At 55.6% G+C, this 69,760-nt stretch overlaps 2 protein-coding genes across 2 annotated transcripts in view; both read right to left on the bottom strand.

Annotated features, from left to right (window-relative positions):
• Window positions 1-29,390: 29,390 nt before the first annotated feature.
• Window positions 29,391-55,480, bottom strand: LOC127019709 (Krueppel-like factor 5). Its single transcript, XM_050901885.1, has 5 exons — window positions 55,316-55,480; window positions 39,901-39,948; window positions 35,904-36,807; window positions 33,015-33,074; window positions 29,391-29,600 (listed from the first exon to the last, which is right to left on the bottom strand). Exons 1-5 carry the CDS (start codon window positions 55,478-55,480, stop codon window positions 29,422-29,424), a joined length of 1,356 nt encoding a protein of 451 aa, XP_050757842.1. The 3' UTR covers window positions 29,391-29,421.
• Window positions 55,481-69,628: 14,148 nt separating this feature from the next.
• Window positions 69,629-69,760, bottom strand: part of KLF8 (KLF transcription factor 8) — a 4,392-nt gene continuing 4,260 nt past the window's right edge. The window contains exon 6 of the mRNA XM_050901886.1: window positions 69,629-69,760. This exon is cut by the window's right edge and continues 699 nt beyond it. The gene's annotated coding sequence lies outside the window, so the exon portion shown is untranslated.

Genomic DNA, 69,760 nt, shown 5'->3' with positions numbered 1-69,760 from the left:
GTGCAGAGGCATTGCACGAAACAATAAAACCTTCCTGCTCTGGGGGAGCAAAAAGCCCCCAAAACCAATTTCTGGTATGTAAATGTTGACAGACTTTTTTTTTTCCCCTCTCTCTGGCTGGGATGATCTCTTTTTGGAGGACGTAAACTTTGAATCTGAGTAGATCTGCATATGTTGAAGGGCTGAGTTTCTATAGGAAATGGCTTGGTCCTGACTGGACCCCAGCCTTCCCCTGTCCCCATGGATGTGCCCAATGCCCTTGGCTGGGGGCTGCCTACCCTGGAGAGAGTTAACAGGGGGTAATAATACTTGAGAAGCAGGCAAGGGACTGGTTATAAATCTGTTATGACAACATTGCGGCAGGGCAAGCTGGTTTTAGCCTCGCCTTAAGCATTGTGCGTCAGGGAGCAGGCAGGAGTTTTGGTAAATGATGGGTTTTTGAGTCTCTTCTCCCTGTGGGTGCTGCTGTGATGGGAGACGTTAAGGGCTGAGTCTGCTTCTTTGGACAAAGACCCTACAGGAGCCAGTGGGGCTCATGTGCTGGGTGTAGTGGGGTGCAAGGTGCTCCACACCTCCCTGGGTGCAGCCATGGGGACGCTGGGCTCAGTCCTATAAGATCTCTTCAGGTGCTCTTCCTTCCCCGTGAACCTCTCTGGAGAGGATACATCAGCAATGGAAAGGAGGAAGGGGAGACCAGGACAACTTCCACCCAAACCCATGTGCCCAAGCCTTGCCAACAGGCTGCACAACCCTTCCTCTTGTTCTGAGGAGGTCTCTGTGCCTATAGAAAGAGACACAGACCCATGCCCAAAGCCTGGCACCCCTTCCTCTGGATGCACCCCTCTCCTGGAGATGATAGATCATGGCCTGTAGCGCAGGTATGAGCAAACAGCTGAGGCAACCCCTGGTCAAGGCTCAAAGCTCTGAGTTTCTTGAGGGCAGCAGGCAGCAAGATGACAGACCATCCAGCCCTCTATTGCCCTCGTTCTTTTCCCTTCTCAGCACCCAGAGACATTTGCAGCTCCAGTCCCCCAGCAGCTGACGGTCCTGCCGTCTGGAGCTGTACAACCTTGTGCCTTGCTTCCTTCACCCCTAATTTGGTAGCCCCGGCCATGAGGTGACACTGGGTATGCTGAGCCTGCAGGAAGGAATGGGCTCTTGGGGGATGTCTGAGCACACAAAAAATGAAAGAAAACAGAATACTGTCCCCCTGAGCTAGCAATCCTTTGCATTGCGGCACATTGGGCTATTTGGTGTCTGCCCAAGGTCACACGTTGAACCAGTCTGAGAGCTGAGTGCGGATCTCGGAGGCTTTGGCTTGGTCTCCAAGCCCACAGCTGCTCAGGATGAGCTACAGTCTGTCTGTGCAAACCCCACCAAGCACCTCTGACAATATTCCAGAGCTAGAGCAGAGGCGGGCAATAAATAAGATGTTTCACGCAAGCCTGGCCCCGCTCTGAGGTCCAGGAAGCCTCCGTTCAGTTGTCACTTTCTGCGCTCCTCCTCCCATTTTCGCTGCCAAGTCTGGAGAAGCATTAAACCCTCACAAGGAAAGCTGCGAGCATGTTACTGCCGGTCTGGAAGCTGCCCGGGCAGGGCTGTGGCTTCGTTTAGACGAGCATCACCCGCCACACGGAGCACGGAAGGGTTGAAGTTGGCTGATGGATTTGCTGATGGCAGAAGAGCTCCTGGTCTTTGTCTGCTAGAGGGAGCACTGGGAAGAGGGGCACAGAGGGCTGTGACATCCTTGCTTCACGTCCTCCCTCAGCCAGAGACACTGGAAGTGCTGGGGTCTGGCTGGGGCGGACATCCCCTTTACTGCGGAAAAACCCTTGGAATCTAGCGCATTTCCTCTGAGTATTTCTGGAATTGCCTTTTATTATTTCCAGTAAGCACAAATTATATTTTTAATATAACACAAGCCATGCACTGTCATCAGCACAGCACCGCGCTCCCGTCAATACAAGCTAACTGGGGAAGCGACTTCCCCTGATGAAACAGCGCAGAGCGGAGACACGCTGCAGCTCTTACGCAATGGGCCAAACTTTTTGCATTGCCATTTAAAGTGATCAATGAGCCTGACACATCCTTGTAATTAGATTTTGTTGCTGATATCTAAGCTCATACTAAATTAGACTAATCTCTTGCTTTCAGAAGCAGAAGCAAGTTATCTGCTATTGACACGCTCCAAGCACAGAAGTGACCAACGGTTCCCAAAATGTTGATCTTGGCGGTGCTAGTTTCGATGGAGGGATTCCCTGCAGGGAGCCGCCTCTCTGGGGTCTTGCAGTGTTTCTCCTTCCCCTGAAAACTCACAGGTTTACAATTCGCTGTGGTTCAGGGTGAAGTGCCAAGTACTCTGGGGAAGTTGCCAGTGGAGCTGGCCAGAGGCAGCACGACATGATGTTCTTCCCTGCCAGCTCTCTCAGCTGGGATCAAGTCCCTGGGGTGTCCAGGGCTCAGGAAATTGTATTTTTGCTGTGGCTGCAGGTTAGTGGCAGGTCAGGGATAAGGAGGGTTAACGGATTGCTGAGTGATCTTGGCATTGAGTTATTCTGAGAGTATCAAGTTTTCTCTCTCCCTGCTTCGGGGCTTAGCCCTGCACCAGTGCATGGGTGTTATCACCCACCAGCTCTCACCCATGTGCTTTCTGCTCTGTAGGAGATGTGATGCTCTCTTCTGTGAGGTTACTGCTGTCTGATTGCTCTTTTTGCTCTCTCTCTCTGTTCTAGCCACGTCTTTACAGTAGGCTCCAAGAAACTGGGAACTCCAGGGAACAGGGAACTCCAGGGAACAAGAAACTCCGCCAGAGGCAGGAGGACCTGCGGCCAGAGATGGGAACGGCAAAACAGAAATAGTCTTCTAGGACGGAGCTCAGGGTGGCGGGTGGGAAGGACCCACCGTGGAGGGTGGGCTCATAGTCTGCACGTCTGCTTGTAAGTAAGATCAGCCAAGGTTCATCCCCGAGCCCTGGGGTCCTTGGTTGTGACAGCACTCATGTCCCCTCTGCCGGCTTCCCCCCCAGACAGGGCACCCTCAGCCACGCTGACTTTTGGGAACATACCCTGTTGGGATATGGGCTATCCTTTGGGAATGTATCCTGTTGGGATATCCTTTTGGGAACCAGTCCTCAGAAAGGCAGCGCAGCTCTGCGCTGCCCTAGAGCGAACAAAACCAGCTCAGCCTCAAGAGGCAGTCAGGAAGGGGTGGCCACCAGCAGCAAGGTTCATTGCTATGTGTTTCAAGGTGTGTTAAGTGATTTCCACAGACAAAAGCAGAACCGAGAAAGGTTTAGAGAACAAAATAACATCTTCCTAGAGCAATCTGAATTTCCCCTGCTGCACTGTGAAGCAAACAATGTTTGGATCGCAGCGCTCATTCTCCACTTGCTTCATCTGTCAAAGGAAGCATCTTTTCCGAGCCGGAGGCAATAACAAAAGGAAAAAGCCTTGGGGAGAGTTTACAAAATGTTTTGGAGTAGTAAGAGAAAGGGCTGAGCTGGAGGTCCTCCCCAAGCCCTGCCAGCTCCATCTGGAGATGGGAGGCTGGTGAAGGGGGCCAGAAGCTGGGCTGTGTACCTACCCCAGGACCCGAGCCAGGGACACACAGTTGGCTCCCCAGCTGGCTTTGCTGGTCCTCAGGGGTGGGTGACATCTCTGGCTGCTGGGAATTCTGCCCAAAAAAGGAAGGGAGGGGAGAGAGACCTCAGTAACTGCAAATAGAGGTCAAACCTGACAAATAGCTTTAGTCCAAAACACGAGGGGAACCTTTTTGAAAGTGTCAGGACATCTTTTGTTGATGTTTCTTTGAGTGTTTCCATTTGATCTTCTCTTACGATACTTCAGGATTTCCTGGCTTCAGGGCAACATTTTCTTCCTTTAAAATGACGTCTGCTCTTTTTTTTTCATTTGAAAGGGCCTCGTAAAGTGCAGAACTCCAGTAAAGTCAACATGATGTTTCGCTTCAGGCCACGTGAAGGGCTCTGGGACGACGCAGTGGTTTCCTTCTGCTGTTTCTAAACAGCCCAGCCCCTAAATTCTGCTTGATCGGCCCAAACCTTCTCTCTTTTCTTGTGCCTTGGCTGAGGGGTCATGCTACTGCAACCTGAGGCTTCCCAGGGGCTGGGCAGCGGTGAGAGAAGCTGGACCACCTTCCCTCTGAAGTGATGCACTGCTTCCCATCACGGCGCAGCCGGGGGCTTTCCCGGCAGCTTTCCCTTGCCCTGGTTTGCCAAGCCTGGGAATTTAATTATGAACCCGGTGCTGCCTCCAAGCACAGCTGGAGGCTTGTTTGGTCCCAGCAGCTTGTCACCGTTTGCATGGCCCATGGGGCTGAACAAGCCCAGGAGTCCCTAACCTGGCAGCTCCTCTCCTTTGGGGTGCGTGCAGCAGGTCTCCTCTGGCAGAGCATTGCCTGCTCAAAGTGTGTAGCCGGCGGAAAAAAGGGAGAGGGAAGGAAAGGGGGGATGTGAACTGTGGGACCCCGGAGACGTAGGATCATCCCAGCCTCCCTGCTGAAAGCAGGGTCAGGAGAAGGCACAGCCCATCTCAGTGTTTGCAATAAGGAGAATGGGAGAAGGGGAAATACCCCAGATAATGTTGCTTCCCTGGATACAGCATCCTCCCGGGACAGAGGTGGGTAGGTACAAGGAGGAAAGGTGAAACCCCACCAAAGGGATACATCCCCCTCCCACGGTCCCACCCGTGGGCGCTGGGTTGCTCCCCACGGGCAGCTCTCCCTTTCTGCTTGTTACCTGTTTAATTGAAAACAGACCACCAAGTTTTCCTTCTCAGAAGCACAGGAATTTGTGCCTGGAAGCACTTTGCCCTCCTTGTTCCCTTCCACAGCCCCGTCCTGCCTTTCAATCTGCGGTGACCGCTCATTGCCAGGGTCCCCGCCGTCCTCATTCGCACACCGGTGCGTGCTGACCCACCGCCCCTGTGCACAGAGGCCTCGAGAAACGCCGTCGTTAACGATGCTGCTCCCGCTCTCCCCAGCAGATTCAGCCTCCGTGCTCGGGGCTCTCTGGGGACCTCCTGCCTGCGGGTGCCCTCGGCGGGGTTAATTGCAGCAGGAGCCCCGGCAGCTTTCCAAGGAGGCTTTCCCAGCAGGGTGCCAGCACAGTGGAAATCAAAACCTTTCCCTGTCTTGGTTGCTCTCCATAGAGCTCAATTATGCACAGGACGGCTGCCCTGCTGTTCCTGCAGCACAGAGGGATGAGGTATCATGCAGCAGACGCTGCCGCGAGAAACACAGTTTATTGTTTAACTGCATTTACCGTTTCCAGCCCGGATGGGTCTGTGCGAACAGCTCCATTTCACAGCATGTCTGTGCAAATAGGAGGGCAGGACGGGACAGGCGACCCAGGCGGAGAGCACCCGCATGCTGCCGCGCTCGATGCACGCACGGCTTGGCGGTCAGACAGCCGTGCAGAGCACGCCGCCGCATCTCACAGGTGAGACCGCATCGGGCATACACGTCCTCGGCGATGCCGGCATCTACGCAGCACGCGTGCTTTCACGCAGCGGGCTGGGTGTTTGTGGCAGGCAGGCGGTCAGCAAAAAGGACAGGCGTACATCCCACAGCCGCACACACCCGCATGGAAAAAGCACATACGAGCTACTGCAGTTGTTTCAAGCACTGATGCTATGGAAGGTGCTAGCAGGGAGAAGTATTTTATATACTTGGATGATGCCAAGGGACCAGGACAGGGGAGAGCCTTTTCTTTCTGCCTCAATTAGACGATTCAAGTCACAGAAAACTGGCTCAATTCAGGACATGCATCCATGTAGATGCTCTTGGTCCTCAGAGAACATGCCCACCTTCCCAGCTCAGCAAAACTGCCTCAAACTTGGAGAGGAGGGTCTCCTAAATCTGATGATCCTGACCTCTCTGCTTGAACATTTCAGTCTCCAGGACATCTGCAGAGATGCACGGAGTTTGCCCAGCTCTCTTGTCCTGAATTTCTCTTTTGTGGCCAGACATTCCCAGAGGAGCTGCTCCCTCCCTCACCCAGCTCTGTCTGCATGATGGGAAAAACGCTGTTATTTTAGCAGAACATAGGTGATATCACAATAAGTTAGAGCAATATTGGCTGAGGGAAAAGCCTGCAATGTGCACAGTACTGTCAAAGATCTAGGAAAGATACGGCCACCGCAGGTGTGGCCTGGGGTTAACTGCTATTCCTTGAAGTTATTAAAGCTGAAAAAATACCTGTCGGGTGGTGTGTTGTGATTAGAGCTCTGCCCTTCTTGGGGAGATAGGGATCTGTCAAGTGCTTATAGACTTATAAAATCAAGAGCTGCTTCTGCTTCGGTTTAAAGCAACCATGTACAGATTTGCCGGCAGGAGCCGTCTCCGTCAGCTCCGCCAGAAGTGGAGGTGCAGGTGAGCAGGGAAAGGGTGCTGGGCACGACTCCCTGTGCCAGGCAGAAGGTGAGGGCACAGCACAAGGTGGCATTTCCCAATTGAGAAATTGAGGTTTTGGATGAGTAGCGGCAGCAGGTAGGGGATGGGAGGTGCCGAAATGCTCCGGGAGCAGAGCCGAGCTGGGCGAGGGCTCTGCATCATTCCCCGGCAGCGCACCGGTGCTGGGGGAGCCGTAAATGCCACTCGTGCGATCCGCAGTCCCTGATTTATGGACCTCGCCTCCCTTCTTCCAAGTGATTTTCCTTTCTGCTCACGAAAGCAGCCACCCGGCCACCCGCCAAGGCAAGATCTGGGTGCCACCGATCCCACCGGCTCGACTCAGGGGAGCCTCACCCAAAGCATCCCCCTGGCTGGGTCCCTCCTGCCCCTTGCTGCTGCCAGGGTCCCCGAGCAGCAGGTCTGGCTCTATGCTACGTCCCAAACAAATTGTCCGGCCACAGGGATTAAGCAGAGTCACTCCAGCAGGTATCCAGACCGACCCCTCTCGCCTCCCAGCCTCAGGCACGGTGCTGGTGCCGCTGATCACCCTCCTGCCTCATCCCCAGTGAGGATGAGCCCTAATTACTGCTCGTATCGAATCATTTATTATTTATTACACTAGTAGCATCCTAAAATGCATGAGCAACACCTTGCGGCTCTGTTCTGGACCGAAAGCCAATTGAGATTGCACCGCAAAGCTCTGATTTATATAGAAATCTTCTCAGGCGTGTTTATTCAATGAGGCTGAATGGCATCTGTTCCTGGGGCATTTAATTTGTCCCTGTTTAATAGCGATCATCCTGGGCTCTTTCTTGCTTTCGGGGCTGTTCTTGCTGAGTAACCCTGCCGGATAGGCTGGCTGAGCTCTGCAAATGCTGTCCTGCCTCGGCATTTTCTGAGCGAGTGCGGAGAGTAATGCAACGGCGAGCTGCAGTGCAGATAAGAGAGAGCTAGCTGCGAGCTGGTGCAGAGGACTCTGCCCTTTATTTCCTACAGGCCAGCAAGTAGAAACAGACTTTTTTTCCCTTTTTTTTTTTTTTAATATGCACTCTGCAAGTTAGGTCTTGATAAATACCGGGCAAGTGACGGTGGCTGCAATTCAACTTAAAGAGAGCAAAGGTTTCTAACTACTGCGGGGACACAACTGCTCTGCAGGGAGCTGCCCGAGTCCCGGTGTGATGCCAGCAGCCTCTCACGGCAGATGCGATACACCCTGGTGTCAGCAGTTCAAGGGGAGGAGGGAGCTGGAGCTGGTGCAGGTGAAACATTGGGATGAAGCAGCAAAGTGTATTCCCAAGACTGCAGTCCCGTTCGACCCAGAGAAGCGGCGCTCCCTTCCCAGGCACGTGGCAAGAGAAACGCGTGGTCCTGCCCACCGGCGTGATAGGTCTTAGATGCATCACGTGGGGAGAATTCACAAGAAAACCTGTGAATCAGCCCAAGGTAAGGCTCCTTTAAAAACAGCACCTGCACCTTTGTCCTGCTCCAGTTAGCCGAGGAAGGCGACCACCTCTTCAGGTTTCCCATACAATTAAAACCCCCCCGGACTCTTGTAGCAGGTCTGCACGGGAAGATGCCAGGCTGCGTCAGGGCAGCACATTGACTGGGGTGGGCGTGAATGGGAGCAGAAGCTGGATCACAGGCACACGCGCCCGAGAAGTAACGTCACCCCTCAGCTGCCTCGGGAGAGCTCGAGCACGTCCCTGCAGCCAGCATCATCGCAAGGCAGGCTACGGTAGTAACCCTAGCTTCATTTCTTTGTGGTGGCTTCTGCCAGGTCCCACCAACAGCTTAGACCAGCTGCAGGGAGATCAGCCCATCTCCTCCCGCTTTGCACGGCTGCAGCCGGGCAGGCGGGGGTACCAGCAGATGTGGAGAAGAGGCAGAGTGACCTGGAAAACCCAGCTTTTCATTTGCAATATCAGCACCACAAAGAGGAACCGTGCAGTCCCAGTGCCTCAGCTCCACCTACGCTCCCCGCTTTAGCTGTCGGAGGGGCCGGGACACCGGTAACACGCTGCAGGCAGAGGCAGGACTGCTGGCCAGCATCGGAGGAGATATCCGCATGGTGCCAGTCATGATGCAGCATGTCTTTCACAGGCTTACAGTAAAAATATCGCTTGCCAGCGAGGCTCAGTTGCATCGCTCCGGTCATCCCGGGCAAATGCTTCTCCTTGCAGTGCAATCACACGAAGCACAGGTCTTCCTGGGGCCACCACGAGCAGCTGCCCGTCCCTCCACCCTGCTGCAGTGCTGCCAGGTAGCTCTCAGGGCTGTAGGAAAGGGGAGGGCAGGGCAGGACGGGGGCAACCAGGGGGAAACACGTGGCTACCTTGCCCACCTCGCCCTCTCCATCTCAACCAGCAGGTCCTCCACGCTAGCTGCTTGCCGAAGCACCGTCCATAGAGCAGCACAGCTCCATGAAACAGGGCTCCCCACCCAGCGCGGCTGCCAAACCCAAGGGTGTCTGAGTTTAGCAGGACAAGACGAAGCAGGGGGATGGCCGCTGACCCCACAGACCTTCTGTTCTCAAGGCTGAGCGCAGCGAGTGACGGATGGCTTGACGGGCGCTGCTGGGGAGAGGCGGGGGGGTGGAGGAAGGGTGGAGATGATTTCCATCACCCTGCAGAGTTGGCAGCCTGCAAGGAGCTCGCCGGGATCTGAGATGTTGGGGGTGGGGACGGGAGGTTATTTGTTTATTTATTGCTTTCTTCCTGCCCACAAATCTAAAAATAAATCAACTGAAACAAATAGCAGGAGCAGATCAAGGCCAGCGCAGGCTCCCAGCACCTCTGAAGAGCAGCAGGAGCGAGCGGCAGATTTGGATGCAAAGCAGCCTGATGGGGCTGGCATTTTACTTCCAACTTCCTTTCGCCCAGGATGCAAAGGTCACTGTATCTACTGCTGCTTTGTCTGCCCACCCCTCTTCCTCCTGCCTGCTGGGATGAAGGCTGGCAGGCAGGCTTTGATCTTTAAACGTTGCAAGCTGAAGCCTCAAGTGTCTCCTCTTGGATGTGAACCCCTCCGGGGGAAAGAGCTGCCGCGGGCACCCTTGTGCGGGAGATCGCAGCATCCCAAAGCTGCCACCGGCTCCTCTGCAGGCCTCCCGGTACTGCCCCACTCACGGGGAGGTGCCCACATCGTTCCCAGGCCTTTCCCAAATCCGTTCACCCGTTCCTGGTGCTGTGGCTACCCCAGGAGCTGGAGCACTTGCTGCTTCAGTGCATGCCAAGGGTCCCCAGCCCCCTTCTTCCCACCCAGCTCCTCAAGGAAAGCCCCCGAGACAAACTCACCCCTGAGTCGTGGCCCATTACAGCAAGGCTTGTGATGGATCTGGAGCCCAGGGAAAGGAGCAAGTGAGAATATTGTCTTTTCTCCTTGCATTTTGCACCATTCACTGAAAACTGAACTTTTCTGGGACTTTGGAGATGAATTTGCATTTCAGGGTTTGATGGGACAAGGCCTCCTGGCTGGTACGTCTACCCTTGGCTCCTAAAAGGCTTTGCAAAGTGCATTGGCTCTACTGTTGTTCCCCTTCCCCGGTCAAACAGGGATCCAGGGATGTGATCCTTTGAGCACAGATCCCTGGCATATAGCTGAATCCAGGCAGTGGCGTGACAAACCCTGGGTGATGCTTCCTCCAGCGAGGTCAAGGAGAAGAGTGTTAGGAGCAGCATGAGCCCTTGGAGACCAAAAATCGTAGGGTTTAGTCCAAGATCTGAGGCTGAACTGCTGGCAAGCGCGACTAAGAGTCCTTCTGCCACTTTCCCACTGATAAAGGAAGGGTCTTGCTCCCTTTGGAGAAGGCCATTGCCACCTCTATAAATAGCAAAGGATCTTCTGATGGGCTTGTGCTAAGTGTCGTCCTTATGCCAAAGCTCTGTGATGTTTAAACGCTGATTCACTACGTGCCTTAAATACATCGTTAGGTTTTTGTAGGGGAATTGCAGTCAGTTACGAGGCTCCTGTAAAATCCTTCTTCCCACAAGGTGACCTCCTGGCTGAGATGGTGGCGTAGATGCCCCAGGAGGATACAGCCCTGTACCACTGCCTCCCTGCAGGAACTCCTTGGGACGCTGAAGATACAACTGAAGAGGCCCAGGAGCCTATTTCCCGAATCAGAACAAACACCTAGAAGCAGACACAAGAGATTTAGACCCCTCATTCCCTTGGCAGATGTGGATGGCAGGAGCTTCAGACTCAGAAGCAAGTCAGCAGATTCAGATATTGTGTCCCTCCTCTACCCACGACAGCCCCAAATGATGCTCATTGCTCATCCCCGTTTTCAGAAATGATTTTGGCTTCTACCCATCCATGGCCAGCAGTCCCACCAAGCCCAGGGACTTGGGCCACAGCCAGGAGCCCCTCTGGGAAGAGGAACCAGTGTCTCTTTGGAGGGAGGCTCCCCTCTTTCTTCAGGAGTCTCAAAGCCGCTGCCTTGCCTGAACCCCAAGACTTCAGCCACATTTCTGGCAGCCTCCAGCTTTTTTTGCTGCAGATGAGATTTCCCAGCACAGCGGTTCATACTGTGGAGAAAACTAAACTGGGACAAAGTGGGAAACTCTGCCTTTCGATTTCCATTGCCAAGAGTCCCGGGTTGAGCCGATGGTCGAGCACGGAGGCTGCTCTACCTCACTGTGGCATGGGGAGCAGGAGGCTCTCGCAGGGCAAACGCACTGTGCTCACCGCCCCTGCTCACTGGTGGTCACTGGGCGCCTGCTCTCCTGAATAACTCTCCAGTAACTCTCCCTGCCCTTCCCCGGCACTGTGATTTGTTCTGGGTGTCAGCGCAGCACTCCCTGGGAGCCATTAAGATGAATCTAATAAATATAAATACGACCTTGACGGCGGAGGATGGAAAGAAGAAAAAAAAAAATAAAAATTTATTTTACATTTCTGTAGCACAGAGGACATGCAGCAAACGGCACTGCTGCCGCAAAGCCGTATTTGCAGTCACGGGTTTCAAGAGGAAAGGTCCCTGCTGTCGCTTGGCCAGCCACCGCTGCCTGCGGTGAGGGTCACTTGCTCTGCTGCAGGCTGGGGGGGTCCCATGCACCCCTCGTTATGATGGACCCCATTAAGCCCCCGCAGAAGCAGCAGCGACAGGGTGCAAGGGAGCTGGTCGTGGCCATGGGATGCAGGGACAATGGGAGCACCATGGGGACCATTCATCCCCATTCCCTGGGGACCCGCAGCTAAAAAGGGGGCTTATAAAAAGTCCCAGGCTTCTGCCAGCTCCCAGGAGCAGGACAGGTCTGTTGCTACACTGGGGGAAGAGCTGCCTGGGCTGGGGATGTTACTAACTACAGTTCTACACAAAAAAAAAACGCAAACCAAAGTCTAAATCCATTCAGGACACATAAAATACTTGGCTTTTTTGTACGTTTTGACATCTACCACACTTAAAGCCAGCCTCTAAGCATCTCAGATAGAAACACTGACATGTTTACATGAGTGCACTGAAGACTTTGAAGAGTTTTAGGGAGTTATTTCTAGGGGAGAAGCGTTGTTTCAGCCTCCTCTTGCCGACCTGAGATTGTCCCCGCTCCAGCCTCTATGCACGGATCCGCAGCCTGCCAGGCTGGTTTCAGTGGGACCACACAGCAGGGACGTCCTCTGAAAAATGTGCTGTTCTGGTCCGCGTTGTAAAAATGGATGGATCAAGGATGGATGGATGGATGGAGAGAGAAAGCCCCCAAAATGGCCCCTCTACAGAAAAAGCGTACCTGGGCGGTATGAACGTTGAGGAAAGAGATTATCCCCCTTTTTTTTTGACCACATCTGGAATATTTTGTCCAGTTTTGGGTGCCCAGTACCAAGGAAGACATTGATAAACAGAAGCAACTTCAGCAGAGGACCACAGAGACGGTCAGGGGCTGGAGCCCTTGCCCTCTGAAGGGGCTGCAGGATTGGGTCTCGCCCAGGCTGGAGAGGAGATGGCTTTGGGGGACCTGACAGCAGCTTTCCAGCCCCTGGGAGAAGAGCTCGAGAAGATGGAGCCAGGCTATCACAGCAGCGCATGGCAGGAGGGTGAAAGACAATGGACACAAAAGAAACAAGGGATAGAAAAGGCTCTTTCACAGCGAGGACAGTCGGGCAGTGGAGCACGTCCTCAAAGGGGCTGTGCCACCTCCTCCCTGGGAGGTCTCCAGGACTCAACTGGATCAAGCCTTAAGCAACCTGGTCAGACCCCGCAGCTGACTGTCAGGGCCCTGAAGGCACTAATGGCCCTGAGCATCCTCACCTGCGGCCTCCACCCACACCCATGGGCCCAGGAGCCCATTTAAGCTCAGCCTGGGGCCATGACTCCCTCCTGGGGCAGTGCTGTAGGGGTGCTGGCCTCCAGCTCACCCGTAGCCATGCCTGTCCTCGGCCATTGATACTCCTGATCTAGACCTTGACCCATGGAGTGACTTCCCAGCTCAACCTTGGACCTGCCTCATCACCATGAGCTTGTCTGGTGATCTGTTTGGCTGTCTCCGGCTGATATTCCCATGTCTGCCCTGCTTGGAGATGGTGGGACCAGGTTCCTGCCCTGCTGGCTGTGTCCTTGGGTGGATCTCCTGGGGGGCTCCAGAGGGTTCAGTGCCTGAGGCTTCTCCTTGCAGGAGACCCTGTCCCTGATGCAGGAGGAAGGGTAGGTCCCTGGGGCTACGCGGCGTCTGCTCCAGCTCCTGGAGCTGCCTCCAGAGACACGAACACAGGTAAGGAGAGGCACCGGGGTGGGCATTGCGTCTGCTGCACTGGTCTTGGTGGTGCTATCTGAAGTGGAGGGTGTTTTAGACTGGTGTTGCAAGGTCTGTTTTTGCCTTGCTGCAGCCATTGTGTGCTCCTGCAGGCAAGGCAGAGGCAAAGCTGCTGTAGAGGAGCGATGGGCAAAGGGAGTTTCAGGCTGGGGAGGGAAATGCAGAGCCCACTCAAGCAAGTGTGGGTTCAGAGAGATGATGGGAGCAGCCGTGCCTGGTGGCTGAAGCTTTTTTGGCAGTCGAGGAGAGCTTAAAGTAGTCCCAGCACCTACTGGGGGAGGGCTGAGTGCTGTGCATGCTGTGCTCGGACCACCCGGGGGTCAGGGCTGGATTGCTTTCTCCCCCGATGGCTGTGATAATTAATATCACTAGGGAGGCAGTACACAGATATTAGTACTTGATGGTGATTAATGGTCTAATAGGATTCTACCAGCCAGTCATTTTTAGTTTTCACTGTGTCTTTCTGAGCCTGGCAAATGTAATAAAAACTCCAAAATAAAGACCATATTACTTTAATATTTCAGCGCTCTGTTATTGAAAACCATTAGCTGAGGCTTCTTGTCACTGTGAACTCATGCACCAATGCAGCTTGCCTCCCTGCACTTGAGGGATCAGTGTTTTCCCATCCTACAGAGCCAGGCGCTGCTCCCACGCATGCACGGCCAAATCACAGTGATCCCTTTGATGCGAGCAGAGTTTGTCTCCCTAAGGTCAGAGGACCAAAGGGCACCTGTGAATCCAGGTCTACAAACCTGTCCTTCTCCAAAAATTCCTCCTTCTTTAGAAACTCAAGATCCTCGCTTCCTCCCCACAGCATATGTTAATCTAATTTAATCGTACCTAGTAATACTGAACATTAAGTCCTCGGTGAATTCCCACAGTGATTCTCTTCAGCAGGGTAGCAGCAGGGCTGCTCTGCTGAACAACTCTAATTCCTCTGCTGGAGGCAGTCGCCTGCTGCAAGTAAAACAGTTCATTTAATGCGTAGCTCCAGGCTGTGTATAGCTCTTGGCAAGAGTTGGTCTCTGGTAAACACCGCAGAAGCTGGAACGAGAGCTGTGTGGAAGTCTGTGCCTGTACATCAGTGTTGCATGCTAAATACCTCCTGCTGAAGCGCCTGGTGGTTCTGGAGATCCTGTTGGTAAGTGGGAACCTGATGCTCTGTGCAGAAAGACCACCCTGGGTCAGCATTTCTGCAGTGAAAGGCCGCCCAGAGCTGTACGGGCCCTTTGGGCTGTCTCGCTGCAGACTGATGCCCACCTATTCCCTAGCGACTCCTTATTCCTGCTGCTTCCACCTTCCATTCCTGTTGCAGTCTGGTTTTTGCGTTGCTTGTCCCTAAATGCATTAGCTGGCTCCTCTTTTGAGCTGTTCAAGAGGAATGTGGACAAATCAGCTCCAAAACTGACCTTCCCAAACTCGGACTGGGGGCTCCTGCAGGCAATGCCCACCCCCTCCTCCACCATTGCTGCTTGCTGCAGAAGGGGTTAACAGAAACCAGCTGCTGCCAGCAGCTCCTTGCCCATATTTCAAAGCTGTCCATGTCCTCCCTTAAATGCCACCCAGCTAAGATGCAGCCTAATTGACTCTTTCCCCAGCCCCTGTTTTGTTCCTTGCTGATGAGCGTTATTAATTGTAGCCTGCCCTCCCTGTGGGTATAATCCAGTGAGGAGAGCTGTGCCCTTCACTCCATGGCAGAGCCCATGAATCTTCTTAGAGGAGGAATGGGAAAGCCCTGGAGGACCATGAGACCAAATGAGCTTCAAAGAAAAGTTCAGGATGTTTTGCAAAACCTCCTATAGCCTTGGCGTAACCTTAAAGCAGCAGGATTAGACTGGGATGGGAACGCAAGCTTTGCGTGCGCAAGGAGGCTTAAAAGCATCTGAGAGATGGGATGTGTGTGGAGTCCTTTTCCCCATCATGCTGTGGAGAGTGAGCTTATCTTCAAAGCCTCCCCTATTAGCACATCTCAAGCAAGCTGCTGTTGCTTTCTCCTAGCACTGGTCTTGGCAGGACTGTTAGTGCTACCTGTTTTAAAAGAGAAGTAAAATGCATCTCTTAACCCAAGAGACATGATCTGCCAAGAACTCCCTGATGTTTGCTGACCCCATGCCCATGCAGAGCTCCCCTGCTCAACCCCACAGCCATCCAAAGTTTGCTGGGTTTCCCATGCTGAGTCTGCACCGAGCGATGGCTTGGGAATGGCTGAGGATCAGGCACTGGAGTCACCCAGGCGGCTCTCACAAGCGTGTCAATCTACCTGCTTCATCTCTTTTCTGTTCAGCTTTGAGTGCTGCACACTCAGCTGGCTTGGAGCAGAGCTTTGCTGGACCCTCTGTGTGTCCAGGCTGACACATTTCTGAGACACCCCCCCCCATCATATCAAAGTGGGCTCTGAATCTGCTTGTGGGATGATGGTGCTGGTGCAGGTGGTCTGGGGAGGTCTCTGGGAGCCCTCCTCCAGGCAAAATACATCTCCATTTCTCTTCCAGCAAACGTGTGAAAGCTCTGGAGAGAAGATCAATCAGCTCTGAAAGGATTATCCATGGGGCTTAGTGTTCAATTAATGCCCCAGATCTAATGACAGGGCTATTTTTCAAAAAGGACACCACTCCCCCCCCACCACCCCCTCTTAGGAGTAATGCAATAGCTGGTCCAACCTAATCATGCTTCCCAACAAGCCCTGTCACTGCTCATGATGGATAGTGTTAATTACAACATGCCCTGCGGGAGCCGTGGCCCAGCCCAGGGGAAGGGTCCTCTGAGCGCTCAGCAAGCCACCGAGCGAGGATATAAACGCTTCTTGCCAAAAAAGCTGAAGCCATCAGCATCAGGAAGAGTTGCCCTCGCAGCGGCCATGCGTGGTCTTTTTGGCAAGCTCTTGTTTGATGGGCAGCTTCGGGATGTTTCGTACTGCAGCTCTGAGGCTTCCAGTGTGAGGCAGGTCTTGTTCCTGCACGTGAAACGGGGACGTTTGCTGTGTCTCTGCAGTAACTGTCTGATAATATGGTGGAAGAGGCTGGAGATTCATCTTCTGCCTAGAAGCCTGCTACTTGACACAGCTGCTAACGTCTAAGAAAGTTTATCCATCCTCGTGGCATCTCGCTGAAATGAAGCATTTTGAGTGGCAGCATCTCACTTTGATGAGATCTCACAACAGACTTTTTCTTCTTGCTTTTAAAGCGACTCTTCAAAGCCAAACTCTATCTGCTGTAGATAAGAAAACCAATAAATCAGCTTTTCCTTCCACAGGAATGCTGCTGGCTCTAGGAAAGCAAGACCTCCCTCCAGCTGAAATCCTAACTGGGTTGCAAGGAGTCGCAGCTCCCCACCTGAGCCACAGTCCTCCTGCGCTACTTTTTTTCCTCCAAATGCTGCTGTGTTTTGCCCCAGGTTTGCTTGTCTGGATAGACCCAAACATCTTTGCCCCGGGGAAAGGGGATGAGAAGCACGCTGTGCCCTGGCACTCGCTGCTGGCGTCTGGCTGGAGGTGGGAGCTCTGCTTTGGTCCTCGGTGGTGGAGGGATGCACGCGGGCTGTTTTCTGGCGGTGCGTGCAGCAAACGCAGACCTTTGGAGTGGACTCTGAAAGCAGATTTAATTAGTGAGAGCGCAATGATGTTCCCTTATTAAGTGTTGCTCTCCAGGCAGCTTCTGGAAGCAGCCGGGCAATGGTATTAGAGGCTTTTAATTTGTTTTCCTGGCCCTCCTGGGTGGATACGCATACCCAGTGCTAGCGCAGGACGGGGAGGGCTGGACTCGCAGTGTCCTGTCTGGTCCTGCCAGAGGGGACCTGACCTGGTGTCCCCTTCCCCCGGCTGGAAAGGGCTGTGGGGGTAGAAATTGCCAAAAGGTAAGTGGGGTTATTCTGCCGCTGTGCTGGGATATGTAAAATCAGGGTATTGCAGGGGGCTGTGTTGGTGCCCCCAGCTCCAGAGGGATTTTCCCACTCGGGGAGCAGGGCCAGCATCCCGCTAGACGGCCCAGCAGGACAGCCGGGGCCACCGCCTCGTCCCCAGCTGCCAGCCCCAGGCAGCGCTGGGGGTGCAAGGCCAGGGCAGCCTCCAGCCCCCCCCAACTGCTCCGGCCTCCGGTTTCCCTAGCTGGGAAACAGCGAAGGAAAAGGTCCCAACACCTTCGCATAAAGCTCTTAACTTTGCCAGGAGCCTGAGCAAACCTGCTGGTGCGGACATGCACTGCTGGTACCATCCATCTCCTAGGTGATGCTTTAAATGACAGCTTCAACCATGATTTGAGCCCCTGGCAAGCAGGACCTCTCTCCACTTCATATTCTTCCCCTTCCCATATTGTGTATTTATGCAGTTTATACTTCTGACTGCTCTCCCACCCGGAGCAGCCGTGGGAGCCCGGGCAATGGGCTTTGAACATGGGGTTCAGTCCCTGATCTTCCTGGGGGCATTCCTTCCTGCTCAGGCTGCAACTTTTCACGCTGCTTTCTGCGACGCTGCTGCCCCGGCGCTTGTCCGAGCATCCTCCCGCAGAGCTCCGCTGCGAATGGACCCAAGCGGAAAACACTGCTCGCCTTCCGCAGCTTTCCGCACCCTCGCTCAGAGCCGGGCGGAGGATGAAGAGGAGCTCCTCTGGCAAGTATCGCCTCTGCTGTCCCCACTGCCAAAATTCACCCTGGGCTGGCCCAGCTCCTAGGACGTATGGCTGAAGCTCCAACCAAGAGCAGGGCTCTGCTGCCCCAAGTGCTGCGCAGACGAATGGCATCGGCAGCCTGAGCCAGGAGAGCCGACAGATGAAGCGGATGAGATTTGGGGTAAGCGAAGGAGCCAGGGGTGAAGATCTGGCTTCTGGCTCATCCTTGCCCTGGGCCGGCTGGAGATGTGGGAGGGAGGCAGGTTGCTTCTGCTCTTCGTCACACCAGGGCTACGGGCAGATGCATTGGCTCCTCCTGAGCACAGAGACGTGACCTGGGCGAAGGGGTGGCATCGCCCCCCACGAACGAGACCCCCCTCCCACAACGCACAGCCACCGAGCGAGGATGTCACCCCTTCCTCTGGCATCGTGAAACCGCAACCCCCGGGCTCCGTCGCGCCGGGACGGGCTGGAGGACGTGCAGCCCCGTGGCTGGTTGGTTTGATCGGGGCAGATTTGGCTCCGCGTCCCCTCCGGCAAGGCGATGCGCGCTGGCTGTGCGGCCGTGCCTGCTTGCGTAGGCCTCCCCCTCCGTGGCAGCTCCCCGGCACTGCTGCGCCCCGGCGTTCTGCGTTTCGGTTCACGGCCGGGGCAGCCCCGGGAGCCGCGCCAGCGTCCCTGCCCTCACGCCCGGCCGTTGTCTCTTTTGCAGGTTCCTTCCCCAAACATCAGCCCGGGTGATCCGGGGCCTCAGTACAGAAGGAGGGACCGGCAGAGACAGTGTAAGCACTGGGAAAATTCAGTTCACCAGTGCAATGAGTTGCAAGGTCTCTGCGCTGGCTCAGCTGAACTGGTGTCTGGTGGGAGGTGGTGGGAGCTTCAGTGGACATCCCTGCGGGTGCCCAGGATGGGCTGCAGGGGCTGAAGTGCCCTATGGCCCTGGCGAGTCAGAGGAGATGGTGGGAGCAGAAAGGAGGTTCCCGTGCAGGGTGGGATTAATCCTTTCTCATATAAACTATCTACGAGTTTGCTCTCTTCCCCCCACGCCCTTCGCAGTCACGGGAGAAAGCCTGGCGTGTTCAGAAGGCGAACGGTGTGGTAAGGGGGTTGAATCCTCCTCTCCTGGCACATGTCCCCTCCTGGCCATGCAGGGACCCTCGGTGACGAGCCTGGGCTCAATATGCCCCTCCGAGTGACTGCAGGGAAGCAAACGACCCCTTGTGTGTTTTGCACCCTCTGATGCTCTCCTGCTCGGGGTTTGTCCCCCCTTTACCGTCTTTCTGGTGCTTGAGGTAGATCTGAGCTTCAACGGGGCAGTTGTCCATCTGACTTAGAGACCTCACGTTCTTCCTGTGGCCAGCGAGGATTTTTTCACCAAAATCTTACCCAATTTGATCACACCCAGCCACATCTCTCCAACCCACCCACGATGGGGTTAGGGTAGAGCAGACACACACACACACACCCCCCTCCAGCAGTTCAAGGTCCCCATGTTCTTCAAACCAAAGCCAGTCCCAGGGGATACCTTCCACCCTCGCAGTGCCACGAAGATGCCCTGGAGAAAGGCGCTTTGGGAAGCGGGGATGGTTAAACGCTGCTGATTCCCGGGCCAGGGGAATCGGTACGGGAATGGGTTGCAAAGCAGGAGGATGGGATGGGTTACAAGGAGGGTGCTGGAGCTGTTTGCTGAAGTGGCTCCTCCTTGGAGGAGCAGAGCAGAGCAGCCGTCTCTCTGGTCCTTCCCCCGGCCCTGCTCTGTCCGGCAGGAGCATTGAGGTGAGCCAAAAAGCAACAGGACTTGGCAGGGGTGTCGGGAACCAATTATCCCGCTCCGGGGCCCCTCTGCTTCCCACAGTGCCGGGTAATGCTCGGGTCTCCTTGGTGACGGATTACGGGATTAGAGGGTTCGTGTGAGCCCTCCTGCACGTGATTCGGTTACCCCTGGGAACGGCATCGTTTCGGCACGCTGTGGGAAGCCTCCCCGCTGCTGCCACATGCCCAGGAGGGACCATGCACCGGCCGAGGGAAGGACCAGGAGGGCGAAGGATCCGTCCCACTGCCCGATGCTGTGGTCACGGGTGCTGGCGGTGCTCGGGTCGTGTTGAGTCCTGGCACTGAGAAGTATGGGGATGTCCCTGCCCTTCCTTCCCACCGCCCTAGTGTGGCTCTCCCAGTCAGCCTCTGTCCCCCAATGCCTCCGTGCTGGTCCTGCAGCCCGGGTGTTGCTGCTTTCCCACTGCCTGAGCCTTGCGTCCCATCAAAAGCCGCCTGCTTCACCGGGTCCACATCCTTACAAGGCTTTCACGGACTGCTTTCATCCTTCTGCATCCCATCACCACTCTTTGCCATCCTTCCTGAAGGCCCTGGACACTTTCCTTGCTTTTCTAGCTCTGCACGGTTTTCCTGAGGTTGTCCAGAGCTTCCTGTGGATTCCCTATCGGGATCCTCCTTCAAGCCACCCCCAGGGCTCAGGCTGTGCAGACTGCCTTGTCTCCTTGCAAAATCCCCACCAGTCCGCAAAGCCACCGCCACAGCAGTGACACCGAGACCACGGCATCTCTGTGCACTATTAGAATTTCAGCAAGGGGACCCGGGATCGTTTTTATCCCAAACCAACTGGCCGTGGCAACTGTGGGAAGGGTCACTTTCTCATCTTGGCTAGCAGGTCCCCTGCCCTACAGCAGCGACTTGTAGGGGGTCCCCTCCAGTGAGAGGGGAGAGAAAGAAATAGGAGTGGAGAAAAAGGACTTATATTCTAGGGTAGCGACTCGTCTGGGGCAGGGTTGGGGCTGGGGATCCCTCTACTTTGGGGATGTTCAGCTTCAGAATTGAAGATGGGTGATGCCCCTCTACGACCCAAGGAAAGGTCTGGATGTGGATGTTCGCTAGCCCGGCTCCTTCTTCTGCCTGATATCTGCATGGCTGTTGCGGGTAGGGAGCGGGACGAGCAGCCGTCCGGGTGGAGATACAACGTGGTCGGAGATACGGCGTGGGTGTGCGGGTGGGAGGAGAAAACATCTGGAAAGGGAGGATTTCTCCCCAAGGTTGCCCGATGACAAAAAGCCAGGGGAAAGCTTGTAGGGACGTTTCCTCCCACGGTACAAGACAAACCCCACTGTACAGGGCTCCCCGGGGCCGGGGGGCCACCGAGGCATCCCAGTCGCTTGGCTGCGGCTCAGCGGCTGGCGGTGGCCGGGGCTCTCCCATCCCACCTCCCGGCAGCGCTGTTTGCCGTCTGTTATTTAAGCATTCATCTTGTTTAAGCACCACTTTAGCGCTGCGGGGCTGGCCATATCTTGTTGAAAAGAAACGAGAGCCTTCCTCCTCCCCTCCCTCACTTTCCCCCGGGGCCTGTATTACCCCAAATAAACACTCACTTTGGGTAATATTTAACTTTAATGGCTCAGTCCTGGCTTCGGCTGCATGATAGGGCACCACGGGGAGACTCGAGGGGTTGATAGTCCTCAGGATAAAGGAGATAAGGTCTGGGTTTGAAGGGCAGCACTCGAAGCTGCTGTCACGGCAAGCATAGCCGGTCCCACAGGGGTGGGAGCCACTGCTGGCACACGCACCTCTCTGTCACCCTCCCCAAAATTTAGCCTGCCTTTGGCACTCCCTTCCCAGCCCTTGTGTTTTCCAGGCGAGCGGATGGCGGGGGCTGACAGTAGCACCACAGGAGCTGGTCCCCCTGTCCCCCAGCTGCCAGGCATCGTCCTAGCCCTGGGGTGCCGGCGGAGGCTTTGCCGTACCCACCGGTAGCCGGGTCTCTGGCCCACGCCACAATTCTTTGCTGAGCTGCAGAGATACCTGAACAACCCGCCCAGCAGCTCTTTCTCTCTTAATTGTGTTTTCCCGAGTCAATGGATAACTTTACAGCCAGGGCCATGAAAACATCAAACAGAATAACCTTGGGGAGACAGCTATCTGCTGCGGGGGAGATGCGCCGGGTTAGTCACTTGGGGGGGGGGGAAGGGACAATAAAGTTCAAAAATAAAACCATCCTGAAAGTCACTGCCGCGTCCAGCAGGCGCCCACGGGCAGAGGTCGGCGCTGGGCTCGCTGCAATGCCGGCGCTGGGCTTGCTGCAATGCCAGCGCTGCTCAGCCAGGCTGGGGATGCAAGGTGGGCATCCACGGCGTCTTCTCCGGATCCCAGGGGAAGCTGGGTTAGGTTTTCTCCCATCCTGTCCCACCAGACCTTGGGCATAGGGTGCTGCTGTGCAGGCACTTTGCTGTCCCGTAGCGGTGGGACCTTCCAGCCTTCCCCTCCAAAATCACCCTTGGGGGGGGTGCAGAGGGAGACCAGAGCCTCACTGAGCCTCCCCCACCGAGCTGCCCATCTCCACCAAGCCCACCAGACCCTCCTGCCATGGTGACTCCCATTGCCTTCCGGGTGCTAGACACGGCATGGTGGCATCAGCGTTGCTTCCTTCTGGATGCCAAGCAAAAAAACCAGAGAGGACCCTTGGGTCCTCTCCAGTTGGTGCCTTCGCCTCCTGGCCATGCCATGCGAGACCATGTGGCAGGACCCCCTCTACCAGGCTTTCACCTCTCGTTTTTATCCCCCCCTCCGCCTCCTCCTTCCCTCCCTGTCCTTGACCAGCCACAATCTTGGCATTCCTGCAGCTTTAACAGCCCCATAACTGCGCAGGAACAGTCAATGCGATCGAACCAAGGTTTTACAGCAGTGTTGCTTCATCACCGGAGCACAAACAAGGGCGAAGACGGTACCAGCGGCTGGGGGGACGCTGCAGGCAGTGAAAGTCATGGGGTGGGTAAGGGGGGTCCTCTCGCTGCCTGGGTCTGCAGGGTGAAGGGCTTTCGGCAGGATGAGGTCCTGCTCTGCTGAGGAGCCTTTGGGGGATGAGCCTGAACTTCCAGCTCCACTTTGAGCTGCGTCCCAGATTTGCCACTGTTCGGAGAAAGAGGAGGTTTTTTTAATTGCCGCCTTCTCCTCCATGTTTCAGGGAGAGAGCCAACCCAAAGGGACCTGAGCAGGGTTTTGCATCTCTCCCTCAGGGATGCCCAACTCAAAACAGCTCCCCAGCACCCAAAGGGACTGTGTCCTCCCAGGACATCCCAGCCTGACTTCAAGATGGACTCACCACCCCTGAGTCAGCAGCTGAACCTCAGACCGGAGCAGGGCCTTCTCAGGTCCATGATGCCATATGGGTGAGGCAGAGCATCACCATCCCGCCAGGACAAAGGACCAGGGTTGGGAACCTGGGCAGGAAAAGGGCCAGGATGGGGAAGCGGGGGTTACGCAGCCCTGTGCTCCAACAGGGACGGTCCGTGGGCGCCTTGGTGCCTGCCTGCCATCCTCAGCACCACCGACACGCTCCAGCCAGCCCTGTCCCTCAAAACTGCGGATGGTACAAATCACTTTTGGCGATGGAGGTGGAGATGAGCGAGCAGAGCGAGCTGCGGGTGGGCTTGACAGGCTGTTTTCCAAAAAGGACCGTTTGGAAACCTGACTGGGGCTTTCCTGCCGGGGCGTTTGAGCTTGAGTGACCCAAAAGGGGAGCCCCTCTCACCACCTCCTGAGTTGTCCCCCGCCCCGAGCTGTGGCCCATGGCTACGGGAAGCCTTTCTGGGACAGAATGGTCACCATCCCACGAGGAGAAGAAGCCGTGGCAGCCCATCCACGCTCTCTTCTGATGCCCTCTCCAGGGTTTTCCCTGCTGCAGCTCCGTCAAGGAAGGACACTTCGGTTTCGCATGCAATAAAATAGCCACGTTCTGGACTTTCCTGACGTCACGGCAGATCTTCCCCGTTATTCACTATCTCGGTGATCTCGCCAGGAACAGCTTGGCTGCACAACCAGAGCAAAGTCCGGAGCGCAGCGGCGTGCCGAAGGACATGCTGGGTGCAAGGCGGGGGGGGGCAGTTTGAGGAGGTGTTCAGGTGTTCGGGCATGTGATGCCTCTGTCCATGGGAATGTATTTAGCAAAGATGAACAGCATTCCGGCTCCGTCCATACCGGCCAGCATGAGACCATACATCAAAAATCAAGTTTCCACAAATACTTTCAGAGCAGGAGATGGCTTCAAAGGAGGCGTGTTGTACCCAGGAGTCAGTCCGTGACAGTCCGTGGCAATCTCCACAAGGCTTTCCTCAGCCCCCAGACCTCCCCAGAGGCTCCAGCCGTCAGCCCACGTCTTCCTAATGCCTCGCTCCGCAGAAACTCCCACCTCCTTTCCAGCCCCAAACCTCCCTCCCTGCGCCGCAGGTGGCTCTGACCTCCCCATGCGCGAGGATGGGGGGTCTCCGACAGCATCCCCTTCCTCCCCCCGACTTCTGACATTATTTGCAGGCAGAAGAAATTGGAAAGGTAAAACTGAGGCTGTTCAGGGGTTTAAGTCAGCAAATGTAACTCCAGGTTTCTTCTCCCCTTTGCCAGCCGTGCAGTGAAGGAGCGGTTCACGGTGCTGGTTTCTCCCCCAGCCACCCCTGCCTATGGGCTGCACAGGTTTGCTGCGGCACCCAGCATCAAACACGCCGTGGAGAGCTGCGGCCGGATCCTTCCCAGGCACGCAGCACTGCCCGGCGCTCCTTCCAGCTCTGCGCAGGCAATCTGCAGCAAAACTTTGCAACTGCAGGGAAGTTGACAACGTGAGAAGGTGCGTGGCTCTGTGTCCTGCTCTCCCTGCCCCCCTAATCTTAATTAGATCTCGGTCCTCAAGTTATTTTTCAAGTGATGGAGAAATCTGGAAACAACCAAGGGAGCAGAAGGACTTGGAAAGTAAAACAGTGCAACACCTGGGGACCGTCAACAGGGTCTAAAAGCCACAGGAGAAGGATGTAAAACAACTCATCTCAGCATCGTAATGAAGTTCGAGCTGAGGGAACCAAATCGGTAGGGAAAGAGGATTTTCTTCATGAAAAGTGTAGCTGCAACAGAAGACCTTTGGAAAGCAATAGGGAGTTGTTGATTTTAACATGGAATAAGACTCGTGATCCTGCAAGCGCAGCCGGGGCAGGAGGCGACTGCGGGAAGCAGTCACAAAGAAGATGCTGGAGAAAGCAGACGGGATCCTGCCAGGAACGGCTTATAAAGAGCTGTTTAGTTCAGCCTATATGTATAAATATGTGTGTGTGTGTGTGTGTGTGTGTGTAGGTGTTTGTGTATGTGCGTGCAGGTGCGTGCATGCAAACGGCATGAGCTCAACAGCCCTCGCTGAACCCCTGCCGGCTGTTTGCATATGTACAAATGTGTGTATATATATACACAAAAGGACACAGACGGGGATTTTCAACGCCGCGTCCCCAGCCCAGCACTTCCTCGTGTGTGTGTGTGTGTGTGTGTGTGTGTGTGTGTCCGTCCGTCCGTCCGTCCGTCCGTCCGTCTGTGTCCCTGCCGTCTCTTCTCTCTTCCCCTCTGCCTGGCCCTCCTGCTCCCTCTGGCCCGCTTGCCCTGCGGATGCCCCCTTCTCCTCACAGGGCAAAAAATGGGAGCACGTAGTAAAGGTGGAGGGGGTTAAAAAAAAAAAGGTGTCCTGCCCCTCCTGTTTTCTTTGCACAGCGTTGCAACATTGGTTTGAGAAAGGGCTCGCCATCCCTCCAAAGCGTCAGCTTAGGCCATGTAATAACACTAACAGCGTTGCCTGGTGCTCTAGGCTTACGCCGTGCATGGATCCTTCCCCTGCTCGGATACCCATTTTCCTAATCCAACCTAATAAAAAAGCTTTTTTTTCCTTTTCTTAAGCCTGTAAAATCAACACAGGCACAGGCAGCAGCGGGTAAAGGCAAAAAGAGCATTTGCAATGGGAGGGAACAGAAGAAAGACCACGTCTCCACGTGATAAAATTTTATTACAAAATACGAGATAGATTAATAGTTGTAGAGGAGTTTTGGGGGGAGAGGGATTATGTAACAAACAAAAGCATCACCGGAAAAATAAACCTTCCACCCAAGTTTTCCAGGTCCCAATTTTTTTTTTCACATTGCGTTCATCTCGGACAGTAAACGATCACTTTCAATCCACGCAGACCCGCGAAGCGATACAGTGCTCTTTTCCTATTTACAGCGATTTTTTTTTCCCCCCGCTATGATACAGGCGCGGCAGAGACGACGCACCCGCCTCCCGGCCGGACTGGCATTTCTTCTGCACCAAGCACAGGCTTGCAAAGCCTCCCGGGCTTGCAAACCTTTTCCAACGTCTCCGTCACCTAAGTGTTCCAGGGGACCAGGGATGGAGGGGACCTTCATTCAGCCGGGGTTCGCACACCCCCAGCTATGTCGCTCAGCTCCGAGCCGTCCCTCCCGTAGCAAAGAGGGGCTTTGCTCCGTCAGCATCACTCCCCGTCTCCCCTGGCTTTCTCCCAGGGAACAGCTGCCCTCGGCCACCGAGAGCTGCAATGAAATGCAAGGCTAGAGCCTGTCCAGTTCTGTACACACAAAAATAGAGAAATAAAAGCCGAGGCTTGCTGTGGTTTCTCTTTGGACTTTTTTTTTTTTTAAAGTGTTGCCTTTGAACTAGTAAAACATTTGCATGTCAGCATTTTGCATGCAGACCAGTGGTGCTGCTTGGGAAGCAGTACTGGATTGGGGTCTTTTTTTGTTAAGACACTTCTTCCTCTGCCCCCCCATCAAATTAAAAAAAAAAAAAAAAAGAATATATATATATACACACACACATCGTCTATGTGAGGATGAGCAGATGCATTTTTTCTGCCGTGAAAAAAAACAAGATCATCAGGAAAATTATTCAAAATTCCCCTAAGATTTAAAGCTGCCTGTTGGTTGTTTTGGCTTTGTACTGTTTTTCAGCGAACAGGTTTTGGGTCCCATCAGCACAGCAGGGGAGGGAGAAATGGAAATGGGGGGAGAGATGGAAAGGGGGGGGGGGCACAGCGGAGGTTTCCTTCTCCAAAAAAAAGGGGGGGGGGCAATGAGACCCCTCTGAGAGGGCGACGGGTGAGGGCTAACCACACGACCAGCCTGATGGCACACGTGATGGCTGGGTTGACCCTGTGTCCCATAGTTTGGCTCACGCATTTAAGAGGTTTAACCATAACAGATGCACCGAAAATAAAGTCTTCCTGCATGGAGGTTGCAGGTACGGCCGTGGGGGCTGCCAGCTCCCGGGGGGGACGCGGGGACTGCGGTGCCGCAGGCTCGCCGTGCCAGGGCTCACCCACCGAGGAGCTGAATGGGTGCCAGCGGAGCCGGGAGGAGCCCAGCAGGTCCCAGCACGGCCGCGTTGGGTCCCCACCAGCCCCACCGAGCCAGCCTGAGCTTCCTGGAGACACCGGTGGGGACTGGCTGAGGCATCTCCACTCTGAAATTCCTTTGGCGTGAGCTCAACCCGCCCGCGCCGGCAGACACGCACACTCCTACACCCTGCACCACCGCTGTTCTCCGAGGGGTTTTTCCATAATCAGAGACCGTCCCTGAGGCTCTCCAGACCCATCTCTAAGCAGAAGCAAGAGGTAAAACTGCCCCCTGCATGGAGGCTTCAGGCCATGCACCACTCCTACCCCCCGTTTTTTGGGGGGAGATGGCACTGCACGCCCTACTCGCTCATATAGCTCAACCCAACCTCCAAGGTGAGGTGGGAAAAAGAAGGAGCCCAGGTCACAGCGGTGGCATTGGCAAGGTCCTGCTCTGTGCCCTGAAGAGGAGCCAGACCCCACAGCCAACAAGGTAGATGGCAAACAAGCCCATTTGCTCCAGCACCCGCCGATCTCCTGTGACGACAAGCAATGAAAGAGTTGGAAAAAGGACGCGGAGGACATACACGTGGTCAGCAAAAGCTGATTTATGAGCCAGGCTCTCCAATCCTCACTTGAACACGGTGTCAAGAGGGTGCCGTCATCAAACCCTTCAGCCAGGCAAAGGCCCTAGTACTGAGGTCTGGAAAGCCCTTCCCACGCACCGTCGGGGAAAGTCACCCAAGCCAGCTCCCAATAATTCCGTGGCCTGACTTCACCCCTCCATTCCCACTCTCCCTGGTGGCATGCAGAAAGGAGGCGGCTTCTTGCCAAAGAGCCACACGAAGGGCTCACCGCAGCGCTGCGCCACCAGCCCCAGGCACATCATCCATCCCAAAGCCTACACCACACCATGCGCCGCATCCCGCCAAATCCTTCCTGCCCTCCTCTCCTGTCACGCCAGACCAGCCACGTGCGCCGCAGGTGTGATCAGTTTTATTTATCCAAGGCAAAGGACAACCAGGAACCCAGCTGCGGTTTTCGGCTAACGTGCGGTTTGGCAATAGCAGAGAGGGGGGGGCCTTCAAATTTCCACTGCCTGAAGATGCCACGGTTCAGCGTGGCCTTTCAGTTCACGCTGCAGACGCGCATCGGTCTTAAATTTGTTCAAGGAAGAATAAAAGAGGAGGACGGCATGGGGGAAATCAATATTCTGTTGAATGCACCGGGCCCATTATTTGTTCCTGATTTATTTATTACCTGCACGGCTGCTGTTTAAACTGGCATGGCCTGGTTCTTGTTCTGCCTAAGTTTAACCCTCGGCAGACTTTGAAGAATGGCTGATGTGCCCGACACGTCACGGCACCCCATGGAAGAAGAGGGAAGGTGCCTTACGGAGCCTGAGGCGGTGAACCTGTGAGGTAGGTAACATGATTACAATCTGAACAGCAGGATTTATTGGAATTTGTTTCAAAGATGCTTTTTTCTTTTTTTCTTTTCTGTCTGAACATGATGAAATAGCAACAGCAAAAGACCAGTGTGATTGGCGATGACTGATTCCTTGTGTACGTGTTCAAGGCATGAACGGAGCCTGCCCAGTGCATTTTGGAGAAAGGCACAGTGTATTCTGGGAAACCAGAGCTTTATCGGTGGCTTTTTTGCAGTCCCCTGGGTGGCTTCAAGACCCATGCTGGTCCTCCCAGAGACACCTGAAGTCAAAATTCATCTTGGAAGCAGAAATGCTAAGGACACAACCAAAAAACCTGGCCAAGCAGGGCAGATATTCACAGCCCCGAGTGAGCTGGCTGCCAGGAAACCGCAGGTGAGCTCAGCAGGACACAGATGGTGGCTTTTGGCATCTGCTTTTGTGCTGTCCCTTGCTCGAAGGCACGTCAGGTGAGTATGTCATAGGCCCTTTCTTCAATGCCCCCACAGAGACTGGGATTGTCAACCCAAACAGCCCTGGGCACGCGCTCCTGTTCTTGCCCGTCAGGGTGCCACATCCACGGCCACGCCATGCGGCAAGGTGCCACATCCACGGCCACGCCATGGGGCAGTCCAAGAAGATTGCACCGACAGTTTGAAGCGAGACCCCTCATGCACAGCCAGGCTACCAACCCATCACAACCCTCCTCGGGCTCACCAAAGGCACCGCCCCGAAAGGGATAAAAAAAAATCCCAAAGAGCTTGAGACACAAAGGACAGTTGCTCCTGAGTGACAAATAAATAGCAGGTTTGCTGGAAGAAAGCTCTTTGGAATCCAAGGTCCATCGCCCCAGTGCTGCCAGGAGCCTCGTCATGAGATCAGTCTGTAATTATAACTCTTTTTTAATGAGATTTCTTTTAAAACCAGAAACAGTTGGGGACAGGGCTTGCAGAGGGGGCTTGCCTGCCACCCCTGCCCTGCCGGTTGATCACAGCATGGGTTTGTTCCTACGTACGAGAAGAGGAGAGGCCCCTCGGAAAAGAAAAGAGTTTCAGCTGCTCTTGGAGAAGTGGTGAACGTAGGCGGCTCCTAGTTCTGGTGCCGCTTCATGTGGAGAGCCAGATGGTCGGAGCGGGAGAAGCACCGGCCACAGGCTAGGCACTTGAAGGGCTTGGCGCCCGTGTGCTTCCGGTAGTGCCGGGTCAGCTCGTCGGAGCGGGCAAAGCGCCAGTCGCAGCCTTCCCATGTGCATTTATAGGGCTTCTCGCCTGCGGGGAAGAGCCACAGGTCACAGACACAGCACAGGCCCGCCACGCAAGAGCCTACGAGGACACGCATCTGCCCGGCCTCCCAAACGCCCACCTCGTCGTCTCAGAGATGCCCGTCCTCCTTGGGAGGCCCTGGAGGGCACCCAGGGCTGCCCCGCTGCAGAACAGAGCTCGTGGCCATGCTGATGCTTTACACTACCAGGGTTCGCTTGCTGTACACAGTCCATAGCCCCAAGGGACCATAAATTGTTGAGCTGCAGTAACCAGGTCTTGTCCATGTGCCCCCCCCCACCCCGCTTTGCTTTCTAGGCTTGGTTTCTAGTGCTGTTCAAGTTCCTGTTGGATTTTGGAGCATTTCTGGCTAAAAAAATTTCTAAGTTCTTTTTTTTTTTTTTTTAACTACAAAGCCAAAAATTCCTATGGAAGGTGTTGCTGCTCATACAGGTGTGGGGGACGTCAGGAAGAAGAAGGGGGTTATGCCATTTAAATTTTCCTCAAAGCCTCGCATCTTTGAAACCACCATCTAACGCTCTCTGCCTCAAAGTTCAGCCCTGCAGCACCTCTCCGTACACAAAACATTGTGTTTTCTTCAGAGCATTCGGGTGACGTAATGCCTCTGCCCTCTCCCCCCGCTCCCGCCCATACACACCTATTCCTGAACTGAAATCAATTAAATTGTGCAACTTCTCAGCCAGCTGGGAACTGGGCTGGAAAAGCCCATGCCCGCTTCCAGCTGCCTGCGTGCCCAGGTTATAGAGCTGAACCCTGGCTGCAGCCCTCTCCGCGCATGGGTGTGGTGCTCTCAAATATTAGCCCTCGCTCTTAACAGCCTGAACAAGCAGGCAGCGTTCAGGGAATGTGCTGACTTTCCCGACCTCAAATATTTACCGTTTCATCGGCCAATTGCTGAGCGCACCATCGCGGCATGAATGCACGTACACACGCAGCATGCATGTACAGGCATGTGTGTTCGTGCTCTGACACGTTTCCCAGTGAACGGCCGTTCCTCCCCGCAGCCTGTGTGCTAGGCAGGCGGTGGATTTGGCCAGGAAACAGAAAACATTCAGCCACAGCAAGATCTACAGTGTCTTGCACGGACCAGAAAGCACAGACACGTGAACCTGGAGGAGACAAGGCACCCAGACCACATCCAGCTCCTCAAAAAGCCCCTGGGTTCTGCACCACGGGGAGGAGAGAGGTGTATTTTTTATGGCTCAGGTAAATAGAGAACTTAAAGTCAATTTACAAGCAGCACGCTGGATGTTTTACGGCACGCTGGGGATCTCGGGGTTTGCGTTAGCGTGCTAAGACAAATGCGGGATTTGCACTGTGCAGCCGCAGACATTGTCCCAGCCGGGTCACCTGGCTGGGTCAACCCTACCAAGGCCCTTTAGTTTCAAACAATAACAGGTTGATCTCCAGGATAGAAACAAAATGCTTTCCATTGTCCCACGAGCTGGCTCCATCTCCCAGGACAGCACGGCAGGGCAAGCTCAAACAAAGACCCAAACTGGCATTCCCAGCCCCCGGGAGGTGGGTGAGCAGCCACCGGGTTATATATTTAATCTCACAATGGCACCCAGGAAATGAATGGTGTCTCCAGGAGATGAATACAGCCCAGCCCATAGCAACGGGCAAACCACAAGAAAAGATCTTAAGAGATCATGTACTTCTCAGCCCAGCTGCCATCAGGCGAGGAATCAAGAGAAAGGGCATTATTAACCCTTCAAGTGATGGAGCTGAAGCGGCATCGAGCGTACTTAGCTGGCAGGAGTTGGGACGGGCCCTGTCGTTGCAGCTCCCGTGCTGCCCTCAGCAAGGCTGAGGCCTCAAAAGCAACACACCAGGCTTCACAAATTGGATGCAGACACCCTGAGCCTGCCTGCATGTGGCTCTCTGCTTTGGATTCCCTTCTTTTTACCCGCCCCACAACGCTACCAGTTTTCTTGACTACTCAGGTCACATCCTCCTTCGCCTCTCTGCCCTTCCCTCTTACAGCAAGTGAAGTGGAAGGAGGCAAACACACTTGGATTTCCAGCCCAATTACTGGGAAACCTGGAAAAATGACTGCATTTTATTGGGTTCAAAAACTGCCCAAGTTTCCCTGGATACATCTGTATATTGTGACTTGTAAGGACAGTGTCTGTCTCAGATGGGTTCTGTCTCTGGGCACAGAGCTAAGACCCGTGCTCAGAACGGAAGAGGAAAAGAGATATTTAATTTTAAAGCGAGAGCCCTACCGTAGCCCTGAATACAGACTGCTGTTGTGACAAATGCTTATCACCACCCAGCTCTCGGAGCCGGGACAATGTCTTTCCTGTTCCTTTCTTCCACCCCTTCCGTGTTGTTCTCCAGCCCGCTCCTACCCAGGCCCTGCCAAAAAAATATTGTACCTCATGCACAAAGAAAAATTCTTTGCTGGCTTGTTCGAAGGACTGATAAGACGAAAACGGAACAGAGCCAAGTGCAAGAACTGATTCCCAGCCTCAGGATGGGTTTTGTTCGTTGTTAATAAAAAAGAAAAGTGAACTCTGGGCCAGCTTAATTGCTTTCAGTAAAGATCAGCCCTTCTATAAAAGAGATTTATGAGGGCACTGATGGTTCCTGGACTACCTGGGGATCTGATAAAGTTTCAGGTATAATAAATGCCTTAATGAGAAGACCTGTGCTTGAATGCACAAGTGCAACTGAGCTAGGTTTACCCCAGGGAAGCTGGTTGTGGTGGGAGCTCCTGTGTGCCAGTGACCCTGTTTACACCAGCAAGGGCAGCCCACGGCACCTTTGCCCTCGGGAATGAGGGCACAGCCCTTCTGTTCGTGTATTCGGCGCCCTTCTGTATGTGTATTCGGCAGCTCCAGTGATACACCACTGGCAGCCGCTAAGGGGACGAGCACTGGGCGCGAGTGGTCTGTGTGGCTGGTACACAAGGAGATACAAGGGGTTTCTTCTTCTCCTTGGGAGCCACAAGGGTGCTTGACACAAAAGAGACAGCCCTTGTCTCCTCAGAAGTCATATATATGCACCACATGCCTTTACGCAATCCTTCGGTAGGCTAAGCAGGATCAGACTTGGCTAGGATTTGGGAGATCTCAAAGGAAGAGCTCAGAGTGTTAGAGGTTTTGGGGGCACCTCCTCCTCCCAATCCATCGACTTGAGAGACTCCAAGAGTTCTCCTAAATTCTAGACCATCCCCCCAGAAGGCAAGCAAGTGCACACAGCAATGTACAGTCGCTATAAACCAGTGCAACCATTGGACTTTTTTTAACATTAACAACAACAGACTTAACTGCGCTCCTTACCCCGATAACCACCCTAGATTAAGGTAATCAACTCAGCCACATTATCACCGCCATTAACAGGCACAGTATAAGCAGCGTAGGCTGGCAGAGTTTCCTGATGATGCGGTGTTCTTACCTGTGTGAGTCCTCTGATGTGCCTTCAGGTGGGAGCTCTTGGTATAAACTTTCGAGCAACCTGCAGAAACAGAAAAGACACAACTTCCCTGTGAGAAAGGGGCCCTCGCTCAAACAAATCCAGAACATTTATATTTGAGGTTAGGGACAGAGCAGGCCTGAAAAGCACTCTGGGTAACAGTATGCAAATAAGCCTGGCTATACCCATTTTGTTTCAGCAGTAACTAAAGAGCATTTGTTCTCCAAGACAGCCAGACCTTTACAACACTCCATGTTTTGCCACACAATCCTGACACCCATGGGCATTGTGCTGGGAATTGCGGCGGGGGCAGAGTCAAGCACAGACTTTCAAATCCCCCCCTTCCTCAACCAGCTCACGGCGGATGAAAACATTAAATTCACCACTGTTAGCTGCTGGCTTTGTGCTGGCGTTTGGTCTTTCTGGATTCCAGACGTAACTGATATCACTGCTGCAAGGCTGGAGGGAAGATGTATTTTGTAATAGTCCCAGCCCCAGCAGACGTGGTAAAAATGTTCCAGGAAGTAGGAAACGCCAGGTACACTGTGGAGCCACAGCTTGGCTTTCAGGATCCAGAATAAAGCCAGTGGGAAGTTTTTTCAGAAGATCAGCAACAACAAGTTTAATCAAAGAAAGGCTCTTAACAGCAACACCAGGACTTTGGCAAAAGTTTCAACAACAGGCGTCTCAAAATGAATCATTGCTTGTTCCTCGTTTCAGTTAGAAAAAGCTTAGAGAAGCTTCTCATGCTGCCTTTATGGCCTTGCTTCATTGTGTTTTGACAAGTATATTAAAATAAGAATTTGAATTTTTATGACCTGCTTAAGCAACATGTAGTCATATTTTTTGTTCCAGTATTTCCACACAGGCCTCTTGCAGGAGATCAGCTCTCCATCCTGTCCTGCTCGGGAGGTGCAGGAGCAGCTAGCTGCCTTTCCCCTCCCCATGGCAGGAGGGATAAGGGTTGGTGACCCAGTTTAATTTTGCTGCTGATGCTCTGAAGCCTCAGAGGTCCCTCACACGTGGGAGAGAGATGAGTATGCACGAGACCAAGGACTGCCTCCCTGCTGGGCACGAAAACGAAGCCAACCGAGCACCCAGAGCAGTTTCCAAACCCAGAGGGAGCAGCACAGAGAAGCCAGAGCAGGGCATGGCTGAGCTTCATTTCCTCATGAGCACGCAGAGGAAAAAGTGCTGGGGCCACCAACCTGGAAATTTGGATCGGGGCTTTGCAAACAGGTCTCCCCTGTTCATCCAGTTACCGGCGTGAATTCGGCATGCCTCCTGCCGCTTCCTCACCCAGACCACGTCAGTAAGACCTGCTGCCCCTGCCATCAGTCCTGACTGGTTTCACCTCTAGCTGAACCTCAGTGTGAAGGATTAGAAGAAGCCCTCCCCTATGTCTGCACGTACACGCTATCGAGCCACCCAGTGTTTATTCAGCGCAGCTTGTTGGGGTTTTTTTGCACCACAGATATGTTCCTGCCTTCCTATGCAGGCCAAAATCCTGCTGAAAGCAGGCGAGCTTTGCCTTGGTAATGCATCCTGCAGGATGAGACTCTTGCTCTGACCAGTTCTGACAAGAGCAGAGGGGTCTGTCTCAGAGCAGTGGTCCACTTACACCCTTCATCTGTCTCCCACCATGACCAGCAGAAGGTTAAAAAATTCAGCACAAGCTGTTAACCACAAGAACACGGGTGCAGCTTCTGGCTCAGAAAGTCCCTAATCTGCAGGTTGCCAGAGTGTGGGAAGGTGTAAGCACAGAAAGATCTCTCTAAACGATGTCCTATTCTTATATACTTCCTCGGGTCACTGCTGGAGACAGGATCTGGGCTAGACAGGCCTCTGGGCTGACCTGCTACAGCCACTGTTGTGCCACAGCAAGAGTACATAAATCTTGCAGGAGGCAGTTGTTAGGAAATGACTTTCCTCAGTTCACACACCCCCACGGGAAAACTGTTTGCTAATCCCCAACAGCTCGATGGCTGGGGCTCGGCCCAGGAAGTGGGAGGTGTGTGTCCCTGCCCGAGGACTGGTGATTTTCAAGCCCTCACGCTGCTGCCACTGAGGTTTCTCGCTAGGGACACGATTGCTTCTCTCCCATGCGGCATGAATGAGTTTGGAGCTGTGGGTCCCACAAACTCTCTGCGCACAGTGCAGGAAACCCTGCAAGATCTCCTCCTGCCAAGGCACCACAGGTCTTTAGATGGACGTGCTCATGCAACGAGGTGACACACAGGGAACAGCTTCAGCTCTGGGCTGATCATGACCCTGAAATGCCTTTCCACACCATCCTGATGCAGTACGTGAAGCCACTGAAGGATATGACATTCAGCTATTCAGCTCATTGCCTCTTTGGACAAGAGAATTGGGGCTACAGAGAGAGATCATAAAGGCTGCTTACGGAAATTACTTGACGGTTTGCCACCCGTTATGGGAGAGTGGGAAAGGAAAGGTCAGTGAGAAAGCCAGCATGGTTTCACCTGCGGGGAGCATGTGGCTGCTCAGGGTTAGCCAAGACCAGAGCGAAACGGGCAGCGAAGGCAGCAGATTTCCAGGAGCATCCCTGTGCTTTGCAGGAGCTCTCTGCCTCTCAGTCAGGCTTGCTTTTGCCAGAGTGCAAAGGGGAAAGGGAAGGGGAGAAAAAAGGCATCCGCTGCGCAGGCAGGATCGACCTCTCCTACTCCCTTGGTGGTGGTAGGAACCCCACTTCCCTGGGGCTCTCCACCCAGCTCCATAGCTCCCTTCATCATGCAGACAAAGTGATTTCAGATTAAACTCCTGCGGAGGCCCAAGGCAGCCCCCAGCCTCAGTGCGTCAAGAAGAGACACCCCCCGCAAAGCCAAGCCAGTACATCAACCATGAGCATACCTGGGTAATCGCAGTGATGGATTCTCCTTTTCTCCAGCTCAGGGTTGTTGCGTCTGTTGTATTTGGGGGGCTGCATGACAATGTGCCCTTGGGAGAGGGTCCCAAGGCCATTGGGGACTGGGGGGACCTGGGATGACTGGACCAACTTCAGTCCAAAAGTGGCTTCATAGGATGGTGGGGGAGAGATGGTGTTGATGAGCTCGGGTTGATTTTCTGGGCTGCCAGGCTGTGAGTTGGGGGGTGAAGGGGGCAGGTTCACCCCCGGAGCAGGGTAGAACTGCCCTGAGATGTTGAAGTTTCCCTGTCCCTGGGAGACATGTGGGTACTGCTTAACTGGCCCTCCTGGCTGGACGGGTCTGTGGACCACACTGGACATGGTGTTACCTGTGGACATGGTAACACCACTGAGACTGTTGATGGCCGTGGTGCTGTTGGAGGAGGATGACAAAGTGGTGATGTCAGCGCTTCCGTTGCCAAGAGGCATCTGGTAAAGCTGGGATTGCTGTGGATTGGTGGATAAGGGGATCTCAGAGGGCATCTCCTGCTTGATGAAGATGTTGTTCACTGCCACTGACTGGGGCATGCTGAAGACACTGGTGAAGTCGGGCAGGGTCTGTGTGGAGCCGGAGGCAGAGGAGCAGGGCTGGGCGAAGCTGGTGCCAGGCTCTGTTTTGATCTGTGGGAATGGCGTCATGGGTTTGGGTGGCCGGTAAAGTCCAGTGCGCAGGTGCGTCGTGTCTGGCAGAATCACATTGATGTTCACGCTGTACGGCGTAGAAGTGGGCTTCTCTGTGGAGAAGAACTCATCCACCACTGAGGCACTCTCCCGGCGGTACTTCTTGTCTGGTATCATTGGGATGGGTGGCACATCGTTTGAAAGGTACTTATCCATTTCGGACCGTGCCTATGGCAACAAATACAGACAAGAGAACTTGTGAAGAGTGACCCTGACACACTGGTGGTGGGAGTCCAACATTCAACAAGTACTTAAGCTAGCAGGAAATCGAGGGAGCAGCAAGAACAGCCCAGGAGTCACAGGTTGCGATGATTTAGCTTCAGTCTCTGACTCAGCCAGACTCCCCAGGAGTGAATCACTGTCCTCTGTCCCACTTCCCTCCTACCTATCTGCACTGATAACAAAGGGTAAGCTAGGCGGAGGATGCAGTTCTCAGAGAAATATAGCCTGATACAGAAGAGCCAAGCTTTGGTCACACAAACAAGGGAATTTAACACTAGAAATGGGATGAAATCAGAAACTCTGCTCCAGTCAGCCTCACGCTTTGGGCATGTTGGATCTGCAGCCCACCTTAGACAGGCTGACTCTGGTCTCCTTTAAACTCAACAGCCTGTATTGCATTTTATTCTAGGACAATATCTTTAATTAACTGAGAATATTCTAGGACAATATCTTTAATTAACTGAGAATAATTGGGGCTATAGCCCTAGAAATCTAAGTGATGTTGCTACTAATTCAGTGGACTGTGAGCCTAAAATGGAAACTGCCGGGCATACTATTACTGTCTTGTCTTGGTAAAGTGACTCAGCCCTCACCTAACCTTTGGTTTAGTTCTAGTTTTGTAGAGCTGTTTTTACAAGCCTGGGTCCTCCAAGCTAACAGGACCTCTAGCTCAGACAATCACCGCTTGCCAGGTTTCTTCCCCTCCTGGTTCATGTCTGATGCGGCATCCCACTGGATCCAGGCCCAATAATTCAGCAACCTGATGGAGCAATCCGCTAGGAAATTCATCCCCTGGCATTTGATGACTCAAGTTCTGCTCTTTGTGGTTAAAGATACCAGCGCTAATGCTCTTCTATAAAGCTACAGCCTTTAATTATGTGGTTATCCATGTGTCAAGCTCATTGCAAAGCCCTCGTAGACTCATTCATATGTAGAGGAGCTGGCAAAACCACCAGGTTTCCCTGGCAGAGCCTACAGCGCACTTCAGGAGAGCAAGCTGATCTCACCCCACACCCTGCACGCTTGAGCCGAGGGTTTTACAGCTCTGAACTATGTCACTGGAGTGCAATGGGCCAAAGTCATCCCTGCTGCAACTTCATTGCTCTTAACAAAGCTGGACGGGACCCAAGAGATTTCCTTGCCCTTTCCAGCAAAACATATCACCTGTGCTTCCAGCTAATTCAAAGAACCTTTGCACCTCTGCAAGCCATACTGGCAACGCATGGGTAAGCTGGCTTCCACCCAAATACAGGTACGTGCCACAAATACACCCTCTTCTACACGGGTAGAAGCTCAGAGCAGCTGGACTTGGAAGTGCTACGCTGCACTGGAACTGAGCACACTGCACTGGGACTGTGTTTTCTACGCTGTGCTCGCCGCACTGGTGTGTGTATACACTGTGCCGTAAATCCTGTCCGTCCTCATCTCATGTGCAGGTCCTGAAAAGTCCCTGCCCTCATTAAAGGAAGCCATGCGTTGGCACTACAAGCTCACTTTGTGTCACATCCTCACCTAACCGCCTCTGCTCAAGGCAGCGCTGCCTCCAGCAGCACCCCCCCACACCGTGCTCCAGTGAGGAAACCCTTGCTCAGGCATACCCTAAAGCTAAGGCATCAGCGGGAGGCAGGGGAGAGAATCAGAGACCCTCAACTCAGTCCCCACAGACTCATCCAAAACCCTGATTTCCTCTCTGCTCCCCGCTGCAGTGTCCAGCTTGGGTTCCCGCCCGAGGGAGAACCACACCAAAGCTTTGGAGCTGAACCCTGCGTGCTCCTGCCCCGTGCACCCACGCTGGCGTATTACTGTTACCCTTGGGAGTCAGCTTGCTCTAGGCAGTACCAGAGGCTCCGAATGCCGTACATACCTGAGCAATGAAATGACCCACTTGCCAGGAGTGGGGGCAGGGGGAAGGTGTTGGATGCCTTTTACTTCTACACTTCCCTTATCTCTGGCATTTAACTTTCTCACCTTCAGTTCCCAAGGGAAGGTCTCCTCCCCACAACTCCAGTGGGTCCTTATACGGCAGGTGACCAGGCAGGTATTTTAAATGTAGAAAGGCATGGAGGGCCCTAATTTCAGATCCAAAACCTGCATTCTCAGCCAGAGTCCCCCTGCCCACTGCCTGCCCCCCTGTTCGGTGCCTCCCAGCCTCCTTTTCTCTCATAACCACCTCTACCTGCAGAGCAAAGTCTTCTTCCTGTCATTCCATTAAAGCCTGCTAAATCCACTTCTGATCCCGAACAGCCCCAGGGTCCTGGGGAAAGGGGGTGTTAAGGGGCAGCTGGTCAGCAGAGCAAAAGCAATGGGCTTTCACCAAACAGGAAAGGATACCAAGCCCTGTCCGTAGCTGCAGCCCCACTGGTGTGTGCAGGACCGGAACGGTGAGGGCCCCACCCCACTGGAATCCCAGATTGCTGCTGATTGTGTCACAGGTCCCACATGACCCCGAGGGCCCCAGTGTCCTTCGAAGGGGGAGAAAGGGGCACTTTGCTTGTTTGTGGCTCAGAAATGCCTAGCAACCCTAGTCTGCTCCGGCACTGCTCGTGCTGGGTGCTGACACCTAATACCAAGCCATTTCCGTAAGCGCCTCCCCGCCAATGCTCTATCCAAAGACAATTCCTCGGCCCACGTTCAACACAATTGGGATGACTAAGTGCTGACATGTCTGGGTGGGATCCAACTCAAGTGTCCTGAATGCAGGTGTCTCTATCTGGCTGTCACTCAGGCCTCCTTTCACAGTCGCTGGGGATCCAGTTAATGGAGACACACAAGCCACGAAGGAGATGATAGCTACGCAGGCACCCGGGTGGCTTGCACAGGCGGAGACACCACGGGCGGGAGGAACGCAGCCTGGCTGGCAGCAGGGGCAGAAGGAGGGAGCGGAGGTGCCGCCATGTCCTCGCCAGTGGATCTGGGTGGCCTGCACTGGGGCTGGGTGGGTGGGGGGAAGTCCCAGCTCAATCTCTTAGGGGCTTTAGCGGTACCTCTCACCAACGGGGGCAGAAGCATGCAGAGGGAGGAATGAGGAAAGCGCTTCACCTCGAGAATGAGCGGCGGCATCCGCTGTTCCATCCTCATCGGGTGCAGCTGTGGGGCAGACAGGGCTGGGTTAGTGGGGCGGCCTCCCCCGAGGCCCAGCCACCCCCCGCAGGCCTCCACAGCCACCTCCGGCCGTGGAGGGCCTCACCCCCCCACCCACCCCCCCCTCCCCGGCCCCTCACAGCCCCCAGGGCCTGAAGCTGCCCACCCTGTCAGCGGGCACGTCCCCGCCGCCATCACCACCGCCTCCTCCCGCCCGGCATCCCCCCCTCCAACATGGAGGCAGGTGATGGTTGCCTGCCATCGGTTGGCAGGCAGCACGAGGCCAGAGTGCCGCCTTGCCTCTGCGTCACCACCTGCAGGCCGGGAGGACTAGCAGGTGAGGTGGGGGTGGAGCCAGCCCTGAAGTGGGTGGAGCGATGCCCCATTGTGGGCGTGGTCAGCCCCGCTGTAGGCAGGGCTGGGTGGGAGCCATGTTTGCCCCAGGCGTGAGCCCTGGCTGCCCCGGCCTGGTGGGGGGACCCCTCGGCCCCCCCCTCGCCCCGGGGCCATGGCACAGGGGGGACGTCGCCCACCTCCCGCCGGCTCCCAAATCCAGGCTTCGCCTGCAGAAACAGGGACGGGGGTTCGGAGGCCGCAGGACGAGCAGGCAAGGGCTCAGCCCGCCCAGCTTGCGCAGGGATGACCTCCATTTTCCTCCCGCCCAGAGGTGGGAGCAGAGCCGGCTGTGCCTTGACATCACCTTCTCGCTGTTCACTAACAGGGATTTTTTTTTTTTTTTTTTTTTTATTTTTTTTCCCCTTTCTTTGCTGTTTAACATCACCTGTCCCGGAGAGGGGGCGAGAGGAGGGACAGAGCAGCCCGCTGCGGGGATGAGCAGGGACTCGGTTCCCAGCTCACGCAGCCAGCCTCTGTTTTTATGTCTTAATCCTCGCCGAGAGGCAGAGCAGGATCTGCCGGACGGCCTCTTGGTGAATCTGGGCAGCAGCTCGGCCTGGCTGCGAGGTTTGGTGAACTCTGGGCTTCTCACGGGGAAAGAAAAGATAGCTGAGAAATACAGAGCTTTCCAGAGGAGGCTTTGAGGCATGGCGCAAAGACCTTCAGAGATTTCCAGCACAGTCAAACCAGTAAGTTCTCCCAGTTCCCATGGGGCTCCCATCTACAAAGGCTACCTTAGGGTAGACAGAAACATTCATGCCGCGTCCTGGGAACAGGCTGGAAACCACCGGAGCAGGCATCAAGGGCTGAGCCCGCAACACTCGCTCACTCAACTCATGGATGAGGGGTTTTTTTTGGTGCAGGGCTGGGGCTGTGCCAAGCCCCAGCACCACCCCCCTGGAGCGGGCACCCACCACGAGGTGCTGTGATAGCCAGGAGACGCCATGCTCAGCTGCATGCCCAGGGCCTCAGGCACAGCTCCTCTCCTCTGCCCAACATCTAACAATGTCCCCCTGCCACGGGCCATGGCATCTGCAAGAGCAAGGGTACGAGAAGCTTTCCCCAGGAAGAGCCTCAGCCGTGCCACCGGGGCTCGGATGGACCGTGCTTCCTGGCAGAAGTGTGGCAACACCGCAAGCTAGATCCAGCCCCTCCGAGGTGAAGCTCTCAGCATCACACCACTGCCAGGCTCCTACAAACAGGGGACTCGGGGGAATCCCACCTCCTCAGGTACAGGAGCAGGTACCCCAGCCACCCCTGGCAGCGGGGTCCCCAGGGACCTTCTCTGCAGTTTGCCTTCAGCTAGCCCTTTCCTGTGCTTAGCAATCTCCAAGGTAGAAAGACTTTGCCAAGACTTAAATCTCCTTTATCATTCCCCGTATGCACTACAGCGTGCTTGCAAATGTCCTGCACGCCTCTCTTCTCCTGCCTCGATTCTCCTCAGCTTTCCACAGAGGGCTGAGGGTTCTTCTCAGATCTCTTACCCAGACCTGGATCCTTTCTCCAAGGTCAGTGCTCAAGATAGGCCACAGTCCTCCAGCACCAAGTAATGGCGAAGAGTTATCTCCAAATCCCAAAACAGTATTTATCTGCCTTCTGTGGGTTCAGCGTCAGCCTGTGCCCCTATTCTCATTCCACAGCCTTCTCCTGCAGCTGCTGCTGCCTGCTCGCTTCCAGTGTGCCCATTTTCTCCTCTGCAACCACGAGGTTTCACCCTAACCTCTACCCTTTCTCTAATTCAACAAGATTGTGGTAAAGCCTTTTCTCGCCCTCCCAGTTTGGGGTCATGCACACATTGTCAGGCTGGTCAGTCAGACCAGCAAGGGCTAGAAACCAGCCCAGGCTTCCCTCTGTCACACAGAAAACCAGCAAAACCAACTCAAAGGACTCAGTTTTCCCATTTTTGGGGTGTTCATATTCTGGGAGTTGCATCTAAATGGAGGACGTTCCTTGCGAGGCCACCATAGACCACAGAGCCACATGGAGGACGGGTGCCAAATAGGCTGGGGATGCTGAGAGCTGCCACCCCTGGAGAGCCGCTGGTCTCCATGTGGTCTTCATGCCTGGAAGCATGAGGAGATGCTTAAACTTGAAATCTCCAGGTCAGAGCTACAAGGGTTTTGGGGTTGAAAGCTGTGTCCCATCACCCCCATCAACTGGAAGAAACAGCTTCGGAAGCACCTGCATACTTCAGCCAAGCTCCTTCGCAGGTAATGCTTGAGCCTGCAAGTGGTGGTCCAGCTGCTGGATCCCTCATTTTGGGGTCAACCACACCAGGAAACCAACAAAACCCTCTGCTCTGCCAGCTGTCTGCATTCAAGACTTGCCGTGGTAAGCAGCACAAATACAAAGGAAGCAATTGAGGGCAAAGTGGGCCCCACCAGGAGGAAGCCCCGTAGACGCGGGGTCTCTGCAGACTCGTCAGCCAGCCTCCAGCAGGTCCTGGCAGCAGGCTGCAGCTCTGCCTGGGGCGGCTCTGGAGAGGGCAGCTGAGGACACTGAGGTGGGCTCACATGAGACAGCAATGACCTGGAACGATCAGCCCATCCCTTCCTCCCTGTCTGCCAGCCACAGGCAGGGAATTAACCATTTTCTTGCCTTTTTGAGAAGGACTGAACTTACCGCGTAGCCAGGGAGCTCAGTTCGTGTCAATACTGCAAGAGATGATACCCACTGTGACTTGATGGACAAAGCCTCCAGGGCCTTCTAGCTGAAGAGCCACTAGGTCTTTAGTGGGTTCAGTGGCCCAGTTTCCCCTATAGTCACTAGCTACGCCAGCATTGCAATCACCGGAGACAAGGATGAGATACAAGGTCTGGAGGTGAGCACGCCCCAGCCTCCGCCAACTGCATCGACAACAGCTCCAGCAGCCATCATAGAAGTCATAGGTCAGTAGCTCAGGCAAAAAGTGAGCAAAGGGGAAAAACAGGCAAAGCAGACATCAACAAAACTTCTGTGAGTTTAGAGGTGTCCAAACTGGGATCTTTGGTTTGGTCAGGAAGGGAAAGCCATTAAGAATAGCCTTTTATACCATAAAAGCACTGAACTCCTGTGGTATTTTCCCCTCCAAGTCGTAGTATCTATTTCTGACCACGGAGGAGTGTCTTTTCAACTTGCCAGAGAAAAGAAAGCCAAAAAAAAACCAAGCAGGAAAAGGAAAGGGGTTAGAACGAGCACTTTGTCCACTCCAGACAAGCTGGTGTCACTGGACCAGCAGGCCATGTTGTGAAGCACCCAGCACTGTGAAATCAGTAAAAACCCAGCCCTGCGAGCCAGTTGCTCGATGAAGAAAGCAGACAATGAAGCCCTGCTTCCCCCAGCTTCCTCCAGAGTGGGTTCTCCTGTGGCTAATGGGTGCTGACATAAGTCTTCCCCCTCTACCATCTGCCAATTTTCATAAATCCTGCAGGAACCTCCTGCCTTGGAGACCTCTATCCCTCGTTCAGATATTGTCACAGGCAGGGCGAGGCGTTATCAGGACATCGATCAATACACACAGAGTCCAAGACAAACATTTCTTGGGAGGACGCAGAAAAAAAACGGCACTTGAGCCAACCATGCCATTTCGCCAGCAATTAACCATGAGCATCGTTAGAAGGGCGCTAGGCACTGCAGGCTGTCAAGGCAGGAGGCGGGACGTGTCTTTCCCGTGATTAAACGCTTTCCACTCTGAAGTTGATAAATAACAAACCGCCATAGAAACATCAGATGTTGTCACCACATGGGTAGCAGCAGAGAACAAGGAGAGAAATCAATGTTTGCTAAACAGGCGATGAGCTCGTAAAGTTGGCAGAGGGAGCGGTTGGGGGGGAAAGGGCTCAGGGCGGGAGGTGGGGGGGAGTTTCTTCAGTACTTGGCAGCTTCGAGCCCTGCGCTAGCCCCTGCCCCTGGCCGCAGCCCCCCCATCCCGCTCTGCAATGCTGGGAGGCATCAAGCCCGCTTCCCCCCCTTTCCCAGCTGGGTCTCAGGCTCTTGCTCGCAGCCAGCCCCAGCCGCGATGCTGTGCTGGCCACTGATGCCAAGAGCTTTCGGGAAAGGGGTGCAAGCAAAATGCCAGCTTCGCCCGTGCAGGTCAGCCAGCGGCGCAACCCGGTGACGTGGGGGTTCAAGGGATGGGGGAATGGCAAGGCACCCGCTCCGGGTGCAAGGGTGGCCCCTCCTCGGGGCGAGGGACCCTCCCGGAGCACAGGCATGCGTGGGACAACAGTTGCGCCTGTTGTCCGGGCTCTGGGATTATGCAGTACAGCCTCTTTCTCATACATGCACCTGCATGAAACTCCAGCCTCCAAGGGAATCAGCAAACAATGGGGAGGATAATCATCAATCAAAAACCATGGCAAGTACCTGGCAGTACCCCTTTCAAGGCACACATTATAAATAGACTGTATTTATATACAGATTTGGTTCAATATCAGCATTTATTGTCTCCTAGTTAAATATTGACCTGAGTAAATATTTGTTTCTCTGATCATTTGGTTTTGATATTGACCTCGATCGACGTTATTTTCTGTTTGTTCCTCAAGTCTTCTGGAACTCTCTGCAAAACGGGATTAGCAAAGAAACCCCCAGCACTCTTCCTTTCAAGTATGCACAGGGCCAAACGTTTAGCTGCTGTAAATAACAAAGCACCGTCGCAGGCGGCAGAGCCAAACTCTGTGCTTGTGCAGGTGGGTGCTGGGCTGCAGAAGGCCCCAGATGGACTCCTCTGCTTGCTCTATCTCAAAGAGGTTAGGAGCAACTCCAAGAAACTAGCGCTGCCCTCGAAGCAGTCGGCTGTGTCTGCATTACATGCAGTGGGGCAAGATTCATCTTCACTAGCTTTGGCCACCTGGCAAGTGGGCATCTAAGCTGAAGTCTCTGTGCAAGCTCTCTCTGGAGTCCATGGAGAAGACTGCCAGAGGTGATCTATCCCACCAGCTTCCCATCTTGAAGCTGTCACACCTTTCCACTTGCAAGAGCAGCTCCTGGAGCAGGACAAGGCCACAAAGATAAACCCTTTCTCCAGGTTTCTGCCAGGAGCTCGTGGATGGCCCAGGAGCTGAGCCACGCTGCTCTGGAGGGTTATTCCGGTACTCTTTTCTGCCCTTGTGTTTGAACTACCCAAGGTAATTATCACCTCTCAGAAACAAGGAATTTCCTTGAGGCCAAGAGTCACCGTCAAGGCAGATGTGGGCAGCTGGGAGGTTGGCTGGCCTCTGGCTGAGCCAGCAGGCAGCAACATTTCCAGCAGACTTGCTGACTCTGTTTGCTATTTGTTTCCTCTGACAACTGATAAAAGACTCACTCAAAGGCAATGTACCTTGGTTATTTATCACAGAAATCATGCCACTACAGCCAGCAATCCCAAAGGCCAAAGAAACCAGGAAAAACACCCTCATCCAACACCAAGGTCAAGTGCCTGGAAGAGGAGCAGTTTGGAGCAGCCAGGCTCCAGCAGGCTTTAAGAGAGCAAGCAGAAACCTTTCAAAAAATAAAGCCATAAACGGACTGAAAAATAACTAGCAGGGTAGACCTTGGAGCCACTGAGCTTGGAGAAAGCTCTGGCCCAGCTGCACCATCTCTAGGCCTCACTGAACATGGCGGCCATTCAGCCCGTCTGGCCTTTGGCAGGTCCAGATGAGGGTGGGGGGGTCCCAGGTTGACGTTAGAGTAGCTCGGCACTGGTTTCCCCTTTTGCAGAACTACCAAGTGCAAGCTCGGCACTGGATGGAGCCCGAAGGCAGGTGGGGAAACGGGGACAGCCATCTCTCCTCACCCATTGCTCCCTGCTCTGCCCCGGCAGGAGGGCAGCTCTCTTAAAGTGTGGGAGGAGAGGACATGAGGACCTAAGGGAGTTATGCCTTCCTACACAGCTTTCTATTTCTGAGCTGCTCTTGCTCAGCAAAGGCTGGGGTCAAGCCTATCGAAGCCAACTGGAGGTTTTCCATCAAGCTAAGTGGGCACCCACTGTTGGAGGCAGGAGGCTGAGCTGGGTAGACTTTTGGTGTGAGCTGGTAGAGCCGTTTGGATGGTTTTTCTGGAAAGATGGAACGATCTAATGTTGTTTCAACTCCTGGAAGATCGGGAGGCTTGGAGCTACTTCAGCCCCAGCCAAAACGTGCAGGAACTCAAGTGTTCCCCTGGTTTATGCATGCATACCATCAAAAGTTGAATTTGGATAGCCATGCAGCCCCTGCTGGTACCACCAACCAGAAGCAGGCCCACCTGCAGCTCCATTTCTCCTTCTCGGTTGCAGCCTCTGCTCCAGCACATCCTCTCCCCTGAATGTGAGAAGATGGAGGCTCTCAGATGTCACCATTCCCCAGGATGACCCAGACAAATTTATCCACCTGTTTCTAGCTATTCCATGGCCATAGGACACTGGGCTTGTCCTTGAGCCTTCCGGCTCCCCTCTGGTTACACATCCGTGCCGCGGGTCTTGAATCGAGTGTGACATGGGAGAGGCTGTTAGAGCTCATAGGGAGCTTCCCCAGCTGGGTTACGGGTGGGATTCATTCTGCCTCACTCAAACCATCTAAAAGCTCACACTCATCACCTTGCCTCCTCCGATCAGAAGAAAAGAAGCACGTTCCCAGGGCAGGGTCTGACAAAGGCAGAGTGAGTCATCCGCTGCTTGCTGGGGCTTGTGAAGTCCTCCTGGCATTCAGCAAGCGATAAAACAGGCCAAAAAGCCTGTTCTTCCCAGTACAACGCGCAAGGCAGACCCAAGACCCCATGCACGTCTGGGAAAAGCAAGGTCAGGTTTCACGTGCGGACACCAAATCCCACCGTCCTTGTGGCCCTCAACTTCCTCGCCAAACCAGTTAGCAAAACAAAACAAAACACAACAAAACAAAACAAAGCCTAAGGCAGGTGAAAACATTGTGTTTGAACGAGTAGGTCTTCGGGCCAACTTCCTTCCTCCAAGCTTGCACAGCACCTAGCACAGTAGATACTGCCAGAATGAGGGACCGAGGGGGACGTTGGAGCAGGTCCGCCTGCTGCAGCCCCTTCTGCCACGCATGCTTCCCTATGTATTTCCTAGCATCTGTGCTGCTAGGAGGGTCCTTCTCTTAGCCTGAGAGCAGAAAGCCTCAAAGAGTTTCCTCAGGAGCCATTCCCTTCAGCTTAAACCCTCTCTTTCCGCATTTTCCCTGTATAGAAATGAATTGCCAATTGCTGTTAATTAAGGGAGACAGATTATGGCACAGGCCGGTAACAGGCACTTGACAGTTCCCGTGGAGAAGGCACTGAGCCCTGGAGAAGCTCCAGCCAGAGCATTTTGGAGCCAGGGGTTTGCCAGCTCCCGGGAAACACGAGGGCCGTGACACTCGTCGTGTCCCAGAGGTGGTGTCAAACGGTCAGCCAAGCGAATGATTTTGAGTTCTCCCAAAAGCACGACGCAGAATCACAGAAACACCAAATATTGAAAGTCGCTCAGAATGAAACGTTATGTTCTAAAACAAGAGCGTTTTGAATGATCAGTTGGGAAGAGGAGATGCCCCAATTCTTCCAGTCAATTTAACAAACTTGGGTCATTTCCACATTTTAGAGAACACCATCAAACCTTCTATTTATTGCGAGAAGGATTTTCATTTGAGTATATTCAGCCACCCCTGGGTTCAGCTCCCTAAACTGTCCTTGAGGAGCAGCAAAATGGAAAATGATAATGTTTTACAGGCAGCGTTAAAATGATGGGCTGGACTGGCTGGTGAGTAGGTACCCACATATCTCTGCTCTCTCCAGGATGTGTTCCGATTCATGAAACAAATTGCCTTAGATGTGATAGACGTGATAATGGATGGATAATATTCTTTTCTCCTGCAAGTGATAAGTACCTGTGTTTTTGGACCAGCTATACTGGGACCAATTTCTTGCCATTCTCTTCTCCTGCTCGTACTGGAAATACTACAAAGAGCAAGGTCATTAAATGCATTGTAATACTTGCAAATCCTGTCCTTGGCGGAAACTTGAAGGTCTCTATCACATTAAAAAAAAAAAGAAAATTAAAAAATAATAATTTTCAAAGAATTCTCCAAGCATTTCTGAACTTCATGAAAGATTCTTTGTTTGAGTTTCAATCTGAGCTTGGAAGGGGCTGAACCTCTTTGATGTGGTAAACAGCCCATGGGGTTTTTTTGAGAGTTTTCGTGCCAGCTCAAGTTCTGAGAACATCTGAATTGTAAACATGAGTTATCCAATCCCCAAACACCAACTGTACCCTGTGACTCATGTAATTCACCAATGGAGCACAAGAAAAGCAAATATTCTAATCAAGGGGCTCAGCTAACAAGACGGTTGTAAGTGTGATTATTTGCAGTGGATGGGTGAGATAAAAGAACTCACTGGACCAGGGAACGAGAACAAAATAGCGTAGGTAGCTGACCAAACAGGTTCGAGAGGGGAAAATTCACAGTTGATGATGCACCGGCCAGCAATGCATTACCCTAGACCTTCGTGAGTAATTTCAGATGACTGTGTTTGCTTCCCACACCGTTCAGGAAGAGCGATAAAGGGAAATCCGTTGCATTTATTATGGAGTCAGAGTCCCCTGCTCATTTCCTCCCTTAAATACCTGCCTTTTCAGTGTTCAAAAAAAAAAAAACAAAAAAAACCAACCCCACAACATGCTTTTCTAGCTAATTTGCAACCTCTCCCACGTCGGCAAGTGGAAAACAGGTTCCAGCGAGGGCTGCGCAGGAGGACAAGGAACAGCACACCTGTAATCTTTTTCTTTCTCGGCGCTGTCCCTTTCTCTCGCTCCCCACCTTGCAGAGCCAAACTTCCCCCAAGCAGAACAATCAGCCTTTGTACCACCCGGACAAAGCCATTGTGCTGCAGCGAGCTCAAAGTTCGGTCAAGCCGTTTCATCCTACACCTTGTCTGCTTCCAGCAGTGCTTGCGTACACACCCGCACACACACGGGGAAGTCTGTGGGTTCGGGGGATTAAGAAAAATAAAATAACAAATGCGGTGGCTGAGATCCCCCAAATTTCCCGGTCTTTGGCTCACCGGTAACGCCGGTTTTGTCCAAAGCTTGCTGAGCAGTAGCAAGCTCCCCGCTGACTTTGGACCTGCTCCCACAACAGGATCTGATCGGCAGTGAGACCACCACCACCACCACCACCACCCTGACACAGGGCTGCAGCGGGCGGGTGAGCGTCCTGCCTGGGGACTCTCCCTGAAGGTCTTCCTGCGAGAGCAGAGGGACAAGTTCATCCTTTCTGGGGACTCTAGCTTCATTTCACGTGGCCCTGCAGACACCTGCCGGACAGAAAGCCCATCAGACTTGCAAATCTGCGGGCTAGTCCTGAAAGCATCAGGCTCCGGCTGATCCCAAAGCGAAACGGCCTGAAAGGATCCCTCCCTCCTGAGATCCCTCTAGCCAGAGGCCACGCAGGGCTCAGCCGCACCAGCTGCCAACCCACCATCTTGACTTGTGCTGAGAGGGATCAAGTGAGCCCTTCCTCCTTGCCCAGCCTTTAACTTGACGTCTCTGAATCACCAATCTGTTTCTGCACACCCCTCGAGCCTGCCCAGGCTGCTGGCACCCTTGGCAGATGAATTTTGCACGGCATTTTGCACACTTCTGCGGAATGCACGGACATTTTTGAACCCTTCTGCAAAGCCAGGACGTCTAATCCCAGAGGGCAGAAAATCCCGGCCACCCAAGAGGGAGTGGAGAACCGTGACTTCACACTGCCCACGGAAGCACGTTACATGGACCGAGCAGCTCGGAAAGAAGAAGAAGGGACCGAGTCACTGAATCCTCGGCAGATCACACCAGCCTGCTCCATTTCCACGCCTGTCTGCACAGTGGTAAACGCGGGATGCTGGCAGAGGCCTGAGCTCAGCTCCCTGCTCAGCTGGCGGAGCAAAGGGTGGGTGAGGACTGAAGGCAGCACACGGCTCCTGCCAGCGTTGTGAATCGCGGCTCGTCCGACACGTGGCGGTGCAAAGCCTGCGTAGTCCCCTTGCACCGTCACCGGCCGGCAGAGATAGGCAGGGGAATACCTTCGCATTGCTACACCGCGAGCTCAAAGCCTGTCCTCAAACACGGGCACAGCCTTGAAAACAGGCACTACCCCGTTGAGCTCGTGTCTGTGGTGTCCCTGTACCTGCGGCCACATTCAGCAGCCTGACCTTCTTCTCCTGAATGTGCTGGGCAGGAGGAGGACCCCGGGAGAGGACACAGTATTTTCAGTCCCCTCTGAGCACCGAAGGAGTGACATTAAACTGCAGAAAGATGCCTGGGCTCAGCTACCCCCAGCCACAACAAGCTGTCAGCATCTCATTACAGGCCCAGAGCAAAACTCCAAAGCTACCGTTCTCCCCTTTCCCTGCAGAAAAGCTGAATTCATTCATCGCACGCAACTCCTGACAGCCCAGGGAAATGAATCACTCCTTGACAGCTGCACTGTGGACTTCTACATCTCTGCTAATAAATAAAGTGGAGCAGGACTCCTTCCTGGCCCCAATGCAAACCCCATCTGTATGAGCAAGACCCATCACCTTGGTTCCAACTGGGCTGTGCAAGATGCTGGACCACCGTGGAGCAGGAAAGCCCATCCCTGGTCCAAGAGAGAGCCACCATCTAGTCATCACCCCAGCGCAGCCGCGTTCATGACAAGGACGTGGCCAAAGGGGCTCGGACCCGTGAGATGCAGGACACAGCACGCAGGGCCCCGCAGGGACAGAGCAGGATTGAAACAGCTCCTGCATTGTCCAGAAAGCTGCAGCGCACCTCAAAATGCTTGGCCCAGCTTCTCCCGTGATACCAGAAGCAAAATCCCTGCCAGAATAAAGTCAGAGGAACACCACGGCACCTACGTCCGCTCTGTCGAGAGGATCTGGGAAATGCCGTTCGCGGTACTGAGGATCCGAAGCGCCAGGAAAAGCTCTCGGGGGAACAGCACCATCCTGATACCATCTAATCTGTTCACGCACCTCCCAGGTGCTGGAGCTGTTTTCTTCCTATGCGAGCCCCCCACCCGGCCCTCGAGCAGGGCAGAAGGGAGGTGCACCACGCACAGGGGTGAGAAACTGCCTGTGGGGTAGGAACTGGGCTTAGAGGACACAAGGGGAGCCGTTTGCTGCTGTTTCTCAGCTTGCAGCAGCGTAGCCCACCCAAGGAAAGCGAGGCAATGAAGGACGAGCTGGCTTGGGGCTATCCCCAGCCACACTCACCGGGATCTTCCTCGTCACCCATGACAGTCTCTGTCCCCACCGGGGGCTCACCGGCCTCAACACAGCTGCCCTTGGGGCTCCTGATACAGGTAGGCAAGGGGTTAAACCAGGGGACAGGCTGCGGGGTTTGTCCGTCTCTCTTCCCGGCAGCTTCTTCGCCAGGTCCTGACCTCACTCAACGCTGCTGCAAACCCAAGTGACCCTCCAACATCAGACAGCAGCTCTGAGCTCGTGGCTGGTACAACCCATTGAGACAGGCGCTGCCTTCCCCAAATCCCCGAGGACCAGCGATCGCACCCGGCAGGCGATGGCAGGGCCAGCACCCCCGACAGCCCCCGTTCCCCTCACCCCTTAATTGTAGCAAAACCCAACCACAGAGACGAGCACAGGCTACCCTTACCACCTCACCAGCACCTCGTGCTCCTCACAACCGCAGGAAAGCCCATTAGGAGCCAGCTCCTGTCCTGCACGTGTTGGGCAGGGAGCAGGGGAAGAGCCCTCTCCTTCCCGACCGTGCTGGCAACCTTCCTTCTAGAAACAGCTCCAGGATCGTGGAAACCTGGGGCTGTTCTCACCATCTCATTTTCCATCACCGCAGCTGTCTGCCCAGGGATAGCTCTCCCAAGAGAGCCGGGATTGGGCTTGCACCACTGAGGACCACGCTTCCTTACACCCAAGGGAGACCATGGCATAAAGCCACGGGCGGCTCCAGGAGGCTGAGGAGGGATGGGCTGGCGTAGAGGACCTGGCAGCTCATCTACCGTGAGGTCAAGCCCAGCCCAGAGGGACACAGTCACCCGTCTGACACGCAGCAGATGATCCCAAGAGGGTTCCCCAGCCCCAGGTAACAACAAGGTACCCGGGAGTTGCTTTGGCTCATCAGACCTGGAGAGCAAAGGGCAGCAAGGTGGGAGCAGCAGATGAGCCCCGGTGCCCCCCCCCAGCCCCCTTGCTCATCAGGGGGTACCTGAGAGCCAGGCAAAGGGACCGTCTCCTCCTCTTCTGAAATGCTTCCCTGGACATGCCTTGCTTTTGGTTTCGTTTATTATTATTTTTTACCTTCATTCGGCCTCTTGAGATTTAAAGGGGAAAATTCTGTTTCTGGCCAATCGGACTCAAATCAGAAAGGAAAAGTGCTTTTCTCTCACAAGCCCTTTTCCCTCCTCTTTTCTCTTTTTGTTTGTTTTTTAATTTGGGGCAGGGCGGCTGGAAAGGCAGAGAAAAGGGAAAAACTGATCGGTAAACTCCACAAAGGATCTATTTCCACCTGACTCGGATCGAATAAAATTTTCGACAGCAAATAGCTCCCACCTTCTACTCTTGTTTGAAAAGCGATTTGTGGAGGTGGGGGGGGGGGACGGGACACTTTGCAACCAGCGAGATAAAGAGATTAGCTGGGAGTTTGCTCCTTTCTTTGCCTGAGATCAGCCAGACAGAAGTCGGGAGAGCTGGAGCAGCAGGAAATGCCCCGTGGGCAATAGCCAGTGCTGGAGCTCTGACAGGTCACAGCCTTTTCCGTAAATCTTGTCAAACTGCTCTGATAAACACCCTCCCGGAGCAAAGGGTTTCCCAGACGTGCAGCCATCCAGCTTTTCCACCCTCCAGCTACGGTAGCTTCTTCAGCATCTCTTCTACAACCACCACAGCCTTTGGTATTCGTTAAGAGAAAGGGGGCCAACACACACGGAAAACTCCTCCCCGGGGAGATGCGGGGTCCAGCCCTGGGCTGTCAGGGTTTTGCCACCCGCAACGCTTCACCCTGGGTGGGTTTGCAAAGAAGTCCCGACGTGGCTGTTGGGGGCTGAGCGGGTGATGGGTGAGCTGGTACTCAGCTCCGGCCCTGCAGCTTTCCAGCCTCCATCCCAGGGACCCCGTTGTCCATAAAGGGACACAGGATGGGTCTTATGGCAAAGGGATGACATCTCTGATCGGCCACCCCCAAGGCCCCACCCTCGGCTGCCCCCACCCCAGAGCAAACTGGCGGTGGGGTGGCATTACCCCAGGGACCAAACTGGGGTGAGAAACCCCTCTTCCCTTTGAAGGGCAGCGAGGATGGTGTCGTGGGATGAAGGTGTTTCCAACCATGGGTGGGCTTTGCATCCCCACGTCCCCCACGAGGAGGACAAGAGGTGGCACGGGGCTGGCCAAAGCCAGGAGGCACCGCTGCCCGTCGGCCCCCACAGCCATGGCTGAGGTGTGGGGCGAGCACCAGCCCCGCTGCCTAATCCCACCCGGCAACCGGGGCTACAAAGGCGGAGAGAAAGCAAACCTCGCCTTCCCCTTCAGACCAAACAGGGAGCTGCCGCCCTTTCCCACCGGTGACGGGCCCCAGAGATAACCCACACCTTCCTGAAGAGCTACCACCCGACCCTCCGACTTCAGATAACCCACCCGACCCCGGTGCGGAGGGGCAGGGGCTCCGGTAGCCCCAGGGTTACGGGGAGAGGTGCCAAGCCAGGACCACCACAGGGGAAGGAGGAGGGTGCTGCATGGGCCCTCTCCCCCCGTCTTGACCCCCCCATCCGTGACCACCGCTCGCAGGCCGCTGTGGATGCCGAATCGCCAGGGCGTCATATGGAAATACATCGACGGAGACGCTGCCTTCATCTCGCCACCTCCCTCCAAAGGATGGAGCCCCAAAACCGGCCCTTGGGGCATCAGTGCCGCCGGGAGAGGGGAATCGGGCAGCGGATGCACAGCCCCAACCCCTGCCCCATGCCGAACCGTAGCAGCCCACCATGGGGATGCCCTCCTGGGGGGGTCCCCAGAGGAATGGCGGCCGGGACGAGGGGGGTCCCTGCGGGGCGGCCGTGGAGCGAGGGGCCGGAGCCGCCCTCCCGCCCCGATCAAAATGGCGCTGGGGACGTGGGGCGCGGGGTTAATCATTAGCCGCTGGTGGTGCGGGCACCCCACGCCCCAGCTCGCCCCATTCCTCCGGGGAGAAAAGGGGCCGAAGCCGCGGCAGCAGGGTGGGGGCAGGCCTGGCTCACCCCCTTTCCCACCAGGAAGAGCGGCTGAAGGCTCTTCGTGGTGGGATGAGGGGTCTATCACCCAAAACACCAGCGAGGAGCCTTACCCCCTTGCCTGGGATGGGCAGCAGGGCTTGAACATGCTTCTGCCATGGCCCAGGAGAGGGGCGGGCGTGCAAGAGGGGCAGGCGTGCAAGAGGGGCGCGCGTGCAAGAGGGGCGCGCATGCAGCAACGCCCCAAAGCCGCTTATCCGGGTCTTTATCTCCGGCGCGCGCAGCGGGGGATGCCGCCGGGGAACTTCAAGGAGCATTCCTTCCCCGCCGTGGCGGTGGAAAAAATAAATATAATAAAATAAAATAGAAAATAACCTCCCGTTCCCCCCTCCCCGCCCCCATCACGCACAGACACAGCGATCCCGTTGCCCACGTCTTTCGCAGCGAGCCGGCGGCGGCGCAGAGCCCCTCGGCACCCCCTCACCTGCCGGCCCCGGGGGGAGACGGACCGAGCCCCGGCTGCGGGGAGCAAGCAAAACCTCAGCTCTCCTCCAAAACGGGCGACGGGGCGTTTCGAAGAAAGGCAGGAGGGGAAAAAAAAAAAAAAAAAAAAAAACCAGAAAAAAAAAAAAATGAAACCCAACACGCCCAAGAGAAAATCCGGCGGAGGGGGAAGCACGAGCGTACAAAGCGACAGAGGTGTTTTAGCAAAGAGCGAAAAACAAAGCAGAATTAAGTCAAAATCCACGCTTGCGTTTGCAGGAGGCATTAGCAGCCTCCGTGCACCTGAGCGGGCGAAGCTGGCCCCTTCCTGCTGCCCCACGGCAAACCGTCGGCCTCCGCCTTACCTGCGCCAGGTCGGGTGGGTTTTCCAGGGGCCGAGCCGGGGGTTTGATGTCCTCAAAGACGGGGGCGTCTTCGCTGGGTTCCCCCGACATGGTGACGGGCTTCAGCGGCGTAAACGCCGAGGCGTCCTCGGGGAGCGGGGTGCGCAGCACCAGCCCGCTGCTCATTCCTCCCGCGCCCCTCGCGCCCACTCCCCCGGGGCGGGGGGGGGGGGGGAACCAAATCTTATTTAAAAATAATATAAAAAAAAAAAAAAAGGAAAAAAAAAAAGAGGAGGGGGGGAAAAAAAAAAGGAAGGGGAGGGGAAAGGGAAAAAAAAAAAAAACCTGAAGGCAGAGGCGAGCCGGAGCGAGTTGCTAATCCTGGGAGGCCAGGTGCCGGGTCGCGGGAAGGCTTTACCTGGGCTGCGGGAGGAGGAACGCCAACCTGGAAGCGGCGGCGAGGCCGTGCCGAGCCAATCAGGCTCCCGCCGATAGCCCCGCCGGCAGCTCCACCGGGCCACCGGCGGATAAAAGGCTGCCAGGAGCGAGCGGGTGGCCGGGAACCTCACCGTCAGCCATGCTCTGCCACGGCGCCCGGGCAGCACCGGCGTGGCACATCGGCTCTCGCCGGGACGGAGGGACTCGGTCCCGCCGGTGCTACCCCAACCCTGGACCTGGGGAAGGGCCAAAATAACCCACAGCAGGGAAACTCTGTCCCAGATTGAATCCCCTGCGCTGCAACAAGGGGTTTATTTCAGGTTTGAAAAGCAATGGCTTTTTTTTTCACGAGAAAACGCCGTCTTCCAATGAATGGTTGAATTTTGCATGAAAACTCTTATTTTTAGAGACAAGGAGATTCCTACTTCCTCGCGCTTCTCATTCCCAGGGGAGAAAAAGGGAAGGATCAAAAATGAATAGATTAAGTGAAGGGGAAAAGGGATAAACCTTGGGGGAAAAAAACACCACCACAACAACAAAGGCAAAGTTTAAAAGGTGCAGATACGAGGGCGCAGTGCTTTCCAGCTCGGCTCCTACGGAGAAATCAAGCAACTGTGTTTGGGTTTCTCTTTTTGAGAGAGGGGGAAAAAAGGAGTGTAAAAAGCCAGAGCAACAAGGGAATAAAAAAAATCACCTTTCTGGGCGGGGAGGGGGGAAGCAGCCATTTCTCCTCCGGACACATCCAGCCCCAAGTGTCCCCAGCAGCTTCCCGAGGAGCTGTACTGTGTCAGGCTAAGTCAGAGCCCGGCCGCAGGTTCTTCTCTCTCCCTCCGTGCTCATCCCCCCCACATCAGCCCTGAGACCTCCCTTCCCTGCTTTCTGGTGCCTCCTGGGCAGGATCCCGCATAGGCTGCACCCTTGCAGGGGGGCTGCCGCTGTCACCCCCTCCCGGGACATCCCCGGCACCTTCAGGGGACTCGGGGACGACAGAAATAGGGTGGACTGGGGGGGGAGCTGAGGCTGCTCTACCCCCCCGGCCAAAAGGAAAGGAGCTGAGCTCCTGCCAGGGCAGGGGAAAGCCTATTCCCATGGGGTTGCTGCCACCCCGGCGAGCGTGGGGGGCCACGGGGACTTCACACCAGCCACACACGGGGTCAAGGCCCGTGATGGTTCAAACCATGCCAGGAGCCACGGCCGGCGAGTTTCGGTGTCTCGCAGCTGGCATTCCCCCATGCCGCATCCAAGCCAGGGTCCGAAAAGCATCAGCTGGGGGGGCTGAGCATCCCAGAGAGCGGGGCCAGGGGGGATGGTTCCAAAACGCCGCTTGGGAAACACCTTCCCTGAGGGCACCGGGTCTACAGAGTTGGCATAAAACATCCTCCAGTTGTAAGAAAACTTTGCCCTGAGCAGGATGAGGCCCTTAATAAACATGGGGAAAGCAGTGTGGGATAGGGAACAGCCGGGTTTTAACAACCCCCGGCTTCTGGCAGCATAAACGTGCAACAAATACGAACGGTTTCTATCGATGCGAGACTTTGGACCGACGTCCAGGTCCTGCCGAGGAGCCGCTCATGCTGAACAGGGGAAAGTTCCGCTCTCGGGGCTGGGGGACGGGACACTCAGAAGCGTTCAGCCCTTGGAAAAGCAAAGGGGAACGGCTTGGACCTCGCCAGGAGCATCTTCCCCGCGTGGCTTTGCTTTCCAGGGAAGCCGTGCTGCTGCTGGAGCAGATACCAGGGACAGGATGGGCTCCTAGGTGATGCCAGGGAGATGGGGGACATCTCCACCAAGCCTTGCAGAACCGCGCACGGAAATTGAAACCCACCACGCAACGAAAGCTCGATGCTCGCAGCTGAGGGTGGGGGTCCTGGGCTGCGAGGGGCACAGGCAGCAGGGTTGCAGCGTGCAAAGGCACGCGTGGGGCTGGCTCCGTAGCGCCAACTTTCCATCTTTGCAGGAGTTGGTAACGACAACTGAAGCCCATCTTGGAAAGCAGCTGGACGATGATCAACACCACACCCCTCATCATACAGCCTTGAGGAACACTCCAGTATGTTGTTATGAATATCAGAACTTTGGGCAGAAAGTACTAGAGTTAATATTTGATAAAAGTCTGGCTGCTGAGCTTATGCGATATTCAGATGCAAATTTAGGTATTAGGCTCAGGAGACAATTTTGGTTCCATTTATCTTGCTTAGAATTTGGGGACAATTGTGTTATTGAATTTATCATATCCTGTGGAACCTGGATAAGAACTCCTGCTGCATATAGGCCACCGAATGCACCCATTCTTTCGTCCTTACCTGAGCGCTGTCACAGACCAAGGAGAAGAAGATCAAGAACTCCATCTAGATCTCCTAGAAGAAGCAGTCGTTCAAAGTCCCTGCGTAGAAGAAGATCTCCGTCTCCCAAAAAGTGATCAGCCCACCTTACACATCCTTAAGGACTTTGGAGGACTCTATCACAATCCTGAATCAAAATTTGATAAGGACTGGAAAATTCTTCAGTTTCCTTCTAGTCATCTAGAAGAAAATTGTAAAGTAGCCATACCAGACAGAAGGTGGTCCCTACTGCTACCTGCACACTTCTGTGTACCAAGTGCAACTTATTTGCCATTATTTTGTGCCATCAAAAATAAATACGAGGCATCGTTGCTTCATCTGGTCATGTGTGCTGGCTACCGATACAATCTTTTTGAGTCTGGTATTGTTTATAGAAAAAGCGGTAATAAGTCCTGGGCGGGTTGGGGAAAACTCTACGCTTTGGCGTGTAGCTTACCGCCTACGGATGGGAGGCGTAATAGGGCTATTAGCCCCTCCATTTCAAACAGCAAAAAATTGGTATCAACGTCAACAAGGATACCAAGGAACTATTCCCGAGATTCCATCTCGGGAACGGGAACAAGACAGAAGATGGTATCTCAGGGATCATGGGTACCTGATAAATCCCATGAACTTGGAGTTGCCTGGGGCAAGGACCCAACCGATACAAGATGCAGCAAAGGTCCTTACTGGACTAAAGAAGAAGGAACCTCTCCCAGCACCACCTCAACCGCAAGTACTGCCGGGGCAACCACCCCCATCCGTAGGGAATTGCCTGGGAACAGGGTGAATGTGCTGATGCAAATCCACCAGGATGCTCTGGCACAAGAAGCGGGGTCGGGGTCTCAAGATTCTCTACAGGTGCTGGATCCAGTAGCATTCCAGAAACTGAAGCAAGAAACGGGAGATGCAAGAAACGAGGAAGAATTACAGGCAGCGATCAACAGAGCAAATGTAAAGGTAAAACGGACACCCCCAAGGACTTCCCAGTCACAGAACAAATTTGTAAGGCCTGCTGTGACATCCAGGAATGGTTTATCCTTACCGGCCTCTGCAACAGCATCCCCGGTACCACAGGGACATCCTTCGCAGTATCACAACAAGAGAGAGGTCTGCACATATAGAACGTATACCTATCATAGTACAACCCCGTGGCTGGTCGTATTGTTAACAGGGTTACCGGGGGCTGCTTTCTTGTGGACAACAATCCTAGAAATACTACAGAAGCTAGATTGGTGGTGGACTTCTCTCAGTTTTCAAGGAAACCCCATGAAGTGTCGTGGCCTAACTTTGCTCACCCAAACCTCGGGGCATTGTCCCCAGTTATTGCCCCGAGGATTGTCCTGGGCATCGCCGCGTGTCTCTGCGGCTTTTTATCGTATTCCTTTTAATCCTGATGCTAGTCGCTTTGTTACTGTTGGGGTACCAGGATTACAAGGGTTATATACCTGTATGTCCCCGCTACTAGATGGGGACTGTCCAAAGAATTGCATCTCAAATCAGCGCTGCAAGAAAACCCAGAGCTGTACAAACAGCAAACCTTGCTGCTGTTACTAAACTACAAATGGGACCGACTCATGTTGTTGTTGCACCCCACATCATGGGCTTCAGGAAGATTCCTGTGGGGATTGGCCTTAGCCCATTTCTCTTGTCTTTATTATCTACATTACTTGTTCGGTATTACAGGAAGCAATTTGACCGTATTTTTATTTTTGCTTACATGGATGATTTGGTGGTGGGGTGTAAAAACCCTATTCATCTTCATGCAGCGGTCCATCATACTGTTCATCATTTATTGTCACTGGGAGTAAGTATAAATAAAGATGAAAGAAAGTTTTCAGGAAAATATTTATATTTTCTTGGTTACCAACTGGGAGGCTTTGGAATTTTACCTAGTGATGATAAGATTTATAAATCAGCAGAGTTACTTTTCTCTCCATCCCATCACCAGAGCGTGGGCTTGCAGCAACGGGGGCCGGATGAACCCCACTCCTGGAAGCAGGGTGCACGCCGGGCTGCGCCCGCCCAGCGGAGATCAACCTGGCAATGATTTCCCAAGGCGGAGCAGCGTTTCGTTTCAGGGATGGGCCGAAGCCACCCGCAGCACCCTTATCTGCCGCCGGCCCCGCGGGAAGGGAAACGGCCTTGAGTCTATCAACGCCGCCGGGCACTTTGCTCCGTACGCCCCCGCCGCAGCCTCCAAGGAGGCCCCGCAGACCCAGGCGTACCCCGACCGGCGTTGGTCTAAGGTCCCGCTTCGTCCCTACGTGCCACACAACACCGAGGACAGCGTGTCTTGCTTGAGTGAGGTACAGCGATAACGGCAGCTCTCCCGTGACCCGGCTACGCAACCCAATTCCCTCCCGTCGTTCCCCTTCTGCGGGGGGAAGCTGACGCCGAGGTGCTGCAGGGGGTTTGGGGAAGGGAGATGTTGTGAAGAGGATGAAGGAGGGTCCGTGGTGGAGCTGAAAGGGGCTCTCGAACCGAGGGCCGTAGCTGAAGTCTCCTCTTTGCAATGCAAAGGAGGGGATGGGGCTTGCTGGTGGTTGGTGGGGGATAACTGGGGAGCCAGACCCTCATCTCCCCTCCCGGCACTGGGTGAGGATCGAGCACTCAGGGTTCGTGGGAATGGTGAGGAAGGACACCCGGGTCCTCCTCTCACCGGTGAGCAGAAGGTGCAGGAGCCAGGAGGTGAAGCCCTGGCTGAGTTACAGAGACTTGAGCTAAAAGGCAAGAAAGGCTCTGAACTTTGAGGAAGTCTGGATGAGGTTGAGAAATAAATCTCGGCTCCCACCTCCCAAACCATCCCACCTCCCAAACCACGCCTGGCACTGCTGGCAGCCAGAGGCACCCGCAGCCGGTCCCCAGCAGCGCTGGCTGAGCCCCAGGGGCTCGCACCCATCCTCAGGCCTCACCAGTTGGTGGGGACCAGCCACCACTGGGTTGGGTCACAAGGGAGCCCCAGGAGCCACCCCGCATGGGTGACAGTCCAGGGTCACATCCCCGGCCGGGGTCCCACAGCACATCCCACCAAGGAGGTGGTGGCAGGCACGTGGGGCAGGGGAAGGGGGGCCAGATCCTGGCTGGGGGTGGCTGAGCCTTGCTTTCCTCCTGCAGCAGCTTTTCCTCACCCTGCTGCAACCCCCCCCAAACTCATCCGTCCACCCCCAAAGCGGTGGCTGGAGCACCCACCTCTCGCTGCGTCGTGGCAGACATCCCCAAGTCCTCTCTGAATCTGCCTCCCTGGGGCGAGGGAACGCCAGATTTGGGCCAGGAGCTCCAGGTTCAGCCTCGGTGCTGATTGGGAGCCTTGTGGGAGACACGCCAGCCAGGGAATGGGGACACCCCCCCCCCCAGCTTGCCTTTCACCACTACCAGGAGACAAAGGTCTGCAAAGCTGCCGGAGCAACCCGCCACTTCGTCTCCCCCCCTCCCCGAAATCCAAAACCACCTATTTTAATCTTTTCCTTTCTCCTCCTCGGGAGGTTTCCAGCCATCAAATCTTTCCTGGGAGACCTTCAAAGGAAAAGCGGCCGCCCCATCCACTTGCTAAACCAGTCTGAGCAGTGCCGGGCTGGCAGGCGGGAGAGGCCCCCAGAACCCCCCTGCCTGGCGCAAGCCGGAACCGGGAAAGGGCCGAGAAACCAGCCGGAGGGACCTCGGGTGACCCCGGAGCAAGGAGACGGATGAGCATCGCACCCCGCGGGACGAAGGCATCACCACCCCATTGCGCACCCCAGGGAGATGAGGGATGCCACCAGCCAAGCGGGACCCCCCCTGACCCCGCCAGGCTGCAATCCCCCACGCAGCCATTGCTTACCCACAGTGGGGAAGCAATTTTAGGCTTGCTAAATTTTTAGCCTGGCCGTGACATAAGGAGAGGCCAGGGAAAAGGGCAGCCGGGTGATGGGGAAAGAGCCCCGAGGAACTGGGGAGGCCCCCAGTGTCCCCAGCCGGGCGGCGCTGGAGCACGGGGAGGTATCGCAGCCCCGGGCAGGGAAATTCAGCAGCTACCCCTGGCTTTCCTGGGAGAGGAGGAGGGCGGTGAGGAAGGAGAAGGGCCTAAGGGTGAGGTGTGTTTCCAGGACAAATGGCAAGGTGGAAGGAAGGGGAAGAGATCTGCCTTCCTCCCCCCAAAAACCCAGCCTCGGATCTTTGCCAAACCCGGAAAACAACCCAGGGGGGTTTCCCCGTGCTCCCACCTGGGCAGCAGGGATGGAGCTGGGTGTCCCGCGACAGAGTCTATCTCACCAGCCCCGCACAAAGCACGAATAAACCCAGAACAAGGGAGAGACGATATATACGGCGGGGTTTTAAGTGTCTGCCCTCCCCGAGCCCCCCCTGGAAGAGCGATGCCCAGAAAATACAAGGCAACAGCAAGAGCCGTAGCAAAGCCCAGGCCTGCCCCAAGAGCACAGGGAAACCCCACGGAGGGAAAAGCCAAGCTAGGAGCACAACCCCACCCAGGCACTGGAGAATCCACCCAGAGGAGATGGTGCTGGGTGCTCCCCTCATGCCACGGGGTCTGGCGGCTCCGCAGCCACTGAGGGGCTTTGCCGAAGCTCAGGCATCGCTTGCCCCAAGAAAGGGGGTGGCACACGCTTTCCTGGGGTTCACCTTCCTCTTGGCCTGGGCACAAGCAGAGGCTGAAGGAGACTTCTCGATGGCGTCAGTCAGACATCAAGAAGGTATTGGATGCTCGCAGCCATGTGGGAAAGTCACCTGGGGGTGTCACAGGGTCAAGATTCAAGCCCTGCTGTCTCCAAAACAGGTCCTGGATGGCTTCAGGGTGAAGAAGCTTTGCCAATTGCTGCCTACAGCCTCACCGTGGGGGTCACAAGATGCACATCCCCATGCGTGGGGCACGGTGAGGGCCAGCAGCTCCCATGGGAGTGACAACCCAGCCGGCAGGCCCGGGGATGAGGCAGGTCCAAGGTCAAGCTGGGGAGCCAGCAGGGTCCATAGCTGTGGTGGGGCTGAGACAGCTACAACACAGCTCAGGGGAAGAGCTAGAGGCCCCAGGCTGAGCTTAAATGGGCTCCTGGGCCCATGGGTGTGGGGTGGAGGTCTCTGGTGAGGCTGCTTAAGCAATTAAGGCCAATTAGCACCCTCAGGGCTTTACACAGGAGAGCAGGCAGGAAGGAAGCAGAGCCTGGACCTCATGAGATGATGATACCAACCCCTGGGGAGAGGTTAGCACCTCTGCTGCCTTTTTGGCAGGACCTCAGCATCTTCTTCAACCGCAGGGCAGTGCCTGTGCTGGAGAGAGGACTGAGGTCCCTTTGCCACACGTGTTTGACACAGGACCCCGTGCCTCCTCCCAAGACCTGGGGGCTTCACCCCACCTTCCCACTACCCACCCCAGCCTACACCGACAACTCATCCGCCCGTACGGCTGCGCCCTGCTAAGGGACCGGGGGACGCTGAGGTCCAGCGCCGCAAAAGGTCTCCTGGCGGCAGGAGAAAGGATGAAGGGGGTGAAATCAGAGGCGGATGGAGCATGGGGGTCCCACGAAGGGGTGGGAGGGGGGGGTCTGAGGGCTTCCCAAGCTCACCCATCAGTGGCGGCGAGGTGAGCGGGGCCGGGCAGGAGAGATGTTTGCTCAGGGGCTGCTGGAGTGTTTGCCTCGCCTCGATAATGACACTCGGGCCGTCACGCTCCAGCCAACTGCCCGGCCCCGGCCACATGTGGGAGAGGCAAAGCGGGACGGACAGACAGACGGACAGAGGGACGGGCAGCTGGCGGCTTGTTTGCTGGTGGTGCAAGGGCAGGGCTGGCTCGGCGGGGTCCAACAGCATCGCCCCAGATATTGTGGGGTGTCCCCGGGCCACGATGGGCTGGGGGAAGCGGCTCTGCACGAATTGGGGGGCGGCGGAGGGCGCTGCCTGCAGAGACACCCCCTGTCTCCCCCCATCACCAGGGTAAATATTTACGGCTGCCAGGGCCCGGCGGCGGCGGCTCCTCGGCACGGGGACATTGCAAAACCCAGAGCACGTTCGCGCAGAGCTGTAGCAGGTCTGGGCTCCCCCTCGTCAGCCGCCTCCTCCTCCTCCTCCTCCTCCTCCCAGCCCCCAGCAAGCATCCATCACCCCACGGGGCCCCCAGCATCTGCCGGGAAAACAGGGGGAACGGGGCTGCACGGGGGACAAACAGGGAAAAAGGCACTTTGCCCCAAAACCGTGTTCCTGCCAGCGTGAGCTCAGCCAACGCTGGCACCTGAGAAAAGCAGCCGACACAGTTTTCCTCTCTGGGGGTATGACAAAGCTGTGGTCGGCAGCTGGGAGGGGTGACATGGGGACACACGGGTGCTACGTGCCACCGGGTGCTACGTGCCACCCGGTTGCAGCCGGCGGTGTCTCTGTCATCGGTGCAGCGAGTTTCTCCCCCACCAGGTCTCAGCACCCCTTCTGGGTGCAACCCCAGCTCTGTCCCAGCCACCATCACCGCCAGCATCCCTGCACGGGGACACAGTGGTTTCTCTTGTTTTCCGTGTTAATTTGGGGGAGAAAACAAGCGCTTTTGCGGGTGGGTTCGGGGGACGCCGAGGCTGAGCCCTGCCGGGCTGGGGGCCGTTCCTTCCCAGCGCTCTGCTACCTGCGTGCGAGGATTCCTGTACCTCCCCTTGCAAAGCCCGGCGCCGCAGGGTGCCACGGCAGCCTCCTCCCGGAGTCCGGTTCAAGTTTGAGCACAGAGAGCTCCGGGTTTGATACGCCAAAGCCCAAACCTCACGCGACACCATCGCCTTGGGTTTTTTCTTGGCTGAGAAAACGCCTCTTGGCGTTGCCGGTTGCAATGCAACGTGCCCTCGCCCACCTCGGCGCGCACCCAGCGCGGTCCATTGGCGCCACCGGCCGCAGGAGCCTTGCTTTTAGCTGCAACACAGCACGGCGCCCACGCCACGAGCAACACCCGAGGTGGTATTTTGGGGGGCGCACACACCCCGCCCCGCCTGCAGCATTGCCCGGTCACCCCACGGCCACCCAGCGAAGGGCACCCCACGGGGTTCATTACAGCACCCCGGTGCACGGGTGGGAATGGGGTGCCCTCCGTCTGTGCCACCCTCCCACGGGCAGCGTGCGACTCCAGTGGCAGCACCCCACTGTCCTCCCCGGGGTCTGCCGCAGCGGCACCCCACGGCAGAGCTTGGGGTCCCGCAGGGCCCCGGGGTGCCGGCCCAGGGGGGTGCTGAGCACACGATGGGGGGCACTGGGAGCCCTCCCCAGCAGAGGGACCCCAGGGTGCTGGGGGGTGACAAGAAGGGAGAAGCCCCAGCAGGGCCACCCAAGGGAGCACCCCATAACCAGTCCAGGGAGTGGGGGGGCAGGAGGGTCCCCGGGGCATGGCCTTGGGTACCAGCACCCCAAAAGGGCCAGCACAGAGCCCAAGTGCCCCCCAAGGCCTGCAGTGCTCCCAAAGGGCCCCCCAGCCCCCAAGGGCCTCCGCAAACCCTGGCAGAGAGTGCCAGCACCCCTAAAGGGCCCCTCCAGACCCTGGCAGAGGGTGCCAGCACTCTCAAAGGGCCCCCCTGAGCCCCTAAAGGGCCCCCCAAGTCCCTGGCAGAGGGTGCCAGCATCCCCAAAGGGCCTATTCAAAGCCCCAAAGGATGCCCTCAGCCCTGGCAGAGGGTGCCGGCACCCCAAAGGGCCACCCTCAGACCCCAAGGGGCACCCCCAGTCTCTAGCACAGCGTGCCAGCATCCCTAAAGACTCCTGAGCCCCCAAAGGCCACCCCTCCAGCCCCTGCCAGCACCCCCGAAGAGCCTCCCCAAGCCCCTAAAGGACCACCCCCAGGCCTGGCACAGGGTGCCACCATCCTCAAAGACCCCCCCCAGCCCATCCCCAGGTGCCCCCAGCCCCTTGGGAGCTGGGGGCACCGATCCTGACCCTCCTGGGCAGGGGGGTGTGCGGCGCTGGCCCCTACTCGGATAAGGTGGGAAGCTGGGAATGTCCAGGGGAAGGGGGGGGGGGGGGCACAGGGGGGCAGCTGAACTGAAACCAGAGCCACTGGCAGCGGGATGGGGGGCGGGCAGGCAGGGCAGGCAGCGCCATGCCCCATCTGTCCCCTGCCTTCTCCGTGTCCCCTTGGGGGCGCAGGCTGGGGGCTGAGGGCCCTGGGGGGGCTTTGGGTGAAGGTGGCAGATGTGGGGAGGCAGACGGTGCAGGGGGGATGCCCCAGGGTGGAAAAATCGGATCCCCTTCAGGGGTGCACCCAGGGTGCCACTCTGCGAGGTGGGGGGCACCCCCCCCCCCTTGAAATTTCAGGGCTCCCCCTCCACGCGCCCTTACCGGACCCGGCGTTCTTGCCGTCCCCCCCGATGAGGGGTACGGTGATGGCGGTGACACCATCGGTGGGCATGGTGGTGTAGACGACGGGAAGGGACTGGACCACCACGGGGATGGTCTGGAGGTTGCCCATCTTGCTGGGCAGGTTGACGGAAGGGATGGTGTGGATGACGTGGAGGATCTGCTGCCCGCCGCTGCCCTGCGTGGAGGCCGGGATGGAGCCGGGCGAGAGGACGGCCGGGATGGCCGAGGTGGAGATGGAGATGGGAGCGGGGAGGGGGACAGCAGCGGCAGGGGGGCCAAAACCTCACGTGACACCATTGCCTTGGGTTTTTTCTTGGCTGAGAAAGCGCCTCTTCTTGTTGCCGTTTGCAGTTTGCTCCGCCAGTGGCAAACCGAAGCAGCGGCCAGCGAGCAGCTCGTCTGCCCCAGCCGCTTCCACGGCGGCTCCGGAGCAACATGTCTCCCCGGAAAACCGTCACCTGCTCTCAGGCGTTTGGGGGATATTCGGCCAAGCTGCTTTAAAAGTCATTTTTGCCTTTAAAAAGTCGTTTTTAACACGCCACCGAGCCAACAGATCACAGCAGGAGCCATGGCAGGAGGGGAGGATGTCAGGGGGGGCTTTTAGCACCTCTCCCTGCCCAGGGTATGGTGGGGGACCGCCAACCCCCTTTGCTGCCACCTCGGGGGGGGGGGGGTTCATCCCCCTTCGCCTCGGGGAGCCGGGGAGGCAGGTTGGGGGTGCCGCAGCAATGGATGAGGGGTTCGCCTCGAGGGGAGCCCCCCTCCATCGCAGGGGTCGCTGCTGAAGCCAAAGGCAGGCCAAGGTGCCGGCGAGTATCCCGCTGGAGATGTTTAAAAGGAGGGAGAAGGCACATTTTTCCACAGCTCCGAAATTTCTTCAGTTCCTGGGAGAGGAAAGGTTATTAACCCAAGAAATGTCCTTTTGCTCGGCTCAGCCCCTCTCCTCCTGGCACGGTGGAGGCGGGGGAGCTCCCGCTGCCCACACTTCGCCCTGGTCCCGGTCCCGGTCCCTCTCCCTGCCCCACCGCTGCGGCAAAGCAAGACACACACGGAGGAAACTCATCTACTTTCAATATTATTCCTGTGTAGAAAAACCGTCAAACAGTTTTGTATAAATATCACAGCTCAAGAGTTTAAAATTGCATGTTGGTTGGGTTTTTTTTTTTCCTTGTTTAACAACAAAATAGAAAACAGAAACGCGCACACACCCCTCCACCCCGCCCCGGGGCTTGGAAAACAGCAAGGGGGCAAAATGGAGTCCCCGGCTGCAGGGGTCCCGCGGGGCTGCCAGCAGTGCTGACCCCAAAGCCTCAGAGGAACAGAGCAGCCCCCAAACCCCGAGGGTTTTCACAGCCTCCCCCTTTGGGGTTTCTCGCCTTCTTTAGGCCAATGCTTCCCGGGAGGATTTGGGGCCGTGCCGGGTGAAGGAAGGACACGGGGGTGCAGGCCTGGGACAAGCTGAATCAGCTGGCAAGCATGGCTTTGGGAGAGGGGCCGGGCGGCGGGACGGGGACGCACGCACACACACAGAGACCTCGCCAAAATCACAGAATCATAGAATCGTTCAGGTTGGAAAAGACCTTTAAGATCATCGAGCCCAACCGTTAACCTAGCGCTGCCAAGCCCACCACTAATCCATGTCCCTCAGCGCCACATCTACACGTCTTTTAAATACCTCCAGGGACGGTGACTCCACCACTTCCCTGGGCAGCCTGCTCCAGTGCCTGACAACCCTTTCAGTGAAGAAGCTTTTCCTAATCTCCAATCTAAACCTCCCCTGGCACAACTTGAGGCCGTTTCCTCTTGTCCTATCGCTTGTTACTTGGGAGAAGAGACCGAGCCCCACCTCGCTACAACCTCCTTTCAGGTAGTTGTAGAGAGCGAGAAGGTCTCCCCTCAGCCTCCTTTTCTCCAGGCTAAACAACCCCAGTGCCCTCAGCCGCTCCTCACAGGACTCGTGCTCTAGACCCTTCACCAGCTTCGTTGCTCCTCTTTGGACGCGCTCCAGCGCCTCAGTGTCTCATAGTGAGGGGCCCAAAACTGAACACAGGATTTGCTTCGAACACAGGAGGGCGATCACCGCCCTAGTCCTGCTGGCCACGCTATTGCTGGTACAAGCCAGGATGCTGTTGCCCTTCTTGGCCACCCGGGCACACTGCCGGCTCATCTTCAGCCGGCTGTTGACCAACACCCCGAGGTTCTTTTCTGCCGGGCAGCTTTCCAGCTGCTCTTCCCCAGGCCTGTAGCGTTGCACGGGGCTGTTGTGACCAAGCAGAGGACCCGGCACTGAGCCTTGTTGAACCTCGTACAGTTGGCCTGGGCCCATCGCTCCAGCTCCCTCAGCAGAGCCTTCCTACCCTCAAGCAGATCAACGCTCCCGCCCGACTTGGTGTCCTCCGCAAAGGCACTGAGGGTGTGCTCGACCCCCTCGTCCAGATCGTTGATAAAGACATTAAACAGAAGCGGCCCCACTGCCGAGCCCTGGGGAACACCACCGGTGACCGGCCGCCAGCTGGACTCGCCCTCCGGCCGTGCCCAGCCCCAGGAGGGTCGGGGGCCACCGCGGGGCCGGGGACAAGCTCTGCCCCATGAAACACCTCAGCCGGCGGATGGAAAGCAGAGAGGAAAAGTAGTTTCCCAAGCATCTGGCAGAGTCATTTTCAGGGGATGGGGGTCTCTGCCCCCCTTTCCCCCCCCAGGCCCTCCCCGCACCGGATCCCCCCTCCCCAAGCAGCCCAGCATTCCCCCGAGCCAAAGGCACGGGCTCAAAGAGAGCTTTCGGGAAGCTCCCCCCCCACCCAACCGGCCCCAGAGGTACTGGTTGGGGGGATGGGGGGGGGTGTCACAGCCCCCCATCCCCCTTCCCACCACCCAACAGCCCCAAGGCTCCAACCCTGAATCCTGCCACCCTCCCAGCGCGACAGTGGGGCTGCCCCCACAGCAACTGGGGGGGGCAGCGGCGGCGGCCGGCGGGGGGGTGGGAGGCACCCCACAAAAATAATAATTACAATTAAAAAGAAAAGCGTGTGGCCACAGTCTGCCTTTTTAACTTAGAAACGGTTCAACTGTCCCATAGTCTTCAAAAAAACCCGAGAGCTGGCGGCCCCCGCCCTCCCCACCCCATCCCACCCCCCCTTAAAACTCCGTAAAATCACAGTTCCACGTTCCGCAAAGTTTCCCTTTTTTTTTTTTTTTTTGGTGGTGGCGGTCTTGTTTGTGGGTTGTTGGGTTTTGGGTTTTCCCCTCCCCGCCCCCCTTCTTGCTTTTTCTTTTCCTCCTGGCCCTCCTGCGTGCCCCCGGCACCTCCCGTGAAGCCCAGCGCACGCCGAGGGATGCAGAGAGAGGCGATGTGCCAAGGTTCCTTCTCCCGCCGGGACAGGGACACGCAGTGGCTGGGGAT

This window comes from Gymnogyps californianus, chromosome 9 (assembly GCF_018139145.2).
Source record: "Gymnogyps californianus isolate 813 chromosome 9, ASM1813914v2, whole genome shotgun sequence".
Taxonomy (NCBI): domain Eukaryota; kingdom Metazoa; phylum Chordata; class Aves; order Accipitriformes; family Cathartidae; genus Gymnogyps; species Gymnogyps californianus.
Note: the sequence above shows the minus strand (reverse complement) of the source record. Positions and strands in the feature narration are given on the sequence as shown.

What these genes read in the sequence shown, in the direction of transcription:
- LOC127019709 (XM_050901885.1), bottom strand. Translation starts at nt 55,480, where the DNA reads ATGAGCAGCGGGCTGGTGCTGCGCACCCCGCTCCCCGAGGACGCCTCG. An exon ending in ACCCACCCGACCTGGCGCAG is followed by an intron (nt 39,949 to 55,315) that starts GTAAGGCGGAGG and finishes TCTGCCCCACAG; the next exon opens with CTGCACCCGATGAGGATGGA. An exon ending in TGCCGCCGCTCATTCTCGAG is followed by an intron (nt 36,808 to 39,900) that starts GTGAAGCGCTTT and finishes TTGTTGCCATAG; the next exon opens with GCACGGTCCGAAATGGATAA.